This window comes from Antennarius striatus, chromosome 1 (genome assembly GCF_040054535.1).
Source record: "Antennarius striatus isolate MH-2024 chromosome 1, ASM4005453v1, whole genome shotgun sequence".
NCBI classification, from domain to species: Eukaryota; Metazoa; Chordata; class Actinopteri; order Lophiiformes; family Antennariidae; genus Antennarius; species Antennarius striatus.
The window spans coordinates 1,816,968-1,873,163 of record NC_090776.1 but is presented as its reverse complement, the minus strand read 5'-3'; the positions used below and the strand labels follow the sequence as shown (position 1 = coordinate 1,873,163).

The 56,196-nt window shown below is 46.4% G+C and overlaps 3 protein-coding genes across 3 annotated transcripts; all 3 read left to right on the top strand.

The window, feature by feature from the left end:
- Positions 1-7,823: 7,823 nt before the first annotated feature.
- Positions 7,824-16,562, top strand: LOC137597829 (alpha-tectorin-like). Its single transcript, XM_068318368.1, has 19 exons — positions 7,824-8,098; positions 8,605-8,679; positions 8,865-8,935; positions 9,125-9,340; positions 9,451-9,522; positions 10,291-10,399; positions 10,538-10,667; positions 10,967-11,198; positions 11,327-11,483; positions 11,615-11,690; positions 11,911-11,973; positions 12,110-12,309; positions 12,596-12,718; positions 12,944-13,131; positions 14,153-14,307; positions 14,394-14,639; positions 14,733-14,892; positions 15,112-15,204; positions 16,028-16,562. Exons 2-18 carry the CDS (start codon positions 8,634-8,636, stop codon positions 15,202-15,204), a joined length of 2,337 nt encoding a protein of 778 aa, XP_068174469.1. The 5' UTR covers positions 7,824-8,098; positions 8,605-8,633; the 3' UTR covers positions 16,028-16,562.
- Positions 16,563-21,056: 4,494 nt separating this feature from the next.
- fhod1 (formin homology 2 domain containing 1) lies at positions 21,057-40,382 on the top strand. The gene is made up of 28 exons (XM_068323760.1): positions 21,057-21,328; positions 24,011-24,117; positions 24,731-24,795; positions 27,587-27,654; positions 27,850-27,955; positions 28,037-28,131; positions 28,697-28,808; positions 28,967-29,061; positions 29,157-29,300; positions 29,389-29,819; positions 32,014-32,118; positions 32,323-32,415; positions 32,785-32,811; positions 33,204-33,254; positions 33,985-34,142; positions 34,216-34,269; positions 34,463-34,600; positions 35,133-35,344; positions 35,431-36,030; positions 36,846-37,001; positions 37,077-37,259; positions 37,339-37,458; positions 37,703-37,864; positions 37,930-38,120; positions 38,251-38,443; positions 38,554-38,722; positions 38,811-38,987; positions 39,571-40,382. Exons 1-28 carry the CDS (start codon positions 21,164-21,166, stop codon positions 39,651-39,653), a joined length of 4,260 nt encoding a protein of 1,419 aa, XP_068179861.1. The 5' UTR covers positions 21,057-21,163; the 3' UTR covers positions 39,654-40,382.
- A 557-nt stretch (positions 40,383-40,939) lies between these two features.
- slc9a5 (solute carrier family 9 member A5) lies at positions 40,940-54,354 on the top strand. Its single transcript, XM_068317347.1, has 16 exons — positions 40,940-41,279; positions 43,750-44,052; positions 44,128-44,291; positions 45,867-45,945; positions 46,021-46,198; positions 46,272-46,492; positions 47,783-47,985; positions 48,067-48,156; positions 48,467-48,537; positions 48,890-49,016; positions 49,174-49,265; positions 49,593-49,719; positions 49,941-50,090; positions 51,339-51,411; positions 52,130-52,252; positions 52,577-54,354. The coding sequence occupies exons 1-16, from the start codon at positions 40,940-40,942 to the stop codon at positions 53,146-53,148; spliced, it is 2,913 nt and encodes a 970-aa protein (XP_068173448.1). The 3' UTR covers positions 53,149-54,354.
- The last annotated feature ends 1,842 nt before the right edge of the window (positions 54,355-56,196 follow it).

The following is a 56,196-nucleotide window of genomic DNA, read 5'->3' as shown; positions in this document are numbered from 1 at the left end:
ATCAGCCCCCCCCCCCCAGTACCCGGGGCCTCTGGGGGAGGAATGCGGAGCGAGGAGGTGATGGTCGTGGGGGGCTTCATCCAGCCAGAGTTTGCAGGCCATCCATCACGGCTCCTGTCCTCCCCACACGGCTCAGCAGAGCTTGCATAACCCCCCCTCCCACTCCCACCCCCCCCCCCCCGAGTCTGAAGAGGCAGGGCTGCCAGCTGATCTGATCTACTCTCTGCCGGAACCACGTGACCTCTGACCCAATCGCCAGGCCTCCAAGAATGAAGACTCCCGGGGGCCACATCAGCATCAGGGCTGTCCTCTAAGGGCCAGATGTAACTAATAAATGTAACTAAATGTAACTCAGTGTAATGTAACTAAATGTAACTACTCCTTAATGTAACTAATGTAACTAAATGTAACTCAGTGTAATGTAACTAAATGTAACTACTCCTTAATGTAACTAATAAATGTAACTAAATGTAACTCAGTGTAATGTAACTAAATGTAACTACTCCTTAATGTAACTAATAAATGTAACTAAATGTAACTCAGTGTAATGTAACTAAATGTAACTACTCCTTAATGTAACTAATAAATGTAACTAAATGTAACTACTCCTTAATGTAACTAATAAATGTAACTAAATGTAACTCAGTGTAATGTAACTAAATGTAACTACTCCTTAATGTAACTAATAAATGTAACTAAATGTAACTCAGTGTAATGTAACTAAATGTAACTACTCCTTAATGTTAAATAACTGAATTTCTGACTGATTCTAGTTCCAACCATTACAGTTAGACAGAAAAAACATGTTCGTTTGTTTCTCTGTTCTAACATAAATCCTTTTCATTTGTCAGGTTATTAAACCCACAGAACTCCATCAATCAAGGATCAAACCATCAATCAATAAAGAAAAATAACATCAGACACAAGTTAGGACGTTAACTTTGTTCAAAATGTTTTAATCAATGTTAAAATGGGCTGAATTACTGCATTGTGGGAAATGTAGTTTTGGTCAGAGCACTTTTGACCTACTTATTTTTAGACACTCTGACCTTTTATGTTCTCGTGGGCCACATTAAATGATATGGAGGGCCACATTTGGGCCCAGAGGCCTTGAGTTTGACACGTGTGTTCTAGACCTCTTACACCCCTTAAATGACATCGGAGCTCCAACCTGCATTAGAACTTCATTCAGGAGTTCCAGAACCTTCAAAAAGATCTGCTGCCAGAAGAACCCAGAGCTGCAAAGGGTCTATCAGAACCTGCAGAACCTTTTGCTTCTAAAAAGAACATCCTAAAAGATCTCAAGAAACTCGACTCCACGACGTCCACATACAGCTGACCTCTGAAGAAACATGAGGAACCAGGAGAACCTCATCGGATCTTCTAGAACCACATCACCACCAAACCTCCTGGTCATCTTGAAGACTTCAAGAACCCACCGCAGCTCCAGAACCTCATTGTTTGGACTAGAACCTCATGAAACACCCTAGAACTGGTGAGGCCGTGTTTAAAACAGATTCTATTGATCGAAACGATCATTGATCGGTTCTTCTTTAGACTCCCTCTCCATTCATAATCATTTAGAGTCACATCGGAGAGCTTCGTCATCACTGAACTGCTGTTCCAGGGTGGAGCCGTGTGGATGTGTTCCGTGTGGGGCGTTTGAGGACAATCCGGCGATACAGCGCTGCCAAACACAACAGTGAAGATGTCAACAAATCAAACGGAGAGGACAAACTCTGACCAGATGATGTGAAACGCCGCGTGTTGCGTTCAAAGTAAACTGTTCTGGGCCCTCCAGTGCTTGTCCAGCACGGGCCCCCCCCATTGATCAGCAGGTATGCGGCCCCGCCCGCCTGACACACCTGGACACCTGCCCGGAGATAAGACCGATCTATCGCTTCGGGATCGTATCAGCCGGACCGATAAGGGCCAGGGTCAAGATGTAGAGCAACAGTCACGGTGACGGACCGGGACGAAAAAACCGTGACATGGAAATGTACCGCCAGGTCGTTTGACCTCTGACCTCCAGAGGCATGATGGGAAAACTAAAAAGACGTGGAGAACGCGACTCGGTAGCAGGTTCTTATCCTCGTTTAACCTTTTATTTTTATTTTTAGCATCTCGATGATAAACGTTTGACAAGACAAGTCTATTTTCCAGGAGTTGAATTTATGTGTATTTAACTTCACCGGCGAGGGGAAAGTAAAGAATCCAGGTTGTAGACCCCACCGAAGTTGAAAACAGGGAGAGATGTGGGAGGATCTGTGGCCTCAACAGCCTTAGTTGTCATGGTAACCAACTGGTTGTACTTGTAAAAAGAGCGAAAGTAGGGAGGATTGGTGTATGTGCTGTTAAACGATAGAAGCTTCATGTGCATGTGTGTGTGTGTGTGTGTGTGTGTGTGTGTGCGTGTGTGTGTGTGTGTGTGTGTGTGAGTGTGTGTGTGTGTGAGTGTCGATGTTTCATCACCTGTCTTACGCAATCGCGTTGCAAGATGTGTGAGCTGAACGATAGAGAAACACCTCCGCCTGCTGGACGTGGAGGGAACTGCAGCCACACAGATAGAAGTATAGATATATAAATAGATTTATACGTTACACATGAAAAAGAACTGTGCAAAGTGAAATATACAGATGTGAGTAATCAATAAATATGTAATGTGAAATTCAAATTTATTGTTTTTTTTTACTGATCAATGTCTGAACAATAACAATCGGAGAACCAGGGGCTGATTGGGGGCCCTTGTTCGGTGTTCGGCGTTGAACTGAAACAAACAAAATTATTTATTCCATCCCTGACAGAATCTTCACTGGGGGGCGAAGGGTGGGGCTTCAAATGTGTTGGGGGCAACATTTAGCAACTGGGCGGGGGCAACTCGGGTTATAAATGCGACGGAACCAGGAGTCGCAGGAGTGTACATACCAGGTGATTCATTGTTCGCCGGGCAGGTTCTGTTCTCCTGCTATTGTTAGCATTTTATTAGCTTTGTTTAATTGGGTTTCAGGAGGGCGTGGCCAGTCCGTTTTGTAAGGAGAAACATCTGTGTCCTCACGTGTGTTCATCCTGACTTAGTTCAGTGTGTTTGACCGTGAGAGAATGTCTTGTTTCTGCTCTCATTCGTTAGCATGTAGCAGCTAAATAAACCCCGACAAATACATATTCGACCAGAGGACTGGAATTTAACAGCCGAAACCGTTTAATACCGTTAAATAACGTAAAGACTCCTTTTTTCTTTTCCTGTTGATCCCAATTTGCTACGAAATGGCGTAGGCGTGTCTTTGTCCGGTAAATCAGTTAGCGTCGATTTTGACATAAAAGCTGTCGGGACGGGCGAGAAATTCCAAACTCCAATAAAATGTAGAAATGATTTGAATTTGTTTATGTGGCCATAAATATTAAGACACCGCAATAAGCAAAGTAGTTAAAATTACAATAGAAGAAGAAGAAGGAAGAGGAAGTAGATAATATTCGGATGCTAAAACCCCCTCCAGGGGTAATGGGCAACCAGTTTTGTTTTGTGTTATTTTTAATTTTGTATTTCAAGGAGTGTACAATGATGATATAATAATTACCAAAAATAAATAACTGTATTTTTTATTGTTTTTGTTCTATTAACCACTGATAAATGTTTGAATACATGTCTTTGTTAACTATATTTACATTTATGGATATAGAACCAAAATAATGAAGAGATTTATAATTTTTAAAAATTCTTTCTTTACTTTCTAAAAAAGTAAAGTACAAAATGTTCCCATTTTTAGGAAGACATTCTTGTAAAGTTCAAGAATATTAGTAGTTGGCACGGTAATAATTACGAATAATTTTTAACCGAATATCTTCATTTGTTGCTATAAATGTTTATTGGGAATTGTTCAAATATTCTTCCAATAGATATCATTTGGAAAAGAATTGCGTTATGAAACAACCGGAGGAACAGATATGTGTTCTTTTTGAAATATTTAGCGTATTGCTATTTTTAGAATGAGTGAAACATTTTTTTCCATCCGTTTCTACAAAACTGGCGACAGGAAGAGGAAGTACGTTAAAATCAACACTTCTGAATAATATTTTTACACATTTCTGTACACTTTTTAAATACTATTACATATTCTTTTGGTGTGGCTGGAAATTTATAAGTTTAAAAAATGATTTATGAGAGGTATTTCAATCACGACTGCATGTGTAGCTAATCCGGAAGCTAGCTTACACAATGCTAACAACGCAACCAAATAAAGAACAGTGTGTTTCTTCTTGAGGCATGAACGATCACGAGGAAAACAAAACCACTGCATACCTGCCGTTTTTTAATCCGAGATGACATTTTGCTGTTCCTGTTTTTCACGTAACGCATAATTTAGCGACTATAAAAGTGCTGACTCATGGAGCTAGCCTTCCCACCCAGTGCTGCGTTTGAGTTTAAAGGGACACAACAATGTCTGATTGTCAAACATAACGAGCCAATAAACCGACGAAAACATATGTGGGATTTTTATGAGCTATTAATGATGTTTGTTCTTTGCTTTGAAGAATAGAATCAAATATTTATGACTTGATAAACCAAAAATATATCTTACGTATTAAGACTGTCATCAACTGCATGTAAATGAGAAATACTGACCCTGGACAGAACGTCCGAATGCATCATCGTCTTACTTGTGTTACCAATCAAGTTTTTTTAAAATAAAAAAAGGCATTTTTGTGTTTAACTATAACAAAAATAGTTCAACTTTAAACCAACTTTATTGAAAATGTGTGACGAGACACTAATCAATGATTACAGCATCGTTGGGATGGTGGGTTCCAGTTTCTCACCCGCTGAGGGAAAGATTGAGAAAAAATGGAGGCGACTGACTCATTTAGCCAGTTAGCCGCTAACGGTTGTCATATCGAGTAGCTGGAGCTTTAACTTTGTTGTTTTTTTTGTTAGTTTTGTTTACTTGTTTAAGAGACACTCACTAGCTCAAGCTAGCTAACATGTAAGACCAACTCAGAATAACGTAAATGTAAAGCTAACGTCACCCTGACACCCTAGCAGCTAGCCAGTTAGCTGCTAACATTGGTAATGTTAAATTGTTCAGTTACAGAAATGTAAACAACTTTCAGGCCAGAGTTTCACTTGAGTAAATATATTAATTTGCCCCAGAAGACGCAACAGGGGCCAAAAATCGTTTTTAAAAAAAGACGTAAAGTGGAGTAAAATTGACGTAAACTTGATTTTTATTTTTCCGGGTTTTTTTTTTTTCTTACTTTTTAAAATAAAAAGCCTGACGTATTATTGAGAAAATTGTTAATCAAAACAATGTAAGCCAAGGTGTAGTTGTACTCATGTTCTGGAAGTTTTCCATAGGGTGTGTGTTCTAGTTCTATCTTCATATAAATTCTATGCCAAAGTAACTCAGACACAAATATTTAACATTATCAAAACAGTCATCGTAGGAATTGACAGATAGCCACAAAATCACAGCGATTACCACTAGTAATGATAAGAAGACAGCGTTGGGCTGTAATAAGACAAAACAGACGTCTAAAACAGACTTCTTAGAGGAAACAGCCGACAGACGCTGTTAGACTCAAGGCCTGGGGGCCAAATGTGGCCCACCACATCATTTTAGGTGGCCCACCATAGCATAAAAGGTCATAGTGTCTAAAAATAAAAATATGATCACTAGCTTTGACCATAGATCAAAGGTAGCGCATAGCCTTGACCTATGGTCTTACTCACACTGGCCTTCTCCCTCCTCTCTCTATCTTATCCAGTTCTTGAGTGTACAATACATCACCGCTTTGAAGTTGGTTGTACCAAAGTTAACGTCCTAACTTGTGTCTGATGTTATTTTTTTCTTTATTCATTGATAATTTGATCCTTGATTGATGGAGCTCTGTGGGTTTAATAACCAGACAAATTTAAAAGGATTTATTTTATAACAGAGAAACAAGCATATTTTTCCTGTCTAACTATAATGTTTGTAACTTGAATAAGTAATAAATTCAGCGTTATTTAACGTTGAGGAGTAGTTACATTTATTTTACATTATTTTACGTTACATTTACATGTATTAGTTACATCTGGCCCTTTGAGGACAGCCGTGATGCTGATGTGGCCCTGGGTGAAAAAGAGTTTGACTCTCCCGGTTTAGAGGACGCCATTAGAAAATACAGCCGGTGTGGACCTTTAGGTCTACTTGGAGGACGTCCAGGATGTGTCAGCATTTCCATTTCCTGCTACCTTCTACTGTTACTCAAACACGAACATCGTTCTTATTACATTTTGTTCTCCATCAGTCTTTTGTTCCGTTTGCTGTCCTGATGATGATCCCAACAGCGAGACTCTTTGTCCTCCTCCACCTTCATTGATTGGCGACGGCGACGGGTTGGTCAAGTATGAAGGTATTTCGGATCGTACCATTCTTCTCATTCTCGTTCATTTGTGCGTCTCGTTTTCCATCTGATTGGGTGTGGCGCTTTATTCAGATTCACCTCATTCCGAGGGGCGGTATTTTTAGCATTCCAGTTTTCTTCAGGATGATGTATACAGCCAACGTCATTAGTTTTATTGTCATTAAATGTGTATACAGCTACACACCCAGCGAAGAACATGTTTATGAGCTACATTTCCTAAAGAACAGGTAGATCCAGTCATCTTGAAGTCATGGGCTCATTAAAAACAAGAACGCTCATCAATGACCTGGAACTTTCCTGGGCTGAATGGACAGTTTAGTATGTAGACTGGTCATTAAATCGCAGGTTTCAGGTCATCTGAAAACATATCTGTGCTGGTGCTAGCGATGCTAATCTAGAAGCTAACAGACATACACTTCCTGCCTAGTGAGGAGCAACTGGACCTCCAACCAAGGGCCTCATCAGCTCCAGTTTAGCTGTAATGGTCACGTTTCTTCATCCAATCAGGTTCTAGATCTCCATGTTCATTAGTTTCTGAGGATGCTGAAGGTTCTGGACCCTGGACACCATGAACCTGGTGTCTGGGTCCAGAACCTGGACCCGGACACCGGGTTCAGGGTCAGTCTGTCTGGTTCTGGTGATGCTTTAGGGACTTCCTGTCTGTCATGCAAATCTATTTTAAGCTTACAAACAATTAAAATTTGATTTTATAATATAGTGAAGAAACAAAAGTCTCATCTTTAGTCACTTCTTCTGTATTTCAGGTAGTGGGGGTTGCTACGGGCTACAGATGTAAAGTTGAGTAAAATGACATAAACTTGATTTTTATTTTTCCTTGTATAATTTTTAAAAAAAGTAACATAATCGAGAACGACGTTGCTCAAAGTAAATCGTGGCATGCCTGTATTATTATGATTATTATAATAATATTAGTGGTTTTGTATCAAACTTTATCAGACTAATTCCAAAGACACTCTAAATTTTGTATGTACAAACTACGGCCCGCGGGCCGTGTGCGGCCCTTTAGGTTTTGTAATCCGACCCACCAAACTAGTTTAAACTATACAATTAATTTAATTAAATAAATGCAGTCATAAATTAACTTATACAATAAGCCTTTTTAAAAGTCCAAACCTTTTAAAAATGGTTTCTGCTTGCCGTTTGCGTTAGAACAAATAAACGTTTCACCCACCTGCTGGCCGGACTGTCAAGTTTTAGAACTCTGAGGCCCACCAGTCACAAGATTTGCCCACCCCAGGTCCAAATACATAAAAACTCTACTAATTTGTTTTAATCCAAGAAACACTATCATGTCTGGCGTTGTGCATTCAATAATATAACACACAGAACCTCAGAAGAACCAACTGCTGATGGTCAGTCATGCGTCTTAGATAACACGTTCTTTCCCATTCATGTCACCATTGTCATTTATTTCAGTTATAATCTCCTGACGTCTTTTGTCTTTACTATTTTTGAACTGGTCTGTGTGGCAACAAACAGAAAAAACATGGGGTGGAGCCGAAGCAGGCGTCGCCGTCGTCGGCTCCGCCCCCTGCATACCTTCATGCGAGCAGCAGCATAAAAAGAGGGGGAGTGAGACGGAGAGAGCATCGTTCTCCACGGTGGCATCCGTCCACCACCTGAACACTCGTCAGAGACCTTCGTCTTCCTCAACCTCACCTCAGATTTCCAGAAGGTAAGACGACCTGGACGCCGCTCGTCCGTCCCTTCTCTCTGTAGACCTGGTCCGATGTTCAGGTGCTCAGGGGTTAAGGTTAAGGGTTATGTTTAGGATTTGAAATAGGTATAAGGGTTCGAGTTAGGGATTAAGGTTCAGGTTAAGGGTTAGGGTTTGGGTTAGGTCTTAGGGTTAGGGTTCGGTTAGGGGTTAGGGTTCGGTTATGGTTCAGGTTAGGGGTTGGGGTTAGGGGTTAGGGAGTTTTTGCTAATGGCGTAATAATTATTGGTCAGGGTTAGGGGCGAATACTAACACAATTATCCAACAATACAGTGATGGTGCTGTGTAGTTCCCAAACGCGTCCTTTAATCAGGCAAACGGCGTGAATTCCGTGGTCTTTCTTTGTCCGTTTGGGGAACAGAGACGGAAGGCCAACAAATGATCCGTCCCGTCAGCTTCATCGTTCGTCCGTCTGATGGGATGAAGGTTCTGTCCAATCCAACATGTCCAACTCTGTCTTCCAGCTCTCGTCACCGGACTGGCCTCTTCCAACATGCTCCGCCTCCTGCTCATCCTGTCCGCCCTGGTGCTGATCGCACGTAAGTACGCCGGTCAACCATTTCCAAACTCCACCCAGGGGGGGCGTCGAAAGACTTCAGTCAGAACTGACGAACCCGGGACAGAATCACCTGATCTGTTCGCTTGACGCTTCCTGATTGAGTGAATTGTCTTGATTTGTTTTGTTCCCTCACAAAGTTCCCTCACGTATCTCCATCCTCTTCAGGTGGTCAGGTGATGGTGGACCTGACATCCTGTCCCATAAATTATTTTGGAACGACCTACACTTCAGCGTATGTAAGTAGGACACTTTAGAACATCTTTGGTTCCATCTGCTATCAATAAGATTCTCCAACTTGTTGCTGGAGATGCGACCCTGGTCTGCAATCAGAACCTGGTTGTCAGGGGGATGAACCGCTGCTGCTTCTGAACCTAGTATTATAATTATCCCTCATCTAAATGTTATTTGTTGTGTCTCTTTAACAGTACTTAATTACCAATGCCAACATACTGCTCATCTGCTTTGATGGTCCGCCTGACCCTTTGGCGAAAGGGGAATGTGTCGAGGTGATTTCAATCCTTCCACCGTTGACCTTCTCCATTGAGACCACTGACCTGGTGAACCCGGCCGCGCCTTGCCTTAACGGCCTGGGAACCATGGGAAACAGTTTGTCCTGTGTGGCGTCATTTGCGTCAGACGAAGTGAGTGTTCAGTGTCTTCCTGATTGTAATACGATGTGAGCTGTGTGAACAGTCAACAACACAACATTTATGTCATTGCATACTTGATTGATGGTCTTGACTCTTTGTAGGTTACGGTTAACTTTGGCAACTTTGGTACAAGATCAGGATTGCAAATAATAGCCAATTTGGATGGGGCATACGTGAGTAAAATACACTGTACACACACACACACACACACACACACACACACACACACACACACACACACACACGCACACACACATTCAAACTTTCATGTTAAAGTCACGATGATGGAGTCTTTAGCGGTTTTATTTCAAATGAAATCGAGTGTGTCGTCCTTTTTTCCTTTTGACCTCCAAGTTGTTCATGTTTCCAGTGAAAAACAAACAAACTGATCAGCAATCAATAAGCAAACTGATCAAAGGTATAATTAGGGAACCCCCGTGACACAGCCTGGTGTGTCTTTGGCATCACTTAGTTTGTCTTACTTTAACTTGTGCTCTGTGTGGGTCGGGGTTCATTCCTTTTCATTCATTCATTTTCCGTATCACTTCCTTCGATTTCGGGGGGTCACGGGGGTTGCTGGAGACACTATGGACACAGTGCCGCGGACACATTCATTAAAAAGATATATTTACCATGACTAAAACATAAACTCTCTGTGATGCACCGGCATCACACTCATAAGTCAGCTGGGATAGGCTTCGGCAACCCCCAAGACCCGAGAAAGTGGCAGAAGCGAATAAGAAGTTGAATAATAAATAGAACATGGACTAAACTATCACACGCTGTCCATGTAACCATGTGACCACAGCATTCAGGTTGTGTTCAAACCAGGGAGACTTTTAGTTGAAGGTGTCACCTCGACCCAACGAAGTCTATCTGACGATGGAGGAATTTCTGTTCTCTGCACCAACGGTAACGTCTGTTTATCTGTCGTTGTCTAGCTGATTACAGTGTGCGGTGCTGGTGTACAACAGGAAAGGATGTCTGTGGTGGCTGGGGGGTCGATACAAGACGCTTGTTTTGATATCAGCGGCTGTCTCGACGGCGGAGGTCGGTACATCAACTGACGCCAAGCTTCTATTCTGCTTCCTTAAAAACTAAATTGTGAAAGATTTGCTTTATTTTTTGCAAAAAAAACAACTGATACACCACAATTTAACCCGACGTAAACATTTCTTTATGTCACAGTATTTTTCAGACCTGGTGAGATCATAGCTATTCAAGACCTGGACACCTGCATTTCAGAATTATGTGGTCCCGAAGCGATCACGGTCAGTCAAGGCTGCGAAGCTGGAATAGCTTGTCTAGGAAACGGCATGTAAGTGTGTGTTTCGTATGTGGAACAGGGACTTCACCTGAAAACCTTCTCCGTTCAGGGTGATTTCACTTCCTGTTGTAGTTAGAATGCTCTTATTGTGAAGCAGCAGCAGGAAATGACGTTCCTTACGGGAGGTAACAGTGAGACGGTCCTGCTGTCGCTAAATATTACTGATGGAGTTAACTAAATACATGAACGCATTGAAGAAGTGTTCGTTAGAGCGCTCCCTGGTGGCCTTAGTCCTCAACTGTGGGTGACGATGATGATAACTTGTTTCTGTGCCCATCTTCCTCCATCAGGTGTGCAAATGACCGCAAATGCGTTATAACCGGCCCCACTATCATCACATTTGACAAAGACCTTGAAACGGTGATGGACCGCTGTGTATACACTCTGCTGTCCATCAACGGGTTCGTGGTGACGGCTGGTTTCCTGGAGCGTACTCGGACTGACGTGAGCTTTATTGACTATGTGTCAATCGAATTTCCTGCCGGTACGATCCATGTGTTTTCACAAGACGGTGAAGTTACGGTGAGCTTCCTCCAGTCACGGTCATGTTCTTGTGTGCTTCCAATTGTCCAAACTCTTCTTTGACTCAAATAATGGGTGATGGGAAATCTGGTGTGGTTTAACATTTGAATCAATGTTTTCCTTGTCAGGTGAACGGCATTCCAGTTACAATCACCACAACACCTACGACTCTCGGTAGTGGGACGATCTACATGGATGGTACTGGAATCACTGGTAGTTGGACCGTCAATGGTGGTACCATTGATGTCTATTTTGATGGCGACACAGCACATATCACATATTCAGGTTTGGAGAGTAGAATTCTAAAGACAAAATTTGAACATTTTGGGGTATTCAGGGTGTGAAGTCAGCTGTCCTTCAGAGAGCTGCTGCTCATCCAGTACTGATCCATCACATTCTGTCACAAACATCTGCAGGATTGGCTGCAGGAAGCAGCTTGAATGGTGTGTGTGGAGGCCAGACCTTAGCTGTTTCGAGGACGCTTACTCCTGGGTAAGACCTCAAACACACCCAACTCAATGCTGTTGATTGTAGTAGTTGGTTGATTGGTTGGTCGGTCCACAGACTGTTTGTGTCGCTGCCCCCCTCGTCTTGATCTTCTGAATTGTGGACTGAAGTGACGATACAAAGCTTTTCAGTATCTTTGCTGAGGTCTGAACACTCACTTTCTGTCTATTCGTGGAAATAAGTTATGTTGTTTGTCGCCCCCTAGCTGCCAGGATAGCTTCCCTGACCCCATAGACCTTAATGTGGACTGCAATGAGTTGACTGCCCGGTAAGCAGATGAAACATGTCTGTAATAAAGTCCATGTTTTATGATAGAAGACCTGGACCAGCTTTTTATTCAAGGAAAAACTTCTACATTGGATGCAGGACTTCAACCTTCCATCTGTCTGTCTTTCTATTTCCAGGTGTGCATTATTGAACGATCCGCCCTTCACCGCTTGCCACGGTGTTGTTGAACCAAAGTCCTTCATAGAAGCCTGCACTACATTATTGTGCAAATACCCTGATGTGGACAATTTCAACTGTCAATTCTTTGAGGCCTACGACAAAGCGTGCAGCGACAGTGGAGTCACATTACCAGACTGGAGAACGAACCTTGAGTGTCGTAAGACTTCTGTCACAGAATTAACAGCCAAATGAATGTCAAAAAGATCTGCTTAAATTACTAAAATAGAAGGAAAGACTTTTGTCTACCTTCATTGCTCTGTTTTCGCAGCAGTTGAGAGTTTATTTTTTGTTGGCGACACATTGAGGATTAACATTAGTCAATTGTCAACACGAAGCTATGTTGGAATCCAAAGACAACTCTGGAGAAGTTCAGTTTGAACAATTCAGTGGCGTTTTGTGGTGCCTGATTTTTCTAACATGACGTCTCTCTTTGTGTCTTTCAGCGGACCCCCAGCCCTTCTGTAACGGCAGACGTTGCAATGATAATGAATACTGTGGCGTGAGGGGCGATATCACCAGCTGCTACTGTCGGGCCATATTTGCTGCACCTTTCAGAGATTCTCCAGGTACGACAGCCGACAGGAGCTGGACTAGTATTACACTAGACGAGAACCGGCTCCTCTTGCACTCTCGAGTTTGTCATTTTGATATTTCCAACCACAAAACTGGAAGTTGATTTTGTTTTCTGTCCCCAGACCAGCTCTGAGGGAAAGACTCCAAAGCAGGATGGAATTGCTTGACTTCGCCAGATTTAAAGATGTTCATTTTTGTCATTCTCTTTGGGTGTTCAGCTTTTCCTGTGACATGTGAGGAAAACACCGCGTGTCTTACTGTGATCGGTTGTCTTGTGGAGGAAGCAGGTTTCGACTACACCAACCTGCACCTCAATAATGAGTCCTGTGTGGGTGACGCAGATGAAGAAACAGGCATGGTGAAATTTACCTTTAACACCACCAACACCTGTGGAGCAATTGTTACGGTAGGTTCTATCAACGCTTCTTTACTCTCAACAAGAAGCCAAATAGCTTCCAGTGTTATGCCTGAGTTTGGGATCTTTCTGAGGGTTCAGCGTCAAGTCTCACCTCATCTGTTTCTGGTATTGCTAACTACCCTTCAGCCAAGAACTAATAATACCCGTAATTTATGGCTCAAAGGCATGGAGGTTTTCCACGGTTTTCCGTTCAGACAGAATGTTCTCAGCTTGTCTTGCAAGTCAAACAAGATTGCCCCTGACAAGGGGCATTGCAGAATACTCCCTGCACATTGTTAAGTTGGGTTTGCATGGCCTTTGTGTCATCCTTACCCCACCACCCTCATTTAAATGGGAGCTGCATGTAGACCCAAACCCACTGGTCACCTCTGACCACCACCTCCAGTGTGAAATGGAGTCTTGCGAAACTTGATTCCAATATTTGTTAACGTGTATTCTGTTGAGCCTGACCGTATCTCAACCTCGCATGCTAACTTGGGGTCTCTTCCCACCACCAAAAGCCTGGATTTTTGTCTGCTACCTGATCCATATCGTACCAGACAGCTGTTGTTGGTCCAGCTGTTGTTGGTTCTATGGATGTGACCAGCAACAGTTAAAACATTCATTTTCATGTACCGCCGCTGTATCCGCCGTAGCGGGTCACAGGGAGCTGGAGCCTATCCCTGCACATGCTTTTGGAGGTGGGAGCAAGCCGGAGAACCCGGAGGGAACCCGCGCGGACACGGGGAGAACATGCAAACTCCGCTCAGAGCGGGACTCGAACCCGGACCCGCCGTGTTGTGGGGCGACAGCGCTACCCACTGAAACCTTTAAATAGAAGCCAAATTTATCCAGAACTGCAGCTATTGACCCAATGAACCAACATTATTATTTCCTGCGATGATCACAAGAACTATTTCTTTCTTTCATTTCTAAGTGTCTTTCCTTACTGGATTCTGGTACACACGTCTGTTTGAAGACTTAACTTTTAATGAAGTCATGAGAACATTTTATCCTTGTGTCCTTGCAGAGCTCTGGTGGATTTTTGAACTACACAAACAGAGTCCTGTCCGCGCAAAATCCCGCCACCGTCATCACCCGAGAAGAATTTGTCTCCATTGTATTCAGCTGTGTCTTTGACCACTCTGACGCGGTGGTGACTTTCTTCAACATTGACGAAGGCAGGTTAGTAGTGACCGGTCATGTTTCTTTCACCACTATGTGTCAGAAAGATGGACTACGAGACAGTTGACAGGATGTATTTTCTGCAGCTCTGTAGTGCAGATAGTCCAAGGGGAGGAATGGGAATACACTCTGTCCCTGATGACCTTCCTTGATGCTGCACTCACGATACCTTTGGATGCATCCACTGAGGTCCAACTGGACCAAAAGGTCTGGGTTCAGCTGAGCACTGAGGGACTGGAAGATTCTAACGTTGCTGTGGTGACTGAACACTGTTGGGCAACCAATCAGGCTGCAGGCAGTGAGGCTATGATGTATAACCTGATCACAGGCGGGTGAGAAACCTCAGGATTGGTTAATAAATGCTGTTAATCCATGAAAGCGTGTTCTGGGGTGTCGTTTTGATGTGTTTTCCTGTTTGTGAGCAGCTGTCCCGCCGAGGGCTCTGTGACGACAAATGGAAATGGAGAGGGAACATCCAACTCCTTCTGCTTCAACATATTCCAGTTCACTGAAAACGCTGGTGATGTTTCCCTGCACTGTGAAATCAGACTGTGTCCAATCATGGATGGAGAAAGCTGTGTCCCGGTACGTCCTTCAAACACATATGAAACCAGTGAGAACAGAGTGTCAGCCGGCCTGGTGGTTACAACCATACCGTACCACCAGACCAAGAAGATTCGTGTTGTCAGGCCCATTCCAGTGGAGGACGTTTCGGTCTTCTCATCTATTGAAATACATGAAAGTTAAATAATCACAATGTTAGATCAACACTGAGGAGACTTCCTGTCTGACTTTAACTTCCAGGAATGCGGCACACCTGCTCGGAGACGCAGATCTACCAACGTGAAGTATCTGGACATTAAACCAGCCATCGTCTCAATGGTCTGGGGTAAATAGGTGAGATCCTCTAAACCAAACAGAAATCTTTTGTTAAATTCTTTATCATAATTGACATGAGTGGGTAGTCTACACTTAAATCCAACACATATTTGTTACCCTATGCTGAAACTTGCCCAATGATCTGAGCCATTGCATTTGGGAAAGTAAGTTTAATTTAATAATTCCACTGATGGTGTTATTCTTCTACATTCGGTTGCTGCCGGACTACATTTCAATTTTCTTCGATGGTAACACAGTAGTCCCTCGCTTGTTCGCGCTTCAAGATGCCCGGCTTCACCTCTATGTGGATTTTTAGTAGGTAGCCACGTGATAACGTACGCGCATGCTATTGGCTGACAGCATCCGGAAGTGCGTTGCTTTCCGTGAGTCTCGGAACGCAACGCACTTCCGTGAAACTCAAAATTGTTTCAAACAGTCTAGAGTGTTTGGAAAGGTAATACAGACATTAGGTGGTTTAATAACAGTATCGGGAGGGTTCATAAATGTTTAAATTACGGTAAATAATAAAATAAATAATCTGTCACTATATCGCAGAATATCGTTTTTTGCGAGTGGTCCCGGACAGCATTAACTACGAGTAACAAGGAATTACTGTATAACAAATCGGGAGATTGTCTTTTTCCATGATATACTACGCATGCTCGTTCGTCTTGATGACGTGAGCCAGCAGTAAGCAGAGAGTTGGCGCTCTCTAGTGGTGGAAAACCCAATGGCTGTTCAAATGTGTCTGACAGGAGGTGGGCTTTGGAGATCGGGGTCAGGCCAACATGGTGGTTTCCATCAGGACTCAAAGATACTGACAGTTGGGTTGTCTCCTCAGGTTCTCGACACTCTGACTCGGACTGACGGACCAACTGTCCACCTCGACGACGATTACGGGTTGTTGTGTGGTCGCGATCCAGAGCCCGGCTGCTAAGATCCAAAGACGCATTCTGAAGGGATTCGTTCAGCAGATCGTAGCAACCAGAGAACGCTCTGATGATCCGATCGACAACCACGTGGTGGAGGGTTCATTATTGATATGATATCATCCTATCCCTGTTTTCTGACGCTAATCAAATCTTAACAATGACTATCAATGATTACCAATGATTACTAATGATTACCAATGATTACCAATGATTACTAATGATTACTAATGATTACCAATGATTACTAATGATTACCAATGATTACTATTGATTACTAATGATTACCAATGATTACCAATGATTACTAATGATTACTAATGATTACCAATGATTACTAATGATTACTTGTGATTATCTATGGTGTTTAATGATTACTACTGATTACTAGTGATAGTAATTCTCTTAACTATCAATCTGTTTCTTAATATTCACAATAAAGTATGGTGTTGCAAACAAAATTGTGCCAACTCATTTTAGTTAATGTATTAATTTTCTAATCATTGATGCTGTAGCAGCAGCTCGAAGCAACCGCTTCCCAGAGTGTAGATCAACAGGGACGACACAAACCTTTCATAAATAGTCTTTTAATTATTAATAATTCAGTAATCTAACAATACAACTAATAGCTATAAATGCTTTGAAATCACAAAAGATCAAAATGCCTCAAATATTCTGGCCGCTGACAGTGAAGCCCATTATGATAAATACAGAGCCATTCATTTATCACCACAATTCATACCAATAATGTTTAGAGTCCAATGTGAAGGTTATAAACTTTTGTCTTTATTTTTTCCCCCAACATTTTTGAAGTCTTTTAAAGACATTTGACAAGTTACTTTTATGTCTCGGTGAAAATGAACCCTTCAAATAAGAAAATTCAGAGGTGTCAAAAATCAGAATTCAAGTCCATTTCAGTCACATTCATAGTCCATTGCATAACTATAACCATAATGCCACTCTGAGGCTTGACTTTAACAAGGCGTACATATCCCTCGGCGTCAAGGAAAGTCTCCGTTTGTCGCCACATAGACCAAGAATGGGATCGTAGGTAACTTCCTGTCCTATAGCCACTCTCACTGACATCGCAGTAGGCGTGCAAACAGACACTGTTGACTTCAAAAGCTTCTGCCTGGTAACATTTTTTGATTCTGAAGTTGGAAATCATATCGAATTCTTTCGCACATTTGGAAGCAAGAGCTGTCGGGATTTTATTTGTCCCATCTGTGATTCATTTTTACGCAACTCCCGCAACATTTGCTTCCCGATCAGGATAACTGGAGATAAGATTGCCAGCAAATTCAGAAAAGACACTTCCTCTTCTGCTGACAGCTTGATCTTTAAGAGCGATATTAAAGAAGAATATATCCGATTCAACGTCCTACTGCATGCCGAGAGCTCGTTCTACTGGAAGTTTATCATGTTCCGGGTCAATGTTCTTCACCTCTTTGGCCTCAACAGGTAGCCATGCACAGACAGATCTGTCGTTACTGGTCCACTTGGTGAGCTTGAATCCACCAGCAGCTCATGCTGTCTTCATGTTCTGGACAAGGCTAATGGCCCCCTCTGCATCTGGAACTGGTTTTACGCAACCATCTCCATAGAAATTTTATTGGATGGTGTCAGACCGAACGGCCAACTTTACCTTGATTATCCTTGACTGTCTGTCTGAAGGCAAGACTGGCACCCTGGGATGAAACTGTACAAACAAATGGACAGACATTGTGCCACTGTAAGAAATTTCCAAAAGTCCATATCTTTGTGAGGCATCTTCACTTGGGAGAACATTCCTCAATTCTCCCTATTCTAGTCTAAACCTCATCAGTATACCCAACAAGGTGTTTGTAAGGTCTGGGCCGCTTATACCAGTGTTCTTTGGGTTCCTCTCGTACCAACTCTCCGTGCCCTTTCTCGAAAAAGTCGGGTAGGAAGATTTTATCTCTGCAAAATGACAGTCTCGTTTCACAATGCCCTTCTCTTTGTTCTGCTGGAATTGTTCATCACTTCAAGAAACTGTTTATCTTCAAAAGAATGTTCTTCCTTTTCTTGGTAAGCCAACGCTGAGAAGTTTGACCAAGAGTTCATCCAACCGAGCTGCTGAGGTCAACCATGTAGGTCTACAGGTGAACGCATGCCCAGAGATCCGTTCACGATCCATTCATGAGGTGTGATCGGACAGCATATGACCCGTTGTCTTCACTGATGATCACCTTCAGTGGTTCTACTGCCTTTGGGACGTTCACACATATCAACAGACTGATGGACTTCAACTGGATGAAGGTATGGCCATTTCTTCATGTATTCCTCTCATGGAATGTTCTCCCTGTTCTCCGGTATGACAGTTGGTCTGAAAACCTTCGGAAATTTGATCAAGTTGTCACCATCAAATCTGCAAAGTTCTCGTCTGCTCACACTGTAGGTCTGCTCTGGCCTTTCTTGTTCTCCTTCCTCTAGCCTACAACTAATCCACAAGCTTCTCGGTACAGAAGGTCGTAGATCTTCCAGAATCTAAGAAGACGTGTGTTTCTATGATGTGACTACCTTCAGCTGCTTTCACTTTTACAGGTATAATTGGCAGCTTGGGGTTCATAGTACCGGCCCTGGGGCCACAGTACCCAGGATGATTGAATTTCGACTCATGGCCACTACTTGCACCTTTGCCGTTACTGAGCTGTTGTCAGATTGAGATAGTTGGGTGTTTCTTACCACAGGAACGGCATACAGGCCAGTATTTTCAGGACCCACTTAAATGCCCTCTAGTCAAACATGGAAAACTGCCCATTTTTGCTCATCGCCTCATGAGATATTTTGGACATTGTTTAGGAAGATTCCATGATGTGTTTACCTTTGTGGTCAAAAAGTCGTGCCTTTGAGTTGATTCTCTATATTCTTAACCTGACAGGATTTATTGGAGTCAACTGGAGAAACTTTCGTAACAAAACTTTTCTTACTGCCGGGTTTTCTATGTCAGCTGTAAGTTGTCTTGTGTCCGTGGTCTAAGTGGACTCTTGTATGATTCCAGTTCATTATTTGGTTTATGAATTCAAATTTTTCAAACATGTCGATCAAAAATTACAAAACACCTGTTGCACAAATTCTGATTCTGTTTAACACCAAACTCAAGTGGATTTGTCCTTTCCCCAAAACAGCCCCTCCAGGAAATGACCGGATTTGGTTGATGGATGGATGGATGGATGGATGGATGGAAATGAAGGGCGGTGTCACCATTTCCACTGGCCGAAGTTGTACTGCAGCCTTTTTGCCACCAGAGGGTACTATCCTTTAACGCAACTGGACCGAACCACTCCGCGGCGCTGTTCTGGACCGAACCACCCACTGACACAGAGCAGCTCTCTGACCTGGGGTGTAAACTGACCTCAGAACAACTGCAGTCTCAGTGTTTCCACTCATGACGTCATGCTGCTGCTACTAGTCCAGGTATTTCCATGCTGTCTTGGTATGACGTCTTCAGTGTGACATGCACCATAAAGTAATCGTTCATCAAACCGGATATGCACTGAGTGCTCCTTCAAAATAAAAACATACTAGTGAAAGGTTAACATTTTATTACAGACTGTCAGTAGAAAGTACCGGAACTATTTCCTGACACAGACGATATCCATCCAGACATTATCACTTATTTTAAGACAGAACCAAATACAATAACATTACAAAAATGATTGGCGAGTAAAATTAGGACCAGCGACCTCATAAAACTACAAATGTAAACGAAACTGGAGACAAAGTGTGTGTGTGTATGTGTGTGTGTGTGTGTGTGTGTGTGTGTGTGTGTGTGTGTTATGAATGAATATTGTACAAATCAAAAGCAGACAAACCCACTGAAAAGATTGGTGTGGTGGGGGTGATGTCACCATTGGTGATGTCATCATTAGAGTGGGTGATGTCATCATTAGAGTGGGTGATGTCATCATTAGAGTGGGTGGTGTCATCATTGGAGTGGATGACATCATTAGAGTGGATGATGACATCATTAGAGTGGATGACATCATTAGAGTGGATGATGACATCATTAGAGTGGGTGGTGTCATCATTAGAGTGGATGATGACATCATTAGAGTGGGTGATGTCATCATTGGAGTGGATGATGACATCATTGGAGTGGATGATGACATCATTAGAGTGGGTGGTGTCATCATTGGAGTGGGTGGTGACATCATTAGAGTGGGTGGTGTCATCATTGGAGTGGGTGGTGACATCATTAGAGTGGATGACATCATTAGAGTGGATGATGACATCATTAGAGTGGGTGGTGTCATCATTAGAGTGGATGATGACATCATTAGAGTGGGTGGTGTCATCATTGGAGTGGATGATGACATCATTAGAGTGGATGACATCATTAGAGTGGATGATGACATCATTAGAGTGGGTGATGTCATCATTGGAGTGGATGATGACATCATTAGAGTGGATGATGACATCATTAGAGTGGGTGGTGTCATCATTGGAGTGGGTGGTGACATCATTAGAGTGGGTGATGACATCATTAGAGTGGATGATGACATCATTAGAGTGGGTGGTGTCATCATTAGAGTGGATGATGACATCATTAGAGTGGGTGATGTCATCATTGGAGTGGATGATGACATCATTAGAGTGGATGATGACATCATTAGAGTGGGTGGTGTCATCATTGGAGTGGGTGGTGACATCATTAGAGTGGGTGGTGTCATCATTGGAGTGGGTGATGTCATCATTGGAGTGAATGATGACATCATTAGAGTGGATGATGACATCATTAGAGTGGGTGACGTCATCATTAGAGTGGGTGATGACATCATTAGAGTGGACAGTTTCCATCTGTCCATCCAGTCTTCTTGCTGTATTGCTGATTAGGGCGTTGCGGTAATCTTGTTTATTTTGAAAGGTCAGACCGGATGTACATGGGTACACGACAGGAACTTGACTCGTCCGGGGACGGGGCATGCAGGACCGGGTTTCCTTCATTTCAAAGCGTCTTCCCGTGGCGGAGGAGTCCTGACCGACACCCACTGACAATTTCTGGGGTCCCACCCGGTCCCACGGCCATGGCGTCCATCGAGTGCCGGGTCCAGTACCTGGAGGACTCGGATCCGTTCATCTGCACCAACTTTCCCGAACCTCGGAGACCTCCGACGGTGAGCCTGGAGGAGAGCCTGCCGCTCAGCGTGCAGCTCGCCGGGATCCACAAGCTGCTGGAGGCGCCTCTGAAGGTGGGTCCGACCCGGGGGTCCGACCCGTGGGGGGGGTCACACCTGAGCAGGTCCTACCTGCCGCTGAGGGCGCTGGGTAAACTGAGACTGAACACCTCAACCAGTTTGACAACACTGACCTAAATATCGCGGTAGAGGTGTGACCCGTCCAGGGACTCGAGCCTCCGGATGATCAACGTTTTGACCAATCAGAACGGGTTTCTTACAAGAACCGGAACGGTATCCCGGTTTCTTCGATGTCGGTTCACGGTTCTCTGCTGACGATCCTCCACCAGAACCCCCTGAACCCACTAGAGATGATCACGTGTTGAGTGGAAATCAATCCTCAAGGGGTCTAAAACGGAACTTGTCCGGATCCGGTACCACCACGGACCCTGGAACCCTCTTGGTTTCTGGCTCCAGGTGTTCCAGATTCCAGGAGGTCCAACAAAAGTTTCCTGTTGCGTTGTTTTTGAAAAAAATTCAACTTGTCTGACGCCGATTTTTTTGTTGTAATTTTATTTATTTATTGCCTACGTTGAGGTTCTTAGCGGACAGACAAGGATGATGTCACTAGGTGTTGCTGTGACAACTGACTACACCTGGTTCTACATCCTGATGCCAAATGAGTGTGAAACCAGTCTACTTTGGACGAGTTTCACACTCTTGTATTGTTGTTGTGCGGTGAGGTCACCCTGACCTTTGACCTCCTCTGGCCGGACCACTTCATGTTTGACATTAGATGATTGATTGCCTCAAGTCTTTGTCGAGTTCCTGGACCGTCTGGTTTGCTGTTTAGGGTCAGAACCTTCGGGTCTTTGCATATTGTTGACTTCAGGGTATCTTCTCAGAAAGCTAAAACTGGACCCGTTTATCTCCTGGTGGTTCTGGTTTTCGGATGAGGAACCGGTCCAGGACCAGTTCCTCAGGTTTGATGTCTCTTCTTCAACTTAGTCCTTTTAATTTGAGTCTTTATGGAGATGAGGAACCAGAATCCAAGAAGTCTTCTGTTACCTGACGGTGTTGGAGGTGGAGACCATGATGGCCCAGGTGTCCTCACGAGGACGGTAACCGTGCTTTAGAAGTTGGACGGGTCCAAACTGATGACTTCTAGATGGACTCATCAAAATAAAAGTCTGGACTACTTCCCCTTGCCCAGTTTGGCTCTTTGGTTTCCTGTTGGTTTGGACGACTGACGCGTTTGTTTTTTGTCCCACTTTCCTGAACGGAGTGCACATTTCCAAACAGGAAATGACTGTAACTTAGCGCTCCAGAGGCGACAGACCTCAGATGAGCCAGTCTTGTTTGATTTTCACACTCATTCCACGGTTATCACAAAGGTCAAAGTGCACTGAGGCAGATAGAGACTGTAAAGACTGCCCTTTTTTTTCGTTATTTTATCCGAAATGGAGGCAAAAGTCTTTTCCTGCCTTCAGCTGGAACTGTTATCAGATCAAGACCAGAATGCACCAGTCCTGCACAGAACCCTTAATTGTTCCCATCATGCCATGGGGCTCGACCTTCAGGCGGAGATCAAAAGAGGTGATACGACCAATGAAGGAAGTGTTCTCATCTAACTCTGGACGAGTTCTTCCTCATTCTCCGTCCTCCAGAGGGACGATTGTGCACCAGAGGGTGGGGATGTAAACAGGAGATAAGTAGGATGGACGGATGTTGGACCCATAAAGGGGGGGGTGATAAGACCCGGACCGGCTGGTTCCTCCTCCAAAGGGAAGGAGCCAACAACTGCAAACAAACAAGAACAAAAGAACTGGTATGAAGGAGTCGTCAGGGCAACAAGACTTGTGGTCCAAGAAGGTCCAATAATGAATGACCAATAATAACAGCAGGCTGTAGTCTCCAGTGGTCCAGATCTTCATGACCAGGTTCTAGAGACCCTTTAGCTGCTAACCTGACCCAGATACCAGGGTTCCTGAGGAATCTTATCCCGTTCCTTCATCCCGAGCTTCATCTTGGAGACATGATCTTCTGGGATCTCCTCATTCTTGATGGGAGCCATCTGATCCGCTACAGGTTGCCGGTCTCTAGTGGAGCAGGAAGCATCAACAATCCCCACCCCCACCCCCCATCATGTAGGGAGGGGGTCCATCAACGTCAGCTTGGAGCAGTTGTTTAACTTATGTCGCTGAAGTCATGTGATCCAGTCTGAGGGTGGATCTCTGGTAGAAGAATGTGGTCCTGCTGGTCTGGTTGAAGAACTCGGGACCGGACTAATTGTGTTTCATACCTGAGTGAGTCACGCCTCACGGTGCCCCAGATCCGCCTGACTAAAAATAGACAGGAAGTGTCAGATCTCGGACCGCGGACCGTGTCCCTCATGACGACCCACCACCAACAGGTCCATCCTAGTCCCAGACAGACCTGAGATCAGACCGGACCTGAAACGGGTGCAGGTCCTGATCTGAATTCTGAAGGAGACGACGTGAAATCTAGTTTTATCTACAATAAGTCAGACTTATGATCCAGTTTCTAGGGGCGGGGTTTCATAGAGTCACATGATGCAGGTCAGCCAATCAGGGTTCTGCTGGTTGTAGAACTCCCCGGTCATCAGTTGGTTTTATGACCAGAAACGTTTAATGTGCTTTCTGTCATAAATATAAGAAAACTGAAAGATCGTGTTAACCTGTCTGTCTCCCTGTCCGTCTGTCTGTCTCTCTGTCTGTCTGTCTGTCTGTCTCTCAGCTGGAAGACTGCACCCTCCAGCTCTCCTCTAACGGGAACTATCTGGATCTGGATTCTTCTTTGGCCGAACAGAAAGACGAGCTGGAAGGATTTTATGAAGACGTGAAGTAAGACGACTGTCTGTCTGTCTGTCTGTCTGTCTGTCTGTCTGTCTGTCTGTCTGTCTGTCTGTCTGTCTGTCTGTCTGTCTGTCTCTGTCTGTCTGTCTGTCTGTCTGTCTGTCTGTCTGTCTGTCTGTCTGACTGTCTGTCTGTCTGTCTGTCTGTCTGTCTGTCTGTCTGTCTGTCTCTGTCTGTCTGTCTGTCTGTCTGTCTGTCTGTCTGTCTGTCTGTCTGTCTGTCTGTCTGTCTGTCTGTCTGTCTGTCTGTCTGTCTGTCTGTCTCTGTCTGTCTGTCTGTCTGTCTGTCTGTCTGTCTCTGTCTGTCTGTCTGTCTGTCTGTCTGTCTGTCTGTCTGTCTGTCTGTCTGTCTGTCTCTCTCTCTCTCTCTCATTCTTTCCATACCTCCGTGTTGTTCTTTCCATTCTCTATTCCCAGTAGACCTCAGTGGCTCTCGGCTGGTTTTATTTAGAACCGGCTGTTCTGGGATCCGTTCTATGACTTCAAACCAGAACCTCAAGCAGTGGTTCAACCAATCAGATGATTCGGTACCAGACTGACGGTTCTACTGGTTTTGGTTCTGCTGGTCAGACTCTCATGGTTCCGTCTCTGTTTTTCCACAGCAAAGGGAAGAAGCCCATTCTGATCCTGAGGACTCAGCTGTCCGTCCGTGTGCACAGCATTCTGGGTAATTATGTCCTCCTCTTCTTTCCATCGCTGCTTCCTGTCCCACAGCGGCCATGACTCACAGGCTCTCCCCCGAGTCTGAGGCCCCGCCTCCACCACAAGACTCCTCCTCTGAGTCTGAAGCTCCGCCTCCACCAAACAACTCCGTCCACGAGTCTGAAGCTCCGCCTACACTGCAGCACTCCTCCCCTGAGTTTGATGCTCTGCCTACGCCAGAAGACTCCTCCCCTGTGGATTAAGCTCCGCCTCCACCACACCACGTTGTTTTTATCAGTCGGATGATAAAGTCACTTCCAGGATATTGTTGTGAAACGCGCTTCCTGTTTGTGGTCATGTGACTGTGGTCCGGGCGCATGACTCATGACTGCGCTTTCCTGCATCCCTTTTTGTCACCACTCATGGTTTTTCTGTCGTCATGGCGATAGTCTGGTCTGAGGTACCCATCCTACCTCCCCCATCCTCCCCTCTCCACGCCGGCGTGACCCGGCCCGCACCTGCGCTGGAGGGGATTTCCCAGCATGCCTCCTTCTTGGGCCCTCGCTGCGTTGTGAGTGACGGTGCCTTCAGGGGTAAACAGAGAAACGACGACTCCTCCAGTCGTCCGTCCGTCGTGTTGCTGCTCGTCGTCGGGCGAAGGACTGCCGCTCCAGCAGCAGCGAGAGTGGAATGTGGGCGTGGCCACGGATGGGTTCTGCCGAGTCATGTTTGTCCTGACCTTACCTCTGTTACGGTGTACGCAAATTCAAGGTGCGTTCAGGTGTCGTTCCTCAGCGCTGAACATCAGAAACCTGAAAGTGAAAGTGCCAGGATGTAGACTCCAGTACGGTCTGGACCAATCGGATCAGTTCCAGCCTGTTTATTGATCCGCGTCAACATGTAAACAATTGTTTATATCTCCAGAAAACAACAGGAACTGAACTTGGAGTTCACGATTGTCTGACCGGACTTGACCGCATCACAACTCCTTCTGTGTTTGGTTCCTCAAACGTCTCGGCTGAAACTGGACCAGCGCGGCGGCTCAAAGTCCTCCTCCTCTTCCTGAGTAGTTCATTGACTCACGTCGACATTCTGACGCCTGGCGTCGGGAAACGGAGTGAAAAATATTTATTTACTGCAAAGTCAGCATTTCCTGCCTCTAGTTTTTCAAAATAAAAGGTTTGGCATGAGTATTTTTTCAACAGGAAGTTCTTCATTAGTTCCGCCTGAGTGAAAAGGAAGTGTCACAGTTTGAGGAAGATTCCGCTCCACCTGCTTCATTCAAAGATTGACCAGACTGATGCATCATGGGACATCATCCAGCTGCGGTTTCTGATTTCACACAGACACCTGGTCTCGTGTTGTCATGGCGCACCCGGTACTGAGGGTGAACCGGTTTCCTCAGGTTGACTTTGGTCTCATTTCGCCGTCCCGTGAAGCGCTAGCAGCGTCTGTGTGTGGGGGGCGTGGCCTCAGCGTATTGTCTGGTGCCTCTGAGGCGCCTCAGGTGTGTTATGATTATTAATGGTGCGGCAACCTGTCCCAGTTGAACAACAGCCAAAGTCCCAGTCAGACCAGTAGATGTGGTTGTTCAGTCTGGTGCCAGCTAAAGTTAGCTGCGATGCTGGATAACTTCAGCTGAGATACCGGCTAACTTTATCTGAGATACTGGATAAGTTAAGCTGGGGTACTGGATAAGTTAAGCTGGGGTACCAGCTAGCTCTGAGCTGAGATACCAGCTTCCTTTAGTTGAATCTCACATTGTCCGTCTTCATCCGTCACTCTGGACCGTCGGCCATGATGACCAGCATCTGTTGACCAATCAGAGCCTGTCTTCCTGGATGTTGTCTGAAGTCAGGCTTATTTTTAGCGTTTTAGCTCGTATGGCGGCGGGTTTCCATGCCGACCGGCGAACACAGCTGCTCCTTGTGTCTCTGGACGGCTGACGGAAGCCCCGCATCCTGCCTGAGCTTTATTTAACTTGTTGTTGAAGACAGACGTCCGTCGGCTGGCAGGGATCGGGTTTCAACCCTCCGTCTGATGGATCATCAGCGAATCATCTGTTCGGTTCAGTTTGAGCCCACCCCTCTGAGGGATTCATGACCAACCCGTTTTCATACCATGACTCAGCAGAAATGTGACGGGTTTAAATTAAAACAAGAGTCTGAGGTCTGAATGTTTCACTGCGTGAACCTGGACTGTTTCACTGTGTGAACCTGGACTGTTTCACTGCGTGAACCTGGACTGTTTCACTGCGTGAACCTGGACTGTTTCACTGCGTGAACCTGGACTGTTTCACTGCGTGAACCTGGACTGTTTCACTGCGTGAACCTGGACTGTTTCACTGCGTGAACCTGGACTGTTTCACTGCGTGAACCTGGACTGTTTCACTGCGTGAACCTGGACTGTTTCACTGCGTGAACCTGGACTGTTTCACTGCGTGAACCTGGACTGTTTCACTGCGTGAACCTGGACTGTTTCACTGCGTGAACCTGGACTGTTTCACTGTGTTGTCATGGAGGTTTGAACTTTTGGCCTCAGCCAGAGTTGAGCCTGATAACAAGTCAACACGTTTGTGCTACAGGCTACATGCTAACGTTGTCCTGCTGCTTGTCGACGTCTTCTTCACAGCTTCAGATGAAGACCCTGCTTCAGTCAGTTTTCAGAGCAGAAAAACTTTGGTGGAGACAACAGAATTAGACATCATCATTGATTGATTGATTGATTGATTGATTGATTGATTGATTGATTGATTGATTGAGAAGTGACTGTTCACATTGATGGAGTCTGCTTCTGTGTTTCTCCGTGTGTTTCAGAGAAGCTGTGGAATGCCCACGGTCCAGAGCTTCGGCGGTCTCTCTTCTCCCTCAAGCAGCTCTTCCAGGTGAAACACTCGTTAGCATGTAGCATGTACCTCATACGTATTGAAGTCCAGTGATGTCATACTTGACGTGTGACAGCGAGTTTTAGCTAAATTCACCTTTTTAAATTCATCTTTTGCGTTAAACCTTGAATTTGACGCGTTTAACACGCCGCTAACGTAAAAACGCCAGCGCTAACCGTCCGTCTTATGTCTCAGGATGACAAAGACCTGGTCCCGGAGTTCGTGGCCTCCGAGGGTTTGACCTGCTTCATCAAAGTCGGAGCGGAGGCCGACCACAACTACCAGAACTACATCCTGAGAGGTGAGCCTCCAATCGGATGCTAATGGCTGGTGCCGCTAGCCGCCAGCTAGCGACGGGCTAACGCTCCTGCCTGTCCTGCAGCCCTCAGTCAGATCATGCTGTTCGTGGACGGGATGAACGGCGTGATCCAACACGGCGAGACGGTCCGCTGGCTCTACACGCTGACAGGAAGTCTGGTGAGTCCAATCAGCTGATTCCTGGTTAGCATCCTGTCTGTTAGCCCCTTAGCTAACAGGCAGACGCTCTAGATTAGTCTCAAAGCCGTTCTACTGGATGTGTGGACGCGTCTATAGCGTGACTCACGTTTTAAATCGAACATGTTGGACCGCATCGACTCTGAATAGACATGAGCTCATTCGGGTCACATGACCCGACGAATCAACACGCTATAAATACACCCAGTGTCTCTGCTGGACCTTTATTTTGAAAGAACTTTAGCCGGAAATCACACAAAAACAGACCACGTTCATAAACATAACATTTTTCATCCACCACAGAAGAAGAATCCAGTGTCAAGTCCCTTTAATTAGTGTCTGCTCCAGCTCAGTGATTGGTTAATAATGACCTGTGGGCGTCGACCTCGTCGTGTCAATAAACGTCTGCACCGCCAGCGGGTCGAGAACCAGTTTGGGTTGATCGGTGGAGGATTTAAGGGTTTAGAGAGGCACTTCCTGTTCAGAGCAGGAGGAGCAGGGCTGTGGCGCCCCCCGGTGGTCTCCACCTGAACACGCGTGTCTGCAGTCTCGTCTGGTGGTGAAGACGTCTCTGAAGCTCCTCATCGTCTTCGTGGAGTACGCCGAGTCCAACAGCCCGCTGTTCATCAACGCCGTCAACACAGTGGACGGGCAGAGAGGTACACACACAGACACACACACACACACACACACAGACACACACACAGACACACACACACACACACACACACAGACACACACACACACACACACACACACACACACACACACACACACACACACACACACACGGAGGACTGAAGTGTGTGTGTTGCAGGCGTGAAGCCATGGACGTACCTGATGGAGGTCCTGGAGGAGAGAAACGGATCGGATTCGGAGCTCATCATGTTCGCCATGACGCTGATCAACAAGGTAAACAACAACAACAACAACAACAACCACACACACACACACACTACTTTAGCATGTAGCATGTAGCTCACCTTCAGAGCTGGTGTTCCTGCCAGACCCTGGCGGTTCTCCCGGATCAGGACTCGTTCTACGACGTGACCGACCACCTGGAGCAGCTGGGGATGGAGGGCGTGGTCCAGAAGCACCTGAGCAGCGGCGTGACGGAGCCACACCTCCGGACGCAGTTCACCATCTACGAGGTGGGAGGGGCAAACACCACCGAAGAAGAGAGAGAGACCAGATCGAGACCAGATGCGTGATGGTGTGTGTGTGTGTGTGTGTGTGTAGACGGCTCTGCGGCAGGAGGACGGCGACATGGATGACTCCGCCTCCCACCTGCGTAAAGACAGAAGAAAGATGGCCGCCAGCGAACAGGAAGTGAGGAGGAACCGCCGCTCCTCCAGTCAGAATGTCCCTGAGGTCCAGCCCTCCTCTTCAGGCTCCTCCCCCTCTGCGTCCCCCGTCCCCCCCGCCTTCCTCTCCCCCACCGCCACCTCGCCCCTCCCCCCCATCGCCGCCCCCGCCCCCCTGTCCCCCGCCATCTCCTCTGCCTCCTCCACCAGCCCCACGCCGGGTTTGGGCAGCAGAGCGTCCTCCCCGCTGACCTCTGACCCCTGTAGCCCCGCCTCCAGCCCCGGTGGCTCCCAGCGGGCGTCTCCTATGCCCCCCCTCACCTCATCCAACGGCGCCGCGGAAGAAACCAAAACGCCGACCAGCCCGTAAGTTCTGACCGGAGTCAGTGTTTGTTTGTGTTTGTTTGTGTTTGTGTTTGTTTGTGTTTGTTTGTGTGTTTGTTTGTTTGTGTGTTTGTTTGTTTGTGTGTTTGTTTGTTTGTGTGTTTGTTTGTTTGTGTGTTTGTTTGTGTGTTTGTCTGTGTGTTTGGTTGTTTGTGTGTTTGTTTGTGTGTTTGTTTGTGTGTTTGTTTGTTTGTGTGTTTGTTTGTTTGTCTGTGTGTTTGTTTGTTTGTTTGTTTGTTTGTGTGTTTGTTTGTTTATTTGTTTTTGCTGATGACATTATAATGAGATGAACCAGACTCAGGTCTTCATGACCAGATTTCTTTAAATTAATGGTGTTAGTGGTGCTACTGCTAGTACTACTAGTACTGCTAGTACTAGTAGTACTACTAGTACTACTAGTACTACTCCAACTAGTAGTACTAGTACTAGTAGTACTAGTGCTACTAGCGCTGGTGTTAGTAGTTCTAGTATTACTACTAGGACTACTAGTACCAATACTAATAGTGCTATTACTTAGTAGTACTAGTTGTAGTACCAGTAGTAGATCTAGTTGTAGTAGTACTAGTAGTTGTAGTACTAGTAGTTGTAGTGCTAGTTGTAGTATTAGTTTTAGTACTGGTTGTAGTACTAGTTGTAGTAGTAATATTAGTTGTAGTACTAGTAGTATTAGTACTAATTGTAGTACTAGTAGTACTAGTACAAGTAGTACTACTACTACTACCAGTAATAGTACTTGTTGTAGTACTAGTAGTTGTAGTACTACTAGTAGTATAAGTTGTAGTATTGGTTGTAGTAGTTGTAGTAGTACTGGTTGTAGTACTAATTGTAGTACTAGTAGTAGCAGTACCAATTGCAGTAGTAGGAGTAGTAGTTCTAGTAGTAGTACTACTATATCAGTAGTACTACTATTACTACAACGAGTACTATTACTAGTAGTAGTACTATTAGTAGTACTAGTACTAGTTTTAGTACTAGTCGTTGTAGTACTAGTACCACTACACCTATTGACTTAATAAAGTCCAGTCATGAAAGTCTGGTTCATCTCACTAAGGACATCATACTATTATTACTACTATCAGTACTACTATTATTACTGCTGTTATTACTACTGTTATTACTGCTATTATTACTACTGTTATTACTACAATTATTACTACTATTATTACTACTGTTATTACTACTATTATTACTAATGTTATCACTACTGTTATTACTACTATTATTACTACTATTGTTACCAGTATTATTACTTCTGTTTTTACTACTATTATATCTACTATTACTACTACTATTATTACTACTGTACTATTACTACTACTAGTACTCTGGAGACCGGTTTGAACCGGTGTCTATGTTCAGGTTAAAGCACCATGTCTCCAACAAGGGGCGGGGCTTAACCTCTGGTTCAGACCTGGAGCGTCCACACAGAACCGTCCCAGGTCCAACGTGAAGCCGTGTGTGTTAGGTCGTGTCGTATCGGGTCGGGTCGGGTCGCCCTCTCCAGCCGGTCCCTGAACTTTACCAAGTTTAGACCGACGGACTGGAGAGGAGGTGTTTTCTTTGGAAGCGTCTGGTCTCTGAGTTCAAGCAGAAGGAATGTTGGAGCTCTGGACCAGACAGAACCGTTCTGCTCCGGTTTGGAACACGACCCGGCTGGTGTTCCAAACATGGACAGAACTGTTCTGCTCGTGTTTGAACCGCCACTGACCCGCTGGCATCCCCAGAAGACCTGGTTTAAGACCAGAACCCGTCTACTGGAGCCACAAACAAACGTCCTGTAAGAAATGAGGTGACATACAGTCGGCCCCGCCCCTCTTTGGGGGCGTGTCCTCTAACCTGAACATAAAACCACGATTGAAGTCCCAATGGGTCTCCTGGTTCTGGACGTGACTGGGACGGACGGTTGTTTTGACATGTGGACTGGTTTCCATGAAATCCCAGTTTGTGTTGGTTGTAGCTCCGCCTACTGATTCTGGATCAGGCCTGCCTGTGTGAACAGGGTCAGAACTGGATTAACCGTTCTGATGATCTGTGGATCGGTTGTGGGTCTTCTCTTTTTCTGCATGCCTGTGGGTTCTGGTTCTGGTTGTGGTTCTGGTGCTGGCGCTGGTTCCGGTGTGTTCACTGCTTTCCCTGCTGCTCTCTCTCTGGTTGGTGGGCGTGGTCTCGACCCGAGGAGTCGCTCTTTCCTCAGCTACCACATGTCGGCTCTGGGCCTGAGCAGGAAGTCCAGACTCTTCTCCAAAACCAGCTCCATCTGCGAGGAGCCCGGAGCCTCCAGGTCGGTACCGGCAGAACCGGACCGCTGGGTCTCTGCTGCCCCCTGCAGGACGCCGTGGTCATTACTCACAGTCTGTCTCTGCATTATTAGTGTTTCACTGTGTGTGTGTTTATATGTGTGTGTGTGTGTGTGTGTGTGTGTGTGTGTCTGTGTGTGTGTCTGTGTGTGTGTCTGTGTGTGTGTCTGTGTGTGTGTGTGCTGTAGCTCCTCCTCCCCGGTCCACTCCCTCCAGGATGGCTCCGCCCACTTGGACCAGGACCCGCCCAGCAACAAGACAGAATCCAAAACCAGTTTCAAGTAAGTGTGTTTCCAGTGGGTAACCATGGTAACCTGGTTATGGGATATATGTTGCCGCGGATTATTAACCGCTCTTCATCGGTTTAGGTTGACACTGATGATGATGATGATGAGGATGATGGTTTGACTGGTTTCAGGAGGATGAAGGTGGAGGCGGAGCTTCCTGATCGTCTCCATCTTTTCTTTCTTTCCCGGTTGATTCTGAATCATTTCCAGATTATTTCCAGATTATTTCTCTCTAATTTTGTGATTTTTTTAATGTCTTTTTCTTTTAAAAAATTTCATTTATTTTGTTTTGCTTTTCTGCTGCTCTAATGTTTCTCCTCCCTTTCTCTCCTCTCTTTCCTCCTTCCCTCGTTCCTCCCCCAGTTCAGGGGAGGAGGATGAGCTCCTCTGGTGAGTACACGTCTCCTCCTCTTCCTCCTCCTCCTCTTCCTCCTTTTGTGGAACTGTCAGAAATAATCTCTGAACTATCTCGATGTAATCTGGATTATTTGTAAATATGTAAAAAGTGTTTGGGATCGTTTCTAGAGGTTAGATCCTGGACAGATTTAATCTGATTGGTTGAACTCTACACCAATAGAACGACACCATTCTCTACTTCCTGCAAATATATTTATTTTCTGCTAATATTTAAATATTTATTGTATTTTTATTTGATATATTCTGAGTTTTTTTATGTAGCTGAACGTCTGGGGTACAGCTGCAGTAAAAGGTTGTGTGTGTGTGTGTGTGTGTGTGTGTGTGTGTGTGTGTGTGTGTGTGTGTGTGTGTGTGTGTGTCTGCAGCCCAGATGATTGTAAAGTAAATCCAAACAAGCCGGTTCTGAGGAGGTTTGAGTAAGTACTGCTGCAGCCCCACTGCATGCTGGGAGCTGGAGAATCCCGCTGCCTCTACTGGGACGCCTGTGTGTGTGTGTGTGTGTGTGTGTGTGTGTGTGTGTGTGTGTGTGTGTGTGTGTGTGTGTGATGGGTTGGTTTCAGTGTGTTTTAACATTCGTTAAACCTTCAGGTTGAAGTCATTTCTAATATTTTCAAAATAAAACAACAGTTTCTTCTTCTGACGTCTCAGCAGAAAACAAACTGATGACATCACTTCCTGTCGTCTTTACGGAGGTCCTGGTCTGTTGTCTTTAGATCTGAACACTAGAACACTAACTTAGTGGATTTTGGAACCGGGTCCAGATCTGAGACCAGCAGCACCAGAACCTTGATTGTGGCGGGGAGGTATCGGGTGTATTGATTATTGATCAGTATTGCTGGACTGAGGGTTCAAGGTGTGTGTTTTGATGGGTGGAATCTAATCCCTGGTGGGTGGAGTCTAATCCATGGTGTTTGGGTTTGCAGTGAGGACGAGAACCAATCGGTGGGTCCGATGGGAATGATTGCTGACATCACTTCCTGTCTCTCAGGGAGACGCCGTTAATCCAAAAACGCTCGCAAACGTTTTGGTTTCCTGTACCAATCCTCACGTCCAATCACACGTCAGCTTGTGAAAAAGCGTCGCCCGATGCGGCGCCATGTCGGCCATGTTGACCCGGTCTCACCCCCTGGTGTCCCCCCCCCACAGAGACACCTTCCTCCGGAGTTTGGCGGTCACCCAATGGGAGAAGAAGAGGCGGAGCAAACATCTCAGTCAAGCCCGGCTGTCCTCCGCTGATGATATCACAGCCCCCAGTTTGCCACCTGCAGAGGGGGGCGGCGAAGCCCCGATGGAGGCGGAGTCAGGTGACCTTCACTCAAATTGGGGGGGGCCTTCACGGAACCGGTCTGGGTTTTAACCCTGTCTTCCTGTTTCCAGTCTCGACACCCAGTTTGGACACAAACGGCCACTCAGAGTCCCAGAATGAACCTGGTGAGCAACTACAGTTCCCATAATCCTCTGCTCCCTGCCTCTCCTGGTTCTGGATCACTTCCTCGTAGCCTGATCCAGAACCTTCAGGTCAGGTTGTTCACGAGAGCCTGAGAGGAGACAGCTGGAGCATCTGGTGCTTTTATTCTGAAAGTCCGTCCTCCTGTTACCGTGGCGACGCCTGTGTGTGTTTCAGCGCCGCCGGTGCAGCGACAGTGCAGCACGCTGTCCAACGACAGGAAGTTCCTGCTGGACATGCTGTTCTCCAAGACGTCCTTCAAAAGCCCTCAGAGTCCGACGGGCACCAACGAAGAAGAGGGGAACTTCCTGCCTGGTGGGGGGCCTGACTCACTTCCTGTTTCACTTTCAATACAGGAAGTCCTCAACATACGAACACAACTGGTTCCTAGAGTCAGCTGCTGATGTTGATGATCCGATGAGCTACTATAGCATGTAGCTTAGCTCTAGAGTCAGCTGTTGATATTGATGATTCACTGTAGCCTGTAGCATGTAGCTTACCTTTAGCATGTAGCTTACTTATGGAGTCAGCTATTAATGTTGATGATCCTCTATATATACTGTAGCATGTAGCTTAGCTTTAGAGCTACCTGTTGATGTTGATGATCCACTGTAGCAAGCCCGCGAAGGAAACCAAACGTAGCATGTAGCATGTAGTTTAGCTTTAGAGTCAACTGCTGATGTTGATTTACTGTACGGTAGTGTAGTATTTAGCATGTAGCATGTAGCTCAGCTTTAGAGCAGAAAGGGGAACTACAGTAGTCAGACATGGTGAAGCGCGTTTGTTCGTATCTCTGAACGTTTGTAAGTTGAGGACTTCCTGTCTAAACAGACATCTTTGTCATCAGTTGACTGTCAGAGTGAGATGTCCGTCTCTGATCCCGTCTCAGGTACAGACGAAAGTGGGTGGGGCCGCGTCCAGCACCGCCTGTCCGGCTTCAGAGCGCGCTCCATCGATGGCCCCGCCCCCACTGAGACCAGCGCCTCCCGCAAGGCGGAGCTAGAAGGCCTGGAAGGCTCCGCCCAGGCGGCTCTGGCCCGCCTGGCTGAAGAACAACAGGTTGTGATTGGTTTCTGACACCCGCTGTCGTTAGTTACCGTCGCTGAGCTGTGATTGGCTGGAACTGTGTTTGCCCCCCCCATTAGAACCGTCACCTCCGGCAGCAGAGCAGCGTCGACACGGAGAGCCACGCCCGCCGCCTGGACACGACACAGATGGCCCCGCTGGGCGCCGGGGCCGACGCCTGGGAGCAGCTGCAGCCGAGCGCCGCCGCGCTGCGCATCAAAGACCTCGACTTCTCCGACCTCCTGGACGAGGAGGACATCGACGTCCTGGACATGGACATACGTGACTCCGCCTCCGCCTGCGCCGCCGTCCCGCCTCCTCCTCCGCTGCCCCCAGGCGTGGGTCCTCCACCCCCTCCCCCTCCTCCTCCACCGCCTCCTCCAGGAAGCGTAGCCCCACCTCCACCGCCACCTCCTCCCCCTCCGCCGGGTGCTGCTCCTCCACCTCCTCCTCCCCCGCCGCCGTCAGGAGCTCCGCCCCCTCCGTCCTCCTCGGCGAAGCTGAAGAAGAAGAAGAAGACGGTGAAGCTGTTCTGGAAGGAGCTGAAGCAGGCGGACGAAGCCCAGAAGTGTCGCTTCGGGCGGGGGACAGTGTGGGCGTCGCTCGACAAGGTGGCGGTGGACACCGTCCGTCTGGAGCACCTGTTCGAGTCCAAGGCCAAGGAGCTGCCCGTTGCCAAGGTAACCAGATTATTAGATTATTATTGGGTTGGAAAACCATATATATAAGTCACGTAAACAACGACAAAGAAAAGCTAAAGTCATGAGAACGAGATCCACTGATGGCGTATCCATCCGCCAACACGTAAAGAACGAGATACGGTCCCATTGGTGTATCCATCCGCCAACACGTAAAGAACGAGATACGGTCCCATTGGTGTATCCATCCGCCAACACGTGGTAAAGAACGAGATACGGTGCCATTGGTGTACCCACCCTCCAACACGTGGTAAAGAACAAGATACGGTCTCATTGGTGTATCTAACCACCAACACGTGGTAAAGAACGAGATACGCCCCCGCTGGTGTATCCATCCGCCAACACGCGGTAAACAACGAGATACGGCCCCATTGGTACATCCATCCGCCAACACACGGCAAAGAACGAGATACGGCCCCACCGACGTATCCATCCGCCAACACATAAAGAACGAGATACGGTCACATTGGTGTATCCATCCGCCGACACGTGGTAAAGAACGAGATACGGCCACACTGGTGTATCCACCCGCTAACACGTAAAGAACAACATAGGGTCCCATCGGTATATCCATCCACCAACACGCAGTAAAGAACGAGATACGGTCCCATCGGTGTAATCATCCACCAACACGTGGTAAAGAACGATATACGGTCCCATTGGTGTACCCAGCCGCCAACACGTAAAGAACGAGATACGGTCCCAGTGATGGTGTCCTGAAGCAGGACTGGTATCTCGAGGTTCTACTTTATTGGGTCGTCCTTCGGTTCTTTTAACTCCTTGTGTTCTGGGGACAGAAAGGACCCGAGACCAAGAAGTCTGAGATTCTGGTTCTGGACCCCAAGAGAAGTAACGCCATCAACATCGGGATGACCGTCCTGCCGGCCGTCCACGTCATCAAGGCCGCCATCCTCAACTTCGACGAGTTCGCCATCAGCAAGGAGGGGATCGAGGTACCGACAGTCCGTGCTAGCCGGCTAGCTCAGGTTAGCGTAGATCTGTTCTGACTACATCCGTTTGCCGAGCAGAAGATCCTGACCATGACGCCCACGGACGAGGAGAAGCAGAAGATCCAGGAGGCCCAGCTGGCCAATCCCGACGTCCCGCTGGGGACGGCGGAGCAGTTCCTGTTCAGCCTGGCCTCCATCAGCGCCCTGACCCCCCGCCTGCAGCTCTGGGCCTTCAAGCTCAACTACGAGGCCCTGGAGAAGGTGACGCCCCCGTTAGCTACGTGCTAACATCTGTGTGCAGAAGGCTGTGTGCTAACGGTGTGTCTGGCGCCCCCTGCAGGAGATAGCGGAGCCGCTGTTCGACCTGAAGCTGGGCATGGAGCAGCTGGCGTCCAATCAGACGTTCAAGAGGATCCTGGCGACGCTGCTCGCCATTGGGAACTTCCTGAACAGCACCAGCGTGAGAACGATGTTTATAATTATAAATATGTTCACAATAGGTTTTACTTGTTGATGATGTAATGACCAGAATCCACCACCAGAGGGCGGCGGTGAGCGATCAGCTGACCAGATGACCTCCAGAGGATAGAAATGAATAATAGATGTTATTCCTTCAAACACATCAGAGATCTGTGTGTGTGTGTGTGTGTGTGTGTGTGTGTGTGTGTGCGTGTGCGTGTGTGTGTGTGTGTGTGTGTGTCCAGGCTAAAGGCTTTGAGCTGGGTTACCTGGAGAAGGTGGTGGAGGTGAAGGACACGGTTCACCGTCAGACGTTGCTTCATCACACCTGCAGCCAGGTGGTGGAAAATTACCCAGAATCCTCGGATGTCTACTCAGAGATCCCCGCCATCACCCGCTCCGCTAAGGTACCCCCCTACTGCTGCCCCAGGGGTAGTTCACCTGGACAGGTGGTGACTGGTGATGTCTGCAGGTGGACTTTGAGCTGCTGGCGGAGAACCTGGTGCAGCTGGAGCGCCGCTGCAAAGCATCATGGGAAAACCTGAAGGTGGTGACCAAACATGAAACCAAAGCCGCGCTGAAGAACAAGCTGACGGAGTTCCTGAAGGACTGCACCCAAAGGATCATCATCCTGAAGGTGGTGCACCGCAGGGTGATCAACAGGTACACACACACACACACACACACACACACACACACACACACACACACACACACACACTGTTTTTCTCAAACTGAATTGATGTAGAAACAAAAACCTTAAACTCCTCCCCCTCTGACCCCCCCCCCTCAGGTTCCACTCCTTCCTGCTGTTTCTGGGTCAGCCCCCCCCGTCGGTCCGGGGGTTAAAGGTCACGTCGTTCTGCCGGATCATCAGCGAGTTCTCTCTGGAGTACCGCACCACCCGGGAGCGCGTCCTGACCCTCAAACGCAAACGGGCCGCCCACCGGGAGCGCACCAAGACCCGCGGCAAGATGATCACCGAGGTAACAGGCCCCACCCCCGGCCCCGCCCCGCCGCTCTTCGACTCCGCCTCAGAGGAGGAGGAGCTCCGTCTTCATCTCTTTTAAAGCCACTCTTCTCCTCCTCCAATCAGACGGACAAGTTCTTAGGGGCCGTCCCTCAGCAGGACAGCCCCTCCCCCGTTTCCATGGCAGCGGAGGCGGAGCCAGATCAGGAGGAGGAGCATGAGAACATGAAGAGCTTCCTGACAGGCAGCCTGACGACGGACCAGAGGGGCCTGAGGCGCTCCAGAGCCGTCCGCAGTGAGTCCGTTGCCATGACAACGACAACAACGACAATGATGATGATGACGAAGAACTAATAACAAACAATTCTGGTTCTGGTCCTCAGGTCTGGGCAGGACGAGTCCGTCCCTGATGTCTGTGGCCAAAGACGACGGAAGCGGTTGCCACGACGACGCCACGGATGAGATCATGGACCGACTGGTCAAGTCCGTCACCCGGAACCCCTCGGAGAGGTCGTCCAGCCCCCGCACCCGGAAGCGGTCCCGAGTGAACAGGAAGTCACGTGAGTGTTGCTGTCGGACACACGACTCAGTCAGAGGCTGGGGGCGTGTGTGTGTGTGTGGGGGGGTCAGGGGCTGGGGGAGTGGGGGGGTCAGTGTCGAGACACAACAGCAGCTCTGTGTCCAAAACATGAGGATTTGAGCTGAGCTTTGATGTCTGTTTCCACGACGACGGTAAATCCCAGCAGATAAGATCCCGTCTGTGACCCCCCACCCCCCACCGCCAAGGTCACGTTGACCCGACCACACGGGTCAGACGGAGCTCAGGAGAACGTTTGTTTCCAAGTTCGTTCACAGTGACGTTCAACTGCAAGCAGGAAGTCTAATCCAGACTTCTTAAAGTCTGGATTACTTAAACCTGAACCGAGATTCAGAGTTTAAGCGTAGACTGGGTCTCAGGAAGTCCCAGTTTCCTTCTAAGTTGGTGACATCATCAGTAGAATGTTGAGGTCATCGGTTTAGCTTTGACATCATCATCAGTAGAGCGGTGACATCATCAGTAGAGCGGTGACATCATCAGTAGAGTGGTGACATCATCAGTAGAGTGGTGACATCATTTGTGACACTCTCTCTCTGCCCCCCCAGTGAGGAGGACTCTGAAGAGCGGTCTCAGTCTGGACGTGGTTCAGGCTCTGGGACTCAACGCCAACACAGGAGACAAAGTCTGATCCGTCGATGGATCGGTGATCAATTAACGGGACTGAATCCAGACCAGCTGGGGCCTCAGGGGGGGGCTGGACCGTCTGACGCTCTCTCTGTCGCCCGTGAACAGAATAGAATTAATTCACACGTTCTGTCGCCGTGGAAACGTCTCCAGCCCTGACGGTCACATGACCGTCGCCCGGAGCTGTGGACGGCGGCGGCTGATTGATCGATTATTTATTTAGTGATGAAATCAATCTGTGCAGAAAAGCCTTGAAATGCTGTCTAAGGAAACAATGACGAGCCTTGAAAGTCATTGAAGAGTCTGGAAAGTTTGTGAGAATGTTTGAGGTCATAAAACTATTAAAAAAAAAAAAAAAAAACGAAAGTCACCAATGTGTTCACCTGGAGTGTGTGTGTGTGTGTGTGTGTGTGTGTGTGTGTGTGTGTGTGTCTGTGTGTGTGTGTGTGTGTGTGTGTGCGTGTGTGCGTGTGTGTTCACGCCATGTTCTATTCTTGTTTCTGTACAGGCATTTTTTTGTTCTATTTTGCACCAAAAGTGTTTTTGTCGCTCGTCCTGCTGACTCCAGGAAGAAATGTTCAGGCTGTTTTCAGGCTGTTTTCAGGCTGTTTTCAGGCTGTTTTCAGGCTGTTTTCAGGCTGTTTTCAGGCTGTTTAAAGGACAAAAAGTCTGTTTTAACTTGAGATGAATTTTCGAACGTGTTCATGTGATCAATAAAGTTTTTTGAAGAGGAGCGACGGGCCTGGTGTGGTCCTGATGTTCATGGAACCACCAGAGGGGTTCTGCTAATGGAACCGCCTTCAGCTCCCATGATGCACTGCTCTCCTGTCCTGTCCACGTCTCCTCCGTTCGTTTCACTCGTTTGACTTCCCAGGAGTCTTTCTCCTGTCGGCCAGCAGGTTACCATGGAAACGTTGTTTCTTCTTCTTCTTCTTCCATCCAGGAGGGGGCGTGGTTTTCCTGTGGTTCGGACCTCAGGACAGTTCTCATTTCTTGAGGAATAAGTTTTCGGGGAGGGTGGGGGGGGTGATCGCCCCTTCTGCTCCCCCCAGCCACCCCCCCCCCCCCACACACACACACACACACCCCGGTCCACGCCCCTGCTCGTTGTCACGGTAACGTGAACTTTAGCTGAAAACTTTCTGGCCGTCCTCTGACGTCACGGGCTCCTCATCCTGCCCTGTACCTGCTGCTCCTCCCCCGCCCCTCCTCTTCCTCACCCCCCCGCCCCCCCACCGGTGTCGGTGTGTATATAACGGACCGGGACGACATCCTGCTGATCTCCGGAAGATGCTGCCTCCTCTCGGGCTCGTCCTGCTGGCCGCCGCCGCCGCCCGGTCGGGGACCGGAGCTCCGCCGCTCCGGGATCCGGGACTCGGTGTCTCCGCCTCCGCCGCGCCGCTGCTCGTCACGCAGCACCGCGGGGACCACGGGGCTTCCGGCGTCGCTTCGGCGTGGACCGGGGCCGAGGAGCCTCCCGGTCCCGGTCCCGGACCGGAGGAAGGAGGGGTGCAGCATCCTCATCCTCACCTCGGCGGCCGGTACCGGATGGTCCAATGGGAGTGGAGCTACGTCCAGACGCCCTACGTCATCACCGTCTGGCTGCTGCTGGCCAGCGCCGCCAAGATCCGTGAGTCCCACGTGACCCCCGGTCCGGTACCGGACCGGTCCTCTTCCAGGTCCGGTACCGGACCGGTCCTCTTCCAGGTCCGGTACCGGACTGGTCCTCTTCCAGGTCCGTTACCGGACCGGTCCCCTCACTGGTCCGGTACCGGACCGGTCCTCTTCCAGGTCCGGTACCGGACCGGTCCCCTCACTGGTCCGGTACCGGACTGGTGTACTGACTGGAACTTTAAACTGTCCAAACTTTGATCAGAGCTGTTTTTAATTGGTGTATGGACCAGAACCCACTAGTTACTAGTTACTGGTTACTATAGATACTGGTTACTGTAGTTACTGGTTACTACAGATACTGGTTACTATAGTTACTGGTTACTATAGATACTGGTTACTGTAGTTACTGGTTACTATAGATACTGGTTACTGTAGTTACTGGTTACTATAGATACTGGTTACTGTAGTTACTGGTTACTGTAGATAGTGGTTACTGTAGTTACTGGTTACTATAGATACTGGTTACTCTAGTTACTGGTTACTGTAGATAGTGGTTACTGTAGTTACTGGTTACTATAGATACTGGTTACTCTAGTTACTGGTTACTGTAGATACTGGTTACTGTAGTTACTGTAGTTACTGGTTATTATTGTGACCGATTGCTATAGTTACTGGTTAGTGTAGTTACTATAGTTACTGGTTACTATAGTTACTAGTTAGTGGTTACTATAGTTACTAGTTACTGGTTACTATAGTTACTGGTTGCTACAGTTACCAATTACTGGTTACTATAGGTACTATACTTATTGGTTACTGTAGTTAGTACTCACTGGTTATTGAACTACTTACTAGTTAGTTAATTAATTAGTGGTTATAGTTACTGGTTACTATAGTTACTGGTTCTGATCCACTAGAACCCCTTTGATTCTGAATTAGGTTTTGGAGAACCTAAAAGTTTCAGAATCCTTTAATCAGATGTATTGATTAATCAGAACCAATCAGAACCAGACTGGACTGGAGTTCCTGTCTTCAGTTGAAGGACAGGATCAGATTCTGTGGCAAACGAACAAGTAAATAAACAAAAAACAAACAAACAAACAAGTAAATAAACAAAAACAAACAAACAGGACAAGATCAAAGGAAACCGGGTCTGAATGTTAAACAGACGCTGAAACCAGAGCCAGGAGATGAAACAACAGCAGCACATCCTTAATGAGGTTACACACACACACACACACACACACACACACACACACACACACACACACACACACACACACACACACACACACACACACACACACACACACACACACACAGAGGCTGCGTCTCGTCATGTGAACCAATAAAAACCAATAAAATCAAAACGGGTTCAGCCTCTTCGTCTGAGGTCCTTTTAAGGTCGTCTGTAGGAACCAATCAGCTCGCAGGGGCGGAGCAAACACAGGGTGGGTCAAGGTGGGCTGGGCCCCGTTTGATGACATCACATTACACCAAGTGAGGAAAGGACGATTTCAAAAGAAGCTAGTGGTGGTTAGCAGCTAATAGTAGCTAGCGGCTAATAGCTGTTAGCAGCTAGCAGCAGTTTTTGTGATTTTTTTTGTGAAAATGTTTCACGTTTAAGGAGATTCTGTAGTTTTCTGTTTGAATAGTGCAAACTTTGGTGGGGGGGGGTATTATCAGACACCCCCAACCCCCCCACCCCCATGAAGAAGGCTGAGGAAGAGGATAAATCAGGCTGCTGTACGCAAACAGTTCTTCATCGTCTGACATGAAGGAATTTAGCTTTTAGCTTAGTTTGTGTGAAACTAAAGTTTCTTGGGGGGGGGGGGGGGTTATTAAATGGGGAGGGGCTTCAGTCTGTTTAGTTTTTCTATAATTGATTGGATAATTCCTCCTCAGGTGGGAGGAGTCAGAGCAGGAAGTCCTCCTCGGGGTCAAGTCGGGGGCAGATTCGTGTTCTCGTGATGCGTTCGTGTGTGTGACTCAGCGTAGGAATTCCCAGCTCTGGCGTCACACAGTGGAGCGTTTCAGCGGGTCACATGATCGCCAAACAGGATGTCAGTTAAAACAACGGCGCTCTGTTGACCATTGTCTGTAGCACGAGGGGGGAGGAGTCTAGGAGGGGGAGGAGACTAGGATGGAAAGGAGACTAGGAGTGGGAGGAGTGTGGGAGGGGGTGGAGTCTGGGCTGGGGTGGAGACTATGAGGGGGAGGAGTCTAAAAAAGGGAGGAGACTTGGGGAGGAGGGGTCTCAGGGGGAGGAGACTAGGGGGGAGGAGACTAGGAGGGGGGGGAGTCAAGGAGGGGGAGGAGTTGAAAAGTTGGGCTGCCTGATGACCAATCACGGGCAGCGTTCGTGACTTCCTGTCCAATCATTGTGGTTTAACGCTAGAGGGTTGGTTTCCTGACCAATAGGAAGTCGGTTTACTCATTTTAAGGCTGTTTCTTTCGTGGCTCATCCTGATTGGTCTTCCGTCCGGCAGTGTTCCATTTCTCTCAGCGGTTCACCACCGTGGTCCCTGAGAGCTGCCTGCTGATCCTGTTGGGTCTGGTCCTGGGGGGCGTGGTGCTCGTAGCCAATAAGAAGCAGCTGTACCAGCTAGAGCCCGCCCTCTTCTTCCTCTTCCTGCTGCCCACCATCGTGGGGGACGCCGGTTACTTCATGCCGGTCCGCCTCTTCTTCGACAACCTGGGGGCCATCCTGACGTACGCCGTGGTGGGAACCCTGTGGAACGCCTTCTGCACCGGCTTCTGCCTGTACGCCGCCAAGCTGCTGGGGGTCATAGGTCAGTGTGAGGTCGCAGGTGGGGGGAGAGTGTTTTTGATGAAGGGTGACGCCACTGTTTCGTGTGTGTGTGCAGACGAGCGCGTCGAAGCCAACATGATGGACTTCCTGTTGTTCGGGGCGCTGATCTCGGCGGTGGACCCGGTGGCGGTGTTGGCCGTGTTCGAGGAGGTCCACGTCAACGACACGCTGTTCATCATCGTGTTCGGAGAGTCGCTGCTCAACGACGCCGTCACTGTGGTGAGGCACGCACGCACACACACACACACATATGGCACACCCGTACAGGAATCAGGTCAAGGGGGTTCAAGTGTCGCCATGGTGATGCACTGTTCTGGAGCGCCCAGTCATTGGTGGCAGCAGTTGTATCAGGTGTTGTTTCAGGTGTTGTGTCAGGTGTTGTGTCAGGTGTTGTGTCTGGTATTGTTAAACATGTTGTGTCTGGTGTTTTTTTCGGCTGTTGTTTCAGGTGTTTTTGGTGTTGTTTCAGGTGTTTTAGGTGTTGTTTCGGGTGTTTTTGGTGTTGTTTCGGGTATTGTTTTAGGTGTTCCAAAAGTTGTGTGAGTCGATCCACTGGACGTTAAGAAAGTTCTTGAAGACGTTTCGTCTCTTTTCCTTGAGTTGAAGAAACTTCATGACTGAAGAAGTCTCTTGGATGAGAGACGAAACATCTTCAAGAACTTTCTTAACGTCCAGTGGATCGACTCACACAACTTTTGGACAACCATGACCTGGATGACTGAGAACCTACACAGACATCATGTTTTAGGTGTTGTTTCAGGTGTTGTGTCTGTTGTTAAGTCAGGTGCTGTTTCCGGTGTTGTTTCGAGTTTTGTTTTGGGTGTTGTGTCAGGTGTTGTTTTAGGTGTTGTTTTAGGTGTTGTTTTGGGTGTTGTGTCATTTATTGCATCGGGTGTTTTGTCCGGTACTGTTGCAGGCGCTGTGTCAGGTGTGTTTTCGGCTGGCTGTTGTTTCAGGTGTTGTTTTGGGTGTTGTTTTAGGTGTTGTTTGGGGTGTTGTTTTAGGTGTTGTTTCAGGTGTTGTTTTAGGTGTTGTTTGGGTGTTGTTTAAGGTGTTGTTTTAGGTGTTGTTTTAGGTGTTCTTTCAGGTGTTGTTTCAGGTGTTGTTTTAGGTGTTGTTTTAGGTGTTGTTTTAGGTGTTGTCTCCAGGGGTACGTTCTGCTCCTCAGGAGCAGACTGATCCCTTGTCACACAGTTTCTCTTCTGTTCCAGAGAACAGATGGAGGTCAAGGATCCTCCAGTCATCAGAGCCAGAAATGCTCCTCTAATTCCAAAATTATCCCCAATGTTCCCTCCTGTTACCTTGACAACACCTCACTCTTAGTACCACCAAAACTTCTTCATGGTGTCGGTCCTATGAGGGATGTAAAGGAAGTAAAGTCATTGACCAATCAGTGACCTCCAGGGGGCTAAAATGGCCTTGAAACTTTTTAACATTCAATAACTAATCAATTTAAATCAACTACCTCAGATTCTGATGTTCATAGATTTGGAGTAAAATGAAGACGTGATGTTTCATCTGGTTGTGAGCCCAGAAAAGAACGATCTGGTGATTCCATTCAGAGATCAATACATCTAGTTAATGTCGGTTAAAGACTTTAACTTAAAGTATGGATTCATAAAGTGACCAATGACAACCGTTGTTTGTCTGTTGGGTTTGTGTTTGGTTGTTTTTTCCTTTGTCATCCAACAAAAAGACTAATTCTGGGTGTTTGAAAGAGAGACGGGTCACATCTGTTGTTGTGTGTTGCCTAGCAACACAGCTAAAGCTAAAATGCTTCTCTCTGCGCTCCAGGTTCTGTATAAAGTCTACATTTCCTTTGTGGAGGTGGGGGCGGAGAACGTCCAGACGGGGGACTACTTCAGGGGAGTGGGTGAGTCCAGGGAACCCGACCACGTCCAACCCGCACCCGACCGTCGCTCACTCCATTCCAACTCTTCCTCTCCAGCCTCCTTCTTCATCGTCAGTGTGGGGGGGACTCTGGTGGGTCTGGTGTTCGCCGTCATCCTCGGCTTCATCACCCGTTTCACCAAGAAGGTGCGGATCATCGAGCCGCTCTTCGTCTTCCTGCTGGTCTACCTCGCCTACCTGACCGCCGAGCTCTTCTCGCTGTCCGCCATCCTGTCGTGAGTCCCTACCGGCGACCACCCCGCCCCCCCCGGGACAGGAAGTGGTAATCACCCACGGCTCTCTCCTCAGAATGACCTTCTGTGGCATCGGAGCCAATAAATACGTGGAGGCCAACATTTCCCAGAAGTCTCGGACCACGGTGAAGTACACGATGAAGACTCTGGCTAGCATCGCCGAGACCATCATCTTCATCTTCCTGGGAATCTCAGCGGTGGACAAAAGCAAGTGGGCGTGGGACGCGGGCCTGGTGTCCTGCACACTCGTCTTCATCTTCATCTTCAGAGCGGCAGGTCAGGAGGCCTCGTTTACAGAGACAGTACGCCCCAAATTCAGTCGTCCGCACCCACATGAGGGTCAAACGTCAGGTCAAGGGTCAGGTGTAGTGTAGGGACCAGGTGTAGTTTAGTACCAGGTGTAGTTTTGGTTCCAAGTGTAGCTTAAAACCCAAGTACAATTTAATACAAGTGTAGTTTAAGAAACGTGTCGTTTTAGTTCCAGGTGTAGTTTATTATGAGGTGTAGTTTAACTACCAGGTGTAGTTTAGTACCAGGTGTAGATTAATATGAGGTGTAGTTTAATACCATGGTGTAGTTTAACTACCAGGTGTAGTTTAGTACCAGGTGTAGTTTAGTACCAGGTGTAGTTTAGTTCCAGGTGTACTTTAGGTACCAGGTGTAGTTAGGTACCAGGTGTAGTTTAGTACCAGGTGTACTCTAGGTACCAGGTGTAGTTAGGTACCAGGTGTAGTTTAGTACCAGGTGTAGTTTAGTACCAGGTGTAGTTTAGTATGAGGTGTAGTTTAGTACCAGGTGTAATTTCCTCCGGGATTAATAAAGTATCTATCTATCTATCTAGTTAGGCACCAGGTGTAGTTAGGTACCAGGTGTAGTTTAGTACCAGGTGTATTTTAGGTACCAGGTGTAGTTAGGTACCAGGTGTACTTTAGGTACCAGGTGTAGTTAGGTACCAGGTGTATTTTAGGTACCAGGTGTAGTTAGGTACCAGGTGTAGTTAGGTACCAGGTGTATTTTAGGTACCAGGTGTAGTTAGGTACCAGGTGTAGTTTAGTACCAGGTGTATTTTAGGTACCAGGTGTAGTTAGGTACCAGGTGTACTTTAGGTACCAGGTGTAGTTAGGTACCAGGTGTATTTTAGGTACCAGGTGTAGTTAGGTACCAGGTGTAGTTTAGTACCAGGTGTATTTTAGGTACCAGGTGTAGTTAGGTACCAGGTGTACTTTAGGTACCAGGTGTAGTTAGGTACCAGGTGTATTTTAGGTACCAGGTGTAGTTAGGTACCAGGTGTAGTTAGGTACCAGGTGTATTTTAGGTACCAGGTGTACTTTAGGTACCAGGTGTAGTTAGGTACCAGGTGTAGTTAGGTACCAGGTGTATTTTAGGTACCAGGTGTAGTTTAGTACCAGGTGTACTTTAGGTACCAGGTGTAGTTTAGGTACCAGGTGTACTTTAGGTACCAGGTGTAGTTTAATACCAGTTTAGTTTTAGTACCACTTGTGTTTAGATGTTTCCCAGCAGCCTTTTGATTGGCTGTGCTGACCTTTAGTAACCTTTATACTCCAGGTGTGATTGGTCAGACGTGGGTTCTGAACCGTTTCCGCCTCGTCCCATTGGACAAGATCGACCAGGTGGTAATGTCATACGGCGGCCTGCGGGGGGCGGTGGCGTTCGCTCTGGTGGTGCTGCTGGACGGTGAACACGTCAAAGCCAAGGACTACTTTGTTGCCACGACGATCGTGGTCGTCTTCTTCACCGTCATGTTCCAGGTAGGAACAGCTGGAAGAAGATCATCAATCCCCGATAGTCAATCAGATAATCAATCAATAATCGATCTGTCGTCACGTCAGGGTCTGACCATCAAGCCGCTGGTCAACTGGCTCAAAGTTCCTCGTTCCACCAGCAGGAAGCCGACCATCAACGAGGAGATCCACGAGCGGGTCAGTCGATCGCCAAGCACCAGTGTCGCCATGGCGACATCCAATCAAACAACCAATCCACATGTCGCTGGAGTCTCTGGACCCGCCTCTTTCTCGTCCTACCTGACTTTTTACATGATTATTACTTATAAGAACCAAACAGGAAGTACAATCCAGGCAAAGGTGATGGGTGTGTCCGGTCCTGAGGGTCTGCAGGTTCCAACAACATTTAACAAAGACATGCTAGCACGTCCCCTGACCTGGTTAAATCGCTTAGCGTCCAATCAGATCGTCTCGTTCTCACAGCTGATCCACCCGTGTGTGTTTTCAGGCCTTTGACCACATCCTGGCTGCAGTGGAGGACATCGCAGGACTGCAGGGGTACCACCACTGGAGGGACAAGTAAGGCTGTCATATGGTGATGTCACAGTGATGATCTCTGAAATACTCTCCATCACATTTTTATGAATACACATTTTTTTCAAGGATTTATAAATTATCTCTCAATCTAATCTATCCTTGTTGTAATGAGTGGAGTTGACCAGCAGGTGGCGCCTCCATCAAAGAGTGAATAGAACGTCGTTACCTGACTGTCTAGACTCTAGACTCTAGAGGAAGCAACCAATCAGAAATCATTTGTTGATTAGATGAAGAGTTGTTTTTCTTCTGTTTAGCTCCAACGATGTAAAAAATACAAAAATAAAAATAGTCTCAATAAAGTCGTAACGTCATTGGACGACCTTCTTGTGTCCAGGTGGGAACAGTTCGACAAGAACTACCTGAGCAAGCTGCTGCTGAGGAAGTCTGTTTACAGGAAGAGTGAATTATGGGAAGCCTATCAGAAGATCAACATCAGAGACGCCATCAGCGTCATCGACCAGGTGGGCGGGGCTGTGGGTGGAGTCGTGAGAGCAAAATGGCCTAAATGCTGCTCGTATTGGTAGCAGTGTGTGTGTGTGTGTGTGTGTGTGTGTGTGTGTGTGTGTGTGTGTGTGTGTGTGTGTGTGTGTGTGTGTGTGTGTGTGTGTGTGTGTGTAGGGTGGGAACGTCCTGACCTCGGCCAGACTGTCCCTCCCATCGATGGCCAGCAGAGCCTCGTTCCCTGAAGTCACCAACGTCACCAACTACCTGTGAGTCACATGACACGCCACAAAGCATGCTGGGAAAGTTTGCACAGGATCTATGATGGAAGATGGAAAACCTGATCAGAAATCTATAATTAATATTGGTTTGTCCATCTGGAGCTCTCCATTTGAACGCTGTGCAGCGCCCCCTTCTGGACACGTGTCACATGATTCATCCGTGTTTTAAATCAGTGATGCAGGAGGTGTCGCTCCGCCCCTTTCATGTCAGAATGTACACAATAAAAATGAATGATTCTTAAAGTAAAAGCAGCAGCTTTAATAGCGCAGACATCCTTAGCATCATGCTAACCGCATGCGTGTCGGTTCTGACAGGCGTGAGAACGGGAGCGGCGTCTGTCTGGATCTCCAGGTCATCGATAACGTCCCCGGGGCCAAAGTGGAGGAGGACACCGAGACGCACCACGTCCTCGCAGAGAACCTGTACAAGCCCAGGAGAAGGGTAACACCCCCAAAGAAACGCCAGCAGGTTCTAGCTAGCACGCGTGTCAGGGGTTGGTTCTGGTAGATTCAGGATCCAAGAGGAGATTCTGGGGTTCACAGAAGGACATTAGAGACCACATCTCGGAGCATATTAGCATAAAATGCTAACAGTTAAAATAAACATGACAACACACATTTATACGTCACTGGGATGTGAACATATGGTGTTGTGGTTTCCAGTATCTATCCCAGTACAGCCGTCACTTCATGCCTCTGGGAGAGAAGGAGCGCCAGGACCGAGAGGTGTTCCAGAGGAACATGAGGAGGCGCATGGAGACGTTCAAGTCCAGCCGACACAAGAGACACAAGAAGGAGCGAAGTCTCAAGAGGGTGAGAAATGCTACGATCACAGACCACGTTTGTTTGTATCTACGAATGTTCATAAGTCGAATGTTTGTATATTGAGGACTACTTGTAGTTCCAGGAGTAACAACAGCAGTAATAACGGGAGTAATAACAGTAGCGATAACAGTAGTAATAACAGTAGTAATAACAGTAGTAATAACAGGAATAATAACAGTAGCAATAACAGTAGTAATAACAGGAGTAATAACAGGAGTAGCAACAGTAATAATAACAAGAATAATGGAAGGGTAATTATAGTGGTAATAAATGCAGTAATTCCAGGAGTATCAGGATTAATAACATGAGTAATAACAGCAGAAATAATAGGATTAATAAGAGTAATAGGAGTAATAAAAAAGACTAACAACAATAGTAATAACAGCAAAATAGCACCAATAGCAGGTGTAACAACAGAAGTAGTAAAAGGAGTAATAATAGGACTAATAACAGGACTAACATCAGTAGTAATAACAGGAGTAATAATAACAGAAATAGCAGTAATAGCAGTAGTAATAACGAGAGAAATAACAGGAGTAATACATGCAGTAGTTCCAGGACTATCAGGTGTAACAACATGAGCAATAACACGAGTAATAACAGTAGTGAGAATTGTAGTGTTTCCAGGACTAATAGCAGGAATAAAAGGAGTATTAACAACAGTAATAGTAGTAGTAGTAATAACAGCAGTAATAACAGTAGTCATACAGTAAATGTAGTAGTTGCAGGAGTAATAACAACTTTAATAACAGCGGTAATAACAGTAGTAATAACAGCAGTAATAACAGGAGTCCACACGGGTCTTGAACTGGCCACCCTGCGGTCCCCAGCCGATGATCTATTTATTTTGTAACGTTTTGGAACTTTATCAATAATTGAAATAAGTAATAAAGCCAGTATAAAGAGACCAGCTGACTCCTGGGCACACACACACTCTCTCTCTCTCTCTCTCTCTCTCTCTCACACACACACACACACACACACACACACACACACACACACACACACACACACACACACACACACACACACACACACACACACACACACACACACACACACACACTTAATGACAGTTGCATAATGACAGTTTTGTCTTTTGTTCTGTCAGATTGTGGTGTAATTACGCCGCTGAGCTCTCACCGTTATGAAAGACTGAGCGTGGCGCTGATTGAAGGCCGTCTACTTCCTGTTATGGCTGCTGCTCTGCTCATGTTTGTGTTCTGCTTTCTCCAGCGCCGGGGATCCGACACCAGAGAGGACGACAAACCCAGACGCAACATCAGCTGGCACGACAAGAATAAAGATGGTAAAGACAGAAAAACCCATCAGACTCACCTCTGATTAATACTGTTAGCTCAGGCTAACCTAGCTAGCTTATATTTGATTTAAATCTTTATTTTAAATATAATGATAACAAATCTGCAAAACTTTTGTACATACTTATGACACTAAACTTCATTTATTATTCAGCAGCAAAAGATTTTTTGATTTTATTTAATCTTATTACATAAGTATAAAAATGATCAACATGTTTCTGAGATTTCACACTATTATTATTATTATTATTATTATTATTATTAATAATAATAGTAATAATAGTAATAGCATTGGTAGCGTCATTATTATTGTTGTTGTTAGTATTATTATTACAATCATTACTATTATTATTACAATCATTGTTAGTACTATTGTTATTGTTATTAATATTAGAACTACCACAATCATTATTTATTGTTATTATTAATATTGCTATTTTTATCATGATTGCTATTACAGTTGTTGTTATTATTAATATGAATATTAATATTATAATTGCCATTTTTACCATCACTATTATTATTCCTCTTATTATTACTACTGTTATTATTATTATCATTATCATCATCTTTATTATCATTATTATTATTACTATTAATAATAAGAAATAATAATAATAATAATAATAATATTGTTATTATTATTTATACGGTTTGGTCCTGAAAAACTAAATTGTGACGTGTTTTTTAAAAAAAAATTATTCTCAGGTTTGGTGGTGGTTCCTGTGGAAGGAGAGGAAGAGAACCTCTCAGACGTTGAGAAGGAGGAAGACGTCGGGATCACCTTCATCGCTCGAAAGGCCGAGACGCCGAAACAACGACCCAAATCAGGTGAGAAGACACAGACGGGTTGAAGCTGCGCTGTACAGGTGGGCAGTGAAGGCCTCATGGAATAACGGCAGGACAACAACCAATCAGGAGAACCTTTAGGTCGATGAGACGTTCAGGACAACGGGAAATACCGACGCTTTCAGATGTAAACTTGAAGCAAATGATGCGACAAACAGCTAAAACTAAAATTATTTCACAGATATAAAGGAAAAGGAATCAACATAATCATTTAATTTATTTAGAACCAGAACTGGTCACATGACTGACTATCTGATGTTAGACGTGGAGATGGGTTTGGTTGTGATTCTGTGTCTCCTCTGTCAGTCCCGGCTGCGATAGACCAGTTTCCTGGGATCCCCTCATCCCCCAGTGGAGACAGCCATCTTCCCTGGAAAGGGAGCTTGGGTTCGCCCCCTCCCTGCCTGTCGGTGGGGGCCACGAAGGTCATCCCAGTGGACCTCCAGCAGGCCTGGAACCAGAGCATCTCCTCCCTGGAGAGCATCTCCTCCCCTACCGCCCGCGCCGAGCCCCCCCACCCCAGAGTGACCAACCTGTCAGTGGTGGGGGGACCCCGTCCAGGAGGATCCCGCCCAGCCTCCTGGAACCCCCCCGGTCCGGGTAGCGCCCCCTTTGTCGGACTTCGGGGGTCACAGGGCTCCTGCCTCCCAGAGAAGACGAAGGAGGAAGAAGAGGAGGAGGAGGAGGCGGGGCCACTGGAGACGCAGCCACTCATGTCGTCTCTGCGGACCCCCGCCTCCCTGAACCCCCCGCCACCACACAGCTCCGCCCCCAGCTCTGGGAGGAGGAGAGGTCCTTGTGTGTACCTGAAGAGCTTGGTGACGGCGCCTCCTCCTGGCAGCGGGGAACCCCACAGTCGAGGCCCCACCCAACTGTGAGGATACCCCCACCCCCCGTGACGTCCAGATCCACACCGACCAATAGGAACGGAGCTCGATACGTCTTCTTCGTCACCTCCACCTGCAGTCCAAAAGAATAGAGAGAACCATCACAGTTCATTCAGGGCGTGTCCAGGTTCACGCAGTGAAACAGTCCAGGTTCACGCAGTGAAACAGTCCAGGTTCACGCAGTGAAACAGTCCAGGTTCACGCAGTGAAACAGTCCAGGTTCACGCAGTGAAACAGTCCAGGTTCACACAGTGAAACAGTCCAGGTTCACGCAGTGAAACAGTCCAGGTTCACACAGTGAAACAGTCCAGGTTCACGCAGTGAAACAGTCCAGGTTCACGCAGTGAAACAGTCCAGGTTCACGCAGTGAAACAGTCCAGGTTCACACAGTGAAAACAGTCCAGGTTCACACAGTGAAACAGTCCAGGTTCACGCAGTGAAACAGTCCAGGTTCTAATTATTCTAAATACAACTCTCAGTGTTTTACACCCAACTGTGGACCCAGACTGTAAACTGCTGAACTGAAGGGCGATGGACACGCCCTAAATGACCATTGACCCATGATGATGATGATGATGATGATGATGATGATGATGATGATGATGATTAGTTGTAGCTCAATCCTGGGAAAGCGAAGCGCTTTCTTAGCCACGTAAGGTACACGGCATATAATGAAGAGTTGAAGGTGGTGTGACGGAAATGTGTGTGTGTGTGTGTGTGTGTGTGTGTGTGTGTGTGTGTGTGTGCGTGTGTGTGAATAATCACTTAAAAACAGAAGCTTTTAATGTTGCTGATATTCTATATTTAGAAATGTGAGTTCAGCCCCGCCCCCTCTGGAGCCATCTAAACATAGAAACGTAAAGTTTAAACAAATAATAGGTATCCTTTTTAAATGTGATCAGATTGATTCAGATTTTTATAAAAATCAGTTCAGGTTTCAAACAGCTTTTGTTTCTTTCTGATTATAAGTTTAGCAATTAGCTGTGATCTTTCCCAGAGTTCAGAGGGGCTGCTGGCTGAAACTGTATATTCTAATGCAAAGTAGTGAAACCAAAGCAGAATGTGTGTTAGATTCAGTCGCCGTCGTGTCCTAAATGTTTGTGTCAAATCTGTGATTCCTCGTGAAGATTAAACAAAACCAAATGTGTGTGTTTCAAGAAGATAATAAAGAAGATAATAAAAGTTTTAATTTATAAAGTCTGTTCTCTGTTTTTGTGTCAGACATTCAAGCAGAACCTTTTCTAGAAGAAATTCACTCATTTATGAGAAATAAATAAAATAATGTGTGGTGAAGCGATCCGTTCACACAGCAGGTGTGACACTGGTTCCACTAAACCTCACACACACCGGCAGTGGTGAACAGTGTCAACACACACCTGACAGATGGATCAACACTTACACCACATCGTCGTCCCGTTATTACAACACACGGATCAGTTTCTGCAGCGCCTCAACAAGTCAACACCTGATGGATCGACATAAACACGTTTTTATGAGAAATAAAGACAAGAATTCTCATAAAATTTTAAGCTACATCTTCGTGAAATAAAAATGTTAGATGAGGACTGAGTTACTTTTTTTTTTTTTTACGTCTGCAAACTATAAAACAAATTTTTGAGAAAATGTTTTATTACAGCAAAACAACATTATTATAGGAACCGGGATTAATTCATGTCTTTAATGGAGGAGGTGGAGCTCTGATGATATCATCAGGATTTTAATCCATTTATGACTTTATTCTTATTATATTATGACATTCAATTGATTTTGCCTTGTGAAAATCTACTTCTTTCATTGTTGTCCGAATACTAAATCATAAAATAAACCTTTTTAGATGGTTAATTTAAAAATGAATCAATTATCTTAATCAAAGTGTGTAGGTGATACAGATATTTCAAAATTTTTGAAGTCTTTTCATTTCTATGAACCACTGATTGATTTTATATAAGTCAAAGTATTATGACAAAAATGTTTGAATGCAGGTATTTGCTTATCAAATTTACATTTATGTAAGTAGAACTTTGCTATACAGTCAGTAGGTTTATACTAAGAAAATCTTTTTCTTATCTGCCGTCTAAAACTAGCAAAATCCTACATTTTCCCACGTCCTTAAACTAAACCTTTCACTTCGGCTCCGTTCAGTGACGTCATCAGAGACGTTCAGGAACTACGGGAATCTTCAGCGCGCAGGTTAATCACCGACTAATGATCGCTAATTAAGTCACCGTCATTAAACCGAAGCTGGCGGTGACGCGACGTTTGTTTGTCGTTTAGCAAAACGGAATTATTTTTGTTTTGTTTGTAAAAAAAAAAAAAAAAAGTGAACAAATGTTCTTATTAAAGTAAACAACACCGGTGAGAACCGACAAATCACCGTCAGCGGCGGAGGAGCTCGGATGGAGACGTCACCGGTGGCTAAGCTAAGCTAACGTAGCATCCATCAGGTAACAGCAGCTTACGCGGTGCTTAGCAGCTAGCCGGAGGGAAACAGATCGGTAATATACACGTAATCGATATATAGACAGGGTTCACCTGTCAATGCTGTTCATTACATTAGCATTTGGCGTTAGCTGACGGCAGCATAGCCAGGTTAGCTTGTCTCCAAGGGTCAGTGTTAGAATGAATTTATGCTAGTCGTTTCTGGCTAGTTTCACTGTGCTGAGTCACGAGCTAACTAGCTTTAAATTAGCATTAAATAATGAAATATAATCAGTTTAAGCAACAGGAAAATTAATTATTGTACTATTACACGTTAGCTGAACTAATTAGCCACGTTTCTGGGAGGGGTGAAATGTGCTGACTCACTTCCAGATGTGTTCTAGTGCTCTAGTGAATGCTATATGCTAACTATGCTAACATTATTCCATGATGGAGATTTTAGACATGAACAGAAACAGAACAAAGTGTTTGAAGCTAATGTGGTAGTGATGATGATGATGGTGGTGATGAGAACGAGATGCGCTCTCACTGATGTTGTATCCATCCGCCAACAAGCGGTAAAGAACGAGATGCGGCCTCACTGATGTCGTATCCATCCGC

Excerpts from the sequence above, each read along its gene's own strand:
- slc9a5 (XM_068317347.1), top strand. The coding sequence starts at position 40,940 with ATGCTGCCTCCTCTCGGGCTCGTCCTGCTGGCCGCCGCCGCCGCCCGG. Across the intron at positions 45,946-46,020 it reads GGACTACTTCAGGGGAGTGG|CCTCCTTCTTCATCGTCAGT; the intron begins GTGAGTCCAGGG and ends CTTCCTCTCCAG. Across the intron at positions 51,412-52,129 it reads GCACGACAAGAATAAAGATG|GTTTGGTGGTGGTTCCTGTG; the intron begins GTAAAGACAGAA and ends AATTATTCTCAG.
- LOC137597829 (XM_068318368.1), top strand. The coding sequence starts at position 8,634 with ATGCTCCGCCTCCTGCTCATCCTGTCCGCCCTGGTGCTGATCGCAC. Across the intron at positions 11,484-11,614 it reads AGCACATATCACATATTCAG|GATTGGCTGCAGGAAGCAGC; the intron begins GTTTGGAGAGTA and ends AAACATCTGCAG. Across the intron at positions 14,893-15,111 it reads ATGGAGAAAGCTGTGTCCCG|GAATGCGGCACACCTGCTCG; the intron begins GTACGTCCTTCA and ends TTTAACTTCCAG.
- fhod1 (XM_068323760.1), top strand. The coding sequence starts at position 21,164 with ATGGCGTCCATCGAGTGCCGGGTCCAGTACCTGGAGGACTCGGATCCG. Across the intron at positions 34,270-34,462 it reads AGAGTCCCAGAATGAACCTG|CGCCGCCGGTGCAGCGACAG; the intron begins GTGAGCAACTAC and ends TGTGTGTTTCAG. Across the intron at positions 35,345-35,430 it reads GCCTGGCTGAAGAACAACAG|AACCGTCACCTCCGGCAGCA; the intron begins GTTGTGATTGGT and ends CCCCCCCATTAG.